The sequence below is a fragment of the Aulonocara stuartgranti genome (genome assembly GCF_965226115.1).
Source record: "Aulonocara stuartgranti genome assembly, chromosome: 22".
NCBI classification, from domain to species: Eukaryota; Metazoa; Chordata; class Actinopteri; order Cichliformes; family Cichlidae; genus Aulonocara; species Aulonocara stuartgranti.
This window is the reverse complement of record NC_138957.1, coordinates 200,813-260,000: the sequence shown is the minus strand read 5'-3', so window position 1 is coordinate 260,000 and position 59,188 is coordinate 200,813. Positions and strand designations below refer to the sequence as shown.

Below are 59,188 nucleotides of genomic sequence, written 5' to 3'. Positions count from 1 at the left end.
TGGTTGCTGCGGATGGAGTCATTCTAATCTCGCAGAGGATTTGAGGAAGTAGTTTGATCCAGGTCATTCCTGTTTCTATCATTGCTTTAGTCAGGCGATTTTTTATGGTCCTATTCATTCTTTCTACAACTCCTGAACTCTGAGGATGGTATGGCACATGATATTTCCAGTCTATTCCTAGAGTTTTGGCACACTTTTGAATTACTTCTGATGTGAATGAAGGTCCTCTATCACTGTTAATTTGGTGAGGTATTCCAAATCTGGGTATTATTTCATTGCACAACTTTTGACAGACTACTTCTGCAGTTTCTTTTGATGTTGGATAAGCTTCTACCCATTTACTAAATTGGTCCACTATTACCAGTAAGTACTTGATGCTTCCTTGTGCTGGCATGTGTGTAAAATCAATCTGTAATGTATGAAATGGGAAATCTGGTTGTGGTAAATGCTGATGTTTTGCTTTTGGTTTTCCTACATTAGTTCGTGCACATGTTAGACAGGTTGCTAATATGCTTTTTACTGCGTGTGATGTTTTCTCGATTACAAATCTTGATTTTATTGCTCCTATTACCCCTCTTTGTCCGACATGACTCACACCGTGAAAATGGCGGACAAGGATTGGCAGTAGTGAAGATGGGAGGGCAATCAAACCCTCAAGGTTTTTGTATAAGCCGTCTCTGTTATCTAAGGTACAATCATTACTTTCCCAGTAAGTGTAATCTAAGGCAGAGGCTTGCTCTTGTATGAATTTTAGGTCAACATTTGTTTCTAAATAGTCTGGGAGTGCGACAAGTGGCAGCTGTAAAGGCAAAGATAATACTTCCTTTCTGGGTGGTTGCTGTGAGGCAGCAGCTGCTTTCGCGGTTACGTCTGCAAGAGCATTTCCCACTGCTTCGTCTGTGTCAGCCGTGCTGTGCCCCTTCGTTTTAACAACTGCAATTGCCGATGGCAGCTGTATAGCCTGCAAAAGTCTTTGAACAAGATCAGAATTAGCGATCGATTTTCCATCAGCAGATGTGAAGCCTCTCTGTCTCCACAATGTGCCAAAGTCATGCACCACACCGAATGCATAACGGCTATCAGTGTAAATTGTTACCCGCTTATCCACATGTAACTCACAGGTGCGTATTAAAGCCATGAGCTCTGCTTTTTGTGCTGAGTGAAATGGTAATGAGTGAGCCTCTAGTATGATGTCAGGCAATGTCACCACCGAATAGCCACAAAGAAATGAGTTGTCATTTGGTTTTGAACAGGACCCGTCCACATAAACAATGACTGAGTCTGGGATTGGTGTCTGCTCTAAGTCTGGGCGTGGTGCTGTGGATTCCTGTATACGTGTCATGCAGTCATGATCGTCAGGGTCGTCTGAACCATCCTGTCGGTCAGAGGAACACAGCATACGAATGAGTAAGTGTGCTGGCGAATTGGGTGTGCTGCTTGCTTTTATAGTGAGATTTGCTGTTGAAGTCAGTGTAGCTTCATAACCTGAGCGACGTTGTGCGGTCATATGTTGTGTAGTTATGTTTGCTAGAATGGTCGTGACCTGGTGATTGGTGTGTAGAATAGTGTCATGTGAGAGTGTGAGCTTCTCGCAGTCCCTTATCATGATAGAGCAAGCTGCTACTGCTCTCAGGCAGGCCGGCATCCCCTGAACTACCGCAGGCAGAGTCAGGCAGACCCAAACAAGGGGCGGAGGTCAGCGCTCCCTGTAATGCATTGAAAGAGGCAGTCATTTCTGTGGACCACAGTATTCGAGGAGGCTTGTCTTTTTTGCAGCATTCACGCAGAATGTGGTCATGAAAAGAACAGTCTGGTATCCACTGTCTGCAATAGTTCACCATGCCTAGGAAGGACAACATTTCCTTCTGTGTAGTGGGCCGAGGGACGGAGGTCACAGCTTTGACCCTGTCTGTAGTCATGGAACGTTGTCCGTGAGACAGTGTGAATCCCAAATATTGAACAGAAGTCTGACAGTACTGCATTTTCTTTGCTGATGCTTTGTGGCCAGTCTGTTGGAGGTGCTGGAGTAGCATGTGTGGCAGTTTGACATAGTTTTTCACTTTCAGCACAGAGGAGGAGATCATCTACATACTGGATCAGAGTACAGCCCTCTGGAGGAATGAAGCCGTCCAGGGTAGCACGTACCACCATTGAGAAAGCCGCAGGGCTGTCTACCATGCCTTGGGGTAAGCGAGTCCATGTGTACTGCTTATCTCTATGTGTAAAAGCAAATATCGGCTGTGTGTCCTCATGCACAGGTACTGAGAAAAAGGCGGAGCACAAATCCACCACAGTAAAATGTGTAGCTGTTGCTGGAATAGATGTCAGTATGCTGGGAACATCTGGGACAAGAGGAGGTAGAGGCATAATGACTGCATTAATTTGCCTTAAGTCTTGTGTGAAACGCCATACGCCAGGTTTGTTAGGCTTTGGCACAGGATTGACAGGAGTGTTATATGGAGATACTGTGGGCTTTATTACTCCAGCTGTCAATAAATCTCCTATGATGATGTCTAAGGCTGCGGCTTTTTCAGCGGAAATGGGATATTGCTTGACATATACCGGCTTGTTGTTTTTCAGCTGAGCATGATAAGGTGTACAGTCAATAAATCCTACATCATTCTCACCTCTTGACCATAATGTCATGTTTTGATATTCAGCTGGCAATGTGACAGCAGAGATAGTACAGTGTATGGGGTAGGTTAGATCTGTGTGTCAACATGGTGCAGTAATGTCATAGCCTATGTCTGAGTTATGTGACAAAACCACTGTTTGGCCTTCACTGGTGTGAGCAGTTATCATGTTGTTGAACAGTGTGAGAGAAACAAATATGTGGCTTCCAGGCATGGGGTTACCTGGTAGTGGTGTCTGTACACGTGTTTGGCACAGTGTGTGACGTGGGATACCAGTCAGATGGATATTGAGTTCATTCTCTGCTGAGGCGTCCAGCTGACACAGAGGCTGTTCCTTCTCCATGGTGTCGGTGCATAGGGCAGAGAAAACATAGCTGTTATCAGTATCTGCAAACATTTCACCCTTTGTGTTAAATGAAATACACAAGTTCATTTTTGCCATTAAATCTCTGCCTAATAGATTCACAGGCGAGTTTGGAATAATTATGAATGGATGATATGTAATTTCGTCTGGTTTTGGGCCCCAGCGTGTCTTTAGAGAATGAGTTTTGGGGCATTGCACTAGAGTTCCGTTTATTCCCATGGTGTTGATACACACAGAGGAAACAGGCCCACTATAGAATTTTCCAGACAGTGAACTTTTAGTGGCTCCACTGTCAACTAAAAAGGAATAAATCTTTTCACCTATTTCTATATCTAACATGGGCAAGCTTTCTGTGTTACGGGACAATTGCAAATGCAGCATCGTGTGTAGTGCTTCACACTGTCCCTCGTCTTCACCTGGGCCTCCCTATTGTCGGTCCAGTCTTTCGTTATCATATGGGTGGGGATTAAAATGTGGATTATAAGGTTGCTCCCTAAGTGCAAAGGGGCCATTATTTTGATGTGATTCCTGTCTGCGTTGCCAGTTACCTTGTCTGTAAGAGCTCTGCTGACGCCTAGTGGCAGGAGCTGGTCCTGTGTTTTGTGGTTGAGACCTATGTGCTGCTGATTTGCATTCCCTCCTCCAGTGTCCTATTTTTCCACAGTAAAAACATACGTCTCCACTCCTATCTCTCCTTCTGAGATCTCCCTGCTGCGCTTGTTGAAGGGACGGGGCCCCTGCATACATCATTTTTTCACTTTCCTCTGAGCCTTCAACATCAAAATTTAACATCATTCTAACATTTTTAGCCTTCGTGCTGTTGGGAAAAAGATCTGCACCGGCTTTCGTTTTGACAAGTGTGATAAAGTTCTTTATCTTCATGTCATAGAGATTATCAGTGGCAGTCAGCTTCAATAGTTGTGAACATTCTGGATGAATATTGTTTAAGAATGTTGTTATGAAAATCTGATCATTTCCTCCTTCAGGCATGCATGCCTCATTAGTCCAGCAGTGTGTGAAACGTTTCATAAACACTAGAATGGATTCATCTGGCTTTTGCTTACACATGGTTACTGCATTTAAATCAATTTTATCTCTAGACATTGTGAGCAGAAATTTCTTTAGATTTTGAAAAAAGGCTGTGATTTTGTCATCGTTTATCCACAAAAACGAGGTGGTGTTGGCTGCTTGGTCATTTTTAGGGTCTAGTTCCTCTACTTCTTCAATAAGCTGAGATTCAGTCACACCTGGAATTCGTTGACATAATATATATCTATAGTCAGGCCCACCCAAGTGGTGGTCCGCTATTTGTGATTTTATATTTTATTTTTTTCGGTTTTACAGTTAATTTTGATTTTTTATCGGACCCGTCTAAGGTCTTTGAATTATTCTGACCCATGGTCAGTGATTTCCAGAGGGGTTTAGACGCTTGAAGGATTTAAGTTAGTTTTATTTTGCTGTGGCACACCTGAGGTTACTTGATTTTTTGCTAGCAATTTTATCTTTTTAGTGAGCAACTTCTCACTTTTTAACGAGCAACTTCTCGTTTTATGACCACAGGCAACTTCCTGTGTCCTTTCTGCTTTTATTTACAAAACAACAGGCAACTTCCTGTGTTTCTATGTGGGCCACTAACAAAGGCTCCTCAGCGTATCCCACTTGTTACTATGTGGGCCACCGAAGAAGGCCTCGTCAGCGTATCCCGTTTCTATGTGGATCACTGAGAAAGGCATAACACAGTCTTATAAAATAAAAGACGAGTGCCTACCTTCATCAGGATCCCACTTCTGACACCAAAATTGAAGGAAACGGTTTCCAGGGCCTACTCCGTGGATCGGCTTCCTTCGAGGCGTGGACGTCTATCAGCAGAGAATGTACCTTAGTCTGTAACACAGTCAAATATATTCTCAAGTAATATTCAAGCATGCCATTCAGCGTGTTAGTACGAGCTCGGGAGCAGCTTGGGAGAACAAGAAAACAGAGACTGCTTCAGGTTGTCTTCCCAAATTGACTCAACTTTATTCACAAGTACAACAGTTTATATAGAGGGTAAAATTCATGAGACAGCAGATTATCAGTTTAAACCAGTACAGACCAAGATAAGGCAGCGTCTTCCTGCCCTTGGCTGAAGAAGCATCCTTTGTGTAGTTTATCAGTTCAGCTACAATTGTGATTATCTCAGCGACATATTTTCAAGGCACAAAACGAAGAGTTCTTACATTAGTGAAATCTGAAACAAACCATTTGGCCTTCAACAGGCGTCTAAAAGATTAAGAAACTAATGTAGCTGAGGGAGTGATCTCTGTGGTATTTCAACCTTGTACCAGCCTGTGATTCTCACACATCAATTCTTGGGTCAAAGAGAAAAACACTGAAACAAAGGGGCCTTATTGAATGACAGAGTTTTCCTGCATAATGTCACTATAAAACAATATCCAGTAAATGCTACCATGGTACTAAAATACCTAACAATCATCACTCACAGATCAGTGCTGTCGCTCTCTATACACAGTTCGCACGATTGCAAAGTGAAAGCAAAAAAACAAGCGCAAATTCAAACGCGATTTCAATATGTCACATATTGACAGTGGCTCACCGATGCCAATGACATAATTACCCAGCTACATTTCTGAAAGAATGCAAAAGCATTGACATATATTTTTCCTTCCTACAATAGCCCGACGGGCAGGGAAGAGATAGATTTTGGTAGCCCGACTGAAAAAATCGCTAGCTCCGGGACGTCGGGCTAGCGATATTGCAAGCCCTGTATCTGATTGAGGAATCACTCATCTTTGGAAAAGAGAGTTTATTACAGAGAAATGTCTCTTTCCAAAATAAAAGCTATACTATCCGCTTCTTCTGGGCTATATTCTCAGCAGCATAAGGAGAATCATGTGCTAACAGCTGTCTAAATGACTCGGCTAAAGTTAGTAGCATGCTTGTTGTTTTTGTCTTTGCACTAGGATGATGTCGGCGTAAATGTGCAGTCATATTCGTTGTGTTCCCACTAGTGCTTTCAGGTTAATCTCGTTGAAATGACCTTAGCGCCACAACACGGCAAATCTCCGTTAACGAGCTACCGCCGATCGCTCCGTGCGTGGGGCTGGACGGCCAACACGTTAACGAGCTAACTGCGCTAACACACTAGTTCACACCAATGTAATTGAGCATTGCATGGCACATCCAACATACTGTTTTACTTTAGTCCATGACTCGCTTACCTTCAGGGTCATACGTCACATGAAAACCAAAATAATTCCAAACGCCAGATCTGAATGAGGGTGGGGGAGGTCCATGTTAAAAGGAGAGCTTAACTTCTGTCTCGCTAGCTTGCCCTGCGCTCTTCCTTCTGACTATGCTGTCTGTGTTGAGCGCTCAGTGGATCTGCGCTGGACAGTGCAGCCTAGGCGGAGTAGTCGAACGCAGATTCACTGAGCGCTCAACACAGACAGCAACGTCAGAAGGAAAGTTGATAAAATAAATTACAAATGTTGTATTGTTCGATACATATGCGTACCGAACCGAAAGCACTGTATCGAACGGTTCAATATCGATACGAATATCGTTGCACCCCTAATATATACATATATATATATATATATATATATATATATATATATATATACACACACACACATATCACTGACTTTCAGCTTGTTGTGTTTGTGGATATATGACTGACTTTAATTATTAAACATTCGCACATAAATAAGTGACGTCATATTCAGCACTTTTGACAGTTCACTCTTCGGCCGCTCCATCTTATTAGGGAAAGTCCACATACATAAATGTAAATTTCAAAACTCAACCCCATCATTTAATTTGTTTTTGATTGAAACTGAATATTACTTAAACTCTCTTAAACTTCCAATAAAAAAGGTTTATCATTGATTGAAGTTCATTCAGAAATGTTTAAGGAATGAGCTGTCACAACTTTCAAGTACAAAGTTGTTATGAAGTCTGTCACATTCCCCCCTTTTTTTCTTTTTTATCCTTTATTTAATTATCCTTCTTATTTCATTGTACTGTATATTGTTACTCTTATTTGCCTTGTATGTCTACTGTACAAACTGAACTGGAATGACTGACTGTTCGCTTTATAAGTTCAATAAAGTTTGGAAACAAAAAAAACCTCTTCGGCCGCTCCCTTCTGCCGTATTTTGCGGCAAAATTATCCACACCCACTGCCGCGCTATGAATTGTGGGATATATGGGACCACGAAGCGTGCACCGGACCACGCTTGATATTTGGGGAAATCGACGGCGCATTTGGAGTATGCATTTGAAGTGCACTTCGAATTGGGACAGCCGTCGTCGCGTGGCGGTGACGTAACCGCACTTGAAATGCGTACTTCAAGCGTGCAGACCCTGAATTGGGACACAGCCGATGTGATGGGTTATCCTTGATGGAGATGAGTGTGACCTCTGACCCTCACTGACTCAAACACCTCCAAATTCTGACCAAAGATGCTTCCAGGCTTTTGGATTTGTGTTTAAATCTTGCTGGCAGTGATGCTGCCCCTTCAGCAGACAGCAGCAGAATAGATGCACTCTCTACCACAGGATGTTAGAAGATCTCCAGCATCTTGCTGCACACATTAAAGGATCTGAGCTTCCTTAGAAAGTAGAGTCAGCTCATCCCCTTCTTGTACACAGCATCACCGTTGGGCCTTCAGTCCAATCTGTCATTCAGGTGACTGTGGTAACCCTGTATTACTAACCACCACATTAGACAGGTTGGCCCACAGCCGTACAAACTGAGGCCTCTCAGACAGATAGTGAGGAATACAAGATACAGCAGAATGGATCCATCCTGGGTTGTATCCGCAGCTCATGGTGTTGCTGTAGTAATGGCCTGGAGGATAATTTCTTGGCATGGTTTGTGGCCCTTAGTATTAAATGAGCATTGCTTAAATGCCACAGCCTGCCTGAGTACTGTTGGTGACCATGTCCACCCCTTTGGGGGATAGCACACCATGTCACAAAGCTCAGATAATCTGAGACTGGTTTTTTGAACATGACAATGAGTTCACTGTACTTAAACGGCCTCCACAATCACCAGATGTCAATCCAATTGAGCACCTTTGGGAGATGGTGACAAATCTGCAGGAACTGTGTGATGTTATGATGTCCACATGGGCCACAGTCTCTGAGGAAATGTTTTCAGCATCTCGTTGAATTGTTGGTACAAAGAATTCAATCAGTACTAACAAAGTGTACAAAGGTTACAAAGTGTTTTGAGTGAAAGCAGAATACTGGTACTGTCACACTGGTGCCTATCCCAGCTGTCTTAGGGCAAGAGGCAGGGTACACCCTGGACAGGTCGCCAGTCTGTCACAGGGCTAACACATAGACACAGATAACCAATCACACTCACGGGAAATTTAGTTACCAGTTAACCTAACCCCACTAACTGCATGTCTTTGGATTGTGGGAGGAAGCCGGGGTACTCAGAGAAAACTCACGCAAACACGGGGAGAACATGCAAACTCCACACAGAAAGACCCCGGCCTGATGGTGGAACTGAACTCAGGACCTTCTTGCTGTGAGGCAACAGTGCTAACAACTGTGCCACCCTGCAAAATTTATTTATATTGCATAGATGAGCAAACATGAGCACATTACCCCTGTTCTTGCCTCCTTACACTGGTTGCCTGTCCATTTTAGAATTCATTTTAAAATTTTATTGCTTGCTTTTAAAGTCTTAAATGGCCTGGCTCCTTCTTACCTGTCAGACCTTTTACACCAATACACTCCACAAAGGTCTCTCAGATCATCTGACCAGTCACTCCTTGCTGTCCCCATGTCGAGACTGAAACACCGAGGGGACCGAGCTTTCGCTGTTGTGGCCCCCAAACTATGGAACAAACTGCCCCTCCATATTAGGCTGGCCTCAACACTTGAAATGTTTAAATCACTTTTAAAAAACACACTTTTTTTCAAAGGCTTTCTAGGAGTATTATCAGAGTCAGTTTGTAGTCAGTTTTTAGTCAGCTGTTGGTCATTCTTAATCTTTTTACTTTGTTAATCTTATTCATATTGTTTATTCTACTCATGTTTTGATATTTAATATATACACTGATTTATTTTTATCTTCTTTTTCAATTATATATTTATTTTGTTTATTGATTTCATTGTATGCTTAATGTATGGTTTTTAACTGCTATCTCTGTTTTATTATTGGAAAGCACTTTGGTCAACTTTGTTGTTTTTAAAGTGCTATATAAATAAAGTTGGATTGGATAAATGCCAGAATAGAGGTGAGTGTCTAACATGAGGCACCAACTTTTACAGCAGGCTAGAATTTCTATAAGGACTCCAGTGATGTCCACCACCTCAGTTTGAAGACATGAATCAGTCCACTGTGCTAAAAATCAATTGCCTGGTTTCATTTTGAAGGAATATTCCGGAACTTTTATTTTTATTGTCGCTGAATATTAAATAGCTATAACCACACACGCAGTTATGGTTTGACTTTTGAAAGTTCAAATCCAGCAATACTGATGTCTTTAAGATTTCTTCATCACACTGCAGATCATTACCGACATGAAACTACGGACGCCATAAAACTGGGACCATCCCTGATCTCTGTTATTTACTCGAGCTCGTCTGATATTATGGCAGCTCACGTAAACACAGCGCACATGAGTGGCCGTTTTAGCAATAACCGTAAAAGCAAATCCCAAGTATTCTAAACAGCTAGCTGTCATTAGCTCAGCGGCTAACAAACAACTCATCACATCTCACTGGAACATCTCACGGCTCAACATTAAACTTCAGAGAGGTGACAGTCATGTTGCCGCAGGTACTGATAACGTGCACTGCCTACAGTTCTTTTAATAATCGACATACCTTCACTACGAGAGAGAAAAGTCAACGTCTGTTTAAAGTAAAGCGCGATTGTTAGCGCGTCACAATGACGTGTAGAATGCGACGGACAACCAACCGCTGTAGGACCCCACGGTGTGTAACCATGCAGATGCCAGGCTGAAAGTAACAACAGGGAGTCTTTGCTATAAACCGCGTCTTGTTTAGATTGCCAACCCTGTAAAGACATTGAACGGTAAGTCATCAAAGTGTTTTGTTAAAGCTGAAGGCTGACGACGAAAGCTGAACACATGGTTAGTTGACAGTTGCGGATTTGATCGATCTTCACGTGTTCAAGTGCCACGCGCGGTGTTTTGCTCCAGCGAGTGTTAGACAACAAAACAACAAAACAACATTACCGCTTTAACTTATTTTGGAAGGTAAGCTCTAAAATATGAATCGACAAAGCAAAATAAGTCAGTATAAATTTTTTATTCGATTCCATTTTACAGTTATTAATGGTATCAAAATGTATAACAATAATACTTCGCATGAAACAGAGATGTCGTGTTTTGGTGGTGGTCCGAACTTCTGCCCAGAGTGTGGGAATGTTCTTCCTCTCCCAGGAATACCGGACGTAGTGTGCTGCCCCGGCTGCTCCTTTAGGATCCCTGTATCAGGTAAATTCCATATCAGAGTTTATGTGTGAGCATGAGCAGCAGAGATTTTGCTGCTATCTCACTTTTTGTTTTTCTCATTTCGCTTCCATCTTGATATTCCTGTGATATTTATACAGCCTGTACAAATGAAGTGGCAGAGCAGCTATCTGAGAGCTATCTGCTGTCCATCTTTGGATCATTTTAGTTTCTTGCAGCAAGTGATTGTATTTTTATAAGCTCAATATACAGTATTGTGGCAAACGGATTCACTCACTCATCCAAATCACTGAATTTGGTGTTTCAGTCACTTCCATGGTCACAGGTGAATAAAATCAAGCATCCAGGCATGCAGCCCGCCTCTACAAACATTTGTGAAAGTATGGGTCGCTCTCAGGAGCTCAGTGAGTTCCAGCATGGTAACGTGATAGGATGCCACTACATGTGGCCTTCAGATTAAATCAGAACAGTGTGCAAAGAGCTTCATGGGATGGGTTTCCGTGACCACCAGCTGCATCCAAGCCTTACATCACCAAATGCAATGCAAAGTGCTGGATGCAGTGGTGTAAAGCACGTGGACTCTAGACCAGTGGAGACCTGTTCTCTGGATTGATGAATCACGCCTCTATTTCTGGCTATCCGATAGATGAGTCTGGGTTTGGTGGTAGCCAGGAGAGCGGTTCTTATCTGAATGCATTGAGCCAAGTCTAAAGTTTGGTGGAGGGGGGGTTTATGGTGTGGGGTTGTTTTTAAGGATACTGCACTGATAACACATTAGTGAGTGATAAGTGCACAGATGATTTCTTCTCTGCTTATTCAGAGTTCTCAGGTCAGGAGATCTATTCTGCCGTGGTGTTTAACCCTGTGGAGCAGACGGCTGTGTCTCAGGATGAGGAGGACTCTGAAATGAAGGGTGCTGTGGTAAGTGCTGCCTGTTTGCTGCCTGCTGAGTGTACTGCATGATGCCAACAGCTCTGTGTGCTACTAATAAGCTCTCTGCTTCCTGTAGATTGACAGGCGCTGCTCTCGTTGCAACAAAGAGGGTATGATTTACCATACCAGGCAGATGAGGTCTGCAGATGAAGGACAGACAGTCTTTTTCACCTGCACACACTGCAGGTAATCATCATGAGGTCACCATATGTTGCTGCTGTTGTGATTGTTTGCTCATCGTTTCATTTTGTCATTGTAGGTATCAAGAGAAGGAGGACTCCTAAGAAGAGGGTCCTTTGCATCTCCCCCCTCCTGCTTACTCAGCTATTGTTGAAGACTGCACAAAAACCAGTTTAAACAGAGCTTACAGTAACCTTTATTTTAAACTTGAGTTTGTACAGTTAGGATTGAACAACATTTAAGTTTATGTGACTGTTGTACAGCTGACCACGTCAATAAAAACTTATTAAAGCAGCATTCCTGTTTTTCTCTTTGGCTGCTTGGATGCACAGCGCTGATATATAGTCGGCAGAAAGTTGTGTGTGAATAAACTCAAGCAGGATTTCAGCAACACCATATTCTTGTCCTGATGGAGCCCCCACTAATTCATGTAACGGAATCAGAACAGGTGAAGCAATATTGAAATGTATCAGCTTTATTTTGTACAGGTTTTTTTTCTGCACTAAATAAACTTTGTATATTGTTTAGGTGATCAAAACAAACAAATGTGTGCTTACAGCTAAATGTATCCATATTTAATGCCTTTTAGGTTTCTAGTATTTAACGTCTGTCTATGAGCTGACACAGCTAACCTGGCCTGTTTGGCTGAAGGTTGCAGCAGATACAGGAATAATGTCCATAACCAAAGACATCAGTAACAACTCTGACTGAGACCACTTAGGGCACTGATTGAAGGAATCAAGGGCGTAGATTTGGTTTTGGCGTTGGTGGGGACGGATGATTCAGCCACCGAACCCTGCCCTGTTTCCTTTTTTTCCTTTTTGTCTTTGCTTCTTGATAAAAAAGGAGAAATATACTTGCCTACACATGCTATTCTACATGCTTTTAAACCATTTAAAATCACAATTCATAGTTTTACATGTGAATGATATAATGTTAAATTACTATTTAAAAAAATGACTAAGTATTTTAGACTTTAGTTTACTTCAGTCATATTCCATATAAATCAGGTATCATACAAAAATAAAAATAGCTTCAAATACAGTCATGACAATAAAAGAATATGACTTTAAGACTTAACAGCATTACTTCAGTTACACCAACATCTCTGATACATCAGCACTAAGGGAACACTGAATGACCTGCTGGTTTCTGTCCATAAAACTACTCATCTAAGATTACCACAAAGTAAAAGATCTCTCAGCAAAATTATGCAACATTTTAGGCACTATTGCCCCGATTAACTCGGTGAGCTGGGACTTTTTATTCTCAACATGAACTACTGTTACAGCTACTGGTGTCCCACACAACAACTCAATGTCCACTATGTGAAGCAGCCAAACACAGGCCTGCTCCTCTCACTAACAGAGATAAACTGCTGACATGTTTGTTTTACATCTATACTGTCCAGTCTCTCCTGGTGGACACACAGCAGCATTGTTTAATCTCATTTGAGTCATTGTTGACCTTAGCCATGTTTTTAGTCTTCTGAGAGCACTGAGGCTTCTTTCAGCCTCAGTACCTGCGTTTTATCCTCAGATTACAATTATTATTCTGTGCTTGATGTGCCTCACCTTTGGCCCTGGCTCCTCCCCTCTGACTGCACTAGGACATATTGCCACCTGATAAAATAACACATGATTCGTGCCATATAAAAAGTGAGACGTGTCAATTCAGATTCTTTGTCAAACATACACTAATGAATCAATTTACATCAGCAGCCTAACAATTGTCATGATAATAAATACTAGTTAATCTATAGCACCAAATCATCAGTCACCTGTGAGCTCGCCTCTTCACCTCTGTCTGAGCTACAACATGGCAGAGCTGCCTCTGTCAGCTGATCAATAACAGTGAGACACTCCACATACATGCAGTCACACATGTGCTTCAAATACAGTCATGAACCAACAAGTCATCATTTCACCTGTGATCTTATGTCACCATTGCTCTCTGAGCTTTGTGTTGCTTCTTCTGTCACCTGACAAATAGGACAAACATGACAATAAGAATAAAATGTGCAGCTGCTTCAGTGTTTCTGTCAATTTGTGCAGATCTTGACTCATCAGTGATGTTTGTAGTGTGAGTGCATTTTTAAAACAATTTGTGCAAACTGCACTACAAGGTGGAATATTTGCAAAATCATGACTACCTCATGATATATTGTCTCAAAAATTAACCCTATGAATATGTCAGTACCATTAGGATGAAATTTTAACATTAGATGTATAACTTTAACAGCCTCTGTGAACTAATATCCTGGCTTGCCCGAGGCTGCCATTTTCTCTGACAGTTTCAATTAAAATTAGAAATGCTGCTCTGAGACTGAGAGAACTAACAGTGCTGCATGTTGTGCAGTTAGTTTCCCAAACACGTTATTCATGGTTACATACAGTTTTAGACTGATGTGGGCCAAAGCCTGGCATAGCCTGTAACGTTATTATGATGGACACATTTTATGAGTGAGCTTGACTTTAAGCGACTCACAGGTTTCTTTGAAAAACACTTTCTTATATCCAGGTTCTTCCTTTTTGCTGCCGTCCTCCTCTCCTCCTGGCAGCGCAGGCTTGCAGCTGCTAAAACTAAACAGAGCTCCCTGAATGGCACAGCCAATCACATTGGCCATATTTGTTACATTAGGTAGGACTCCAGTAGAGAAGTAATTTAACTTATTCTGCACCGCTGGTTGAATGAGACGCTGACAGTTTTCCCCCCCATTCTATCGCGTTTGTTTTTTTTACTCGAAGAGTTTAAATTATTGGTGGGGACAATTCAATAATTGCTGGATATTGGTGGGGACATGTTCCTTCCGTCTATGCCCTTGGAAGGAATTAATAAACATAACATGACCAGATAATGTGCGATTGAATACAAGGAGTCTTTTCACCTGGATTCAAATATGAAAGTTTGTCACATTGTTAATCAAGTATATAACTGCCCCTTCTAATTTTCTTCTATAATTAATGATTTTTCACCATCTGCTGATCACAAATCAGGATTGTGTGCAGGTGATTAACAGAAATGTAGGACAAACTACCCCCACATAAACTAAAAGGTGTCAAATGAAAGGAAAATAGGGTCACAATATCTTTTATTTGCAATAACATTTTGTTCTTGAAACCTTTGTTTGCAGTTGTCACTCTGTGAAGGTATTCAGAGGACAACTGAAGAGCGTTTCTTTGCCTTGAGACACTGGTGCGTATCTTCTGCAGTTTGTTTTGCTCAGCAGGACATTTCTTCTTTGTAAGAATGTACAAGCTCTCTGATAGCTTTATTTTGTTGGCCATCTTCACTTGTGTTGACATTGAAGACTTTAAATGAGCTAGCTCTTTATTACAAAAATGACTTGTGTTGGGCATCAGACAGTAATATTTGCTTTGATTCTGGCCAAGCTCAGGTTGGAAGACAGAGCAGCTTTGAAAGGTATAAGTGCAGATTGGATTATCTGTGGATTATACCTTTGTAAGATCTGTATCAGCTGCTTTACAGCCACAGTTAAGCCTCAGTTTCCTGGGGGTTTATCAGGGTATGCAAGCGCTTGTTCCAAAACGGAGACAGTATGGAGAGATATTACCTTTACCCTACCCTGAGTATTAGACAACCTATTCTCTCATGCTAGAGTACTAGCATACGCTAGTGCACTCACTTACTGGATATTTGAACACTTTGGTATAAGTTACTCACTAGTAACTTATATAAAAAAAGTTACTACTACTACTACTACTAATAATAATACATTTTATTTATAAAATGTCTTTCAAGATACTTAACAATAGAATAAAACACGTAATAGAACAAAGACAAAATAAAGAACAATAAAAACAAAAGCACAAGATAAAATAACAAACAGACAAACTAAGTCCACAAACAAACTAGTCCACAAGGATGGGCGTAATTAACAGTTCATATTCCAGATCCTTGTCTAACTGTACTTTAATATACAGAGAGTGGTTTTATTATACAGCCTGCCTTCATTTGTATAACTGGGTTGTGAAAAAGAAGAAGAAGAAAAAACCCAGCATAACACAACACTGTTGAACAGAACAGCAAACTGTAAAATGTCCAACATTTTGACTCGAGTCTTCCGTAAAATACAGGTTTTACCACAATACAAATCCACTTTGTAATTTTACAGCATCTTTTTAAAAAATTTCCCCGGATGTCAGCGTTTCCAAACTAAATGCAGCAGGCGGCGACATAGCACCCTTCTAATAGTACGATCTCAATTAAAAGCAACAGAAGAAGAAAACGACCAATGAGAACTTTCCTGTTCAGGTCACATGACCTGGAAACATGGCCGCTTCAGAAAGCTGAGAAAGCTATCGAGCAATAACAATTACTTTGAACAGCACAAGTACTTATCTATAGGAAGACGGCGGTTTACTTTACGGTAAAATAGCTTTTTATATTTGTATTCACGTGGTAGCTTTGTGTGGCTCAGCTGTCCTGGTTATAGTCCAGTTATACACGCAGAATACACATGTGCAGAAATAAAGCTGGATCCACAGAATACGGAGTCTTCCGTCAGATACTGTCAGTGTCTGACAAAACGGCTGAAGCAATTTTACATTTTTGTGTTTCTAAAGGAAATCTGGGAGCCTCGTGGGTATGAAGTAGCTTTACCGCGTTTGCTGAAGTTCCTCTTTGCTGCTGGAGACCATGAAGCTGCGTGTCCAGCTGCAATGCAAGAACCTGCATGAATACCTGAAGGAGCTGAGTCCGGAGATTTTGGACAGACTCTACAACCACCCAGCGACATGCCTGGCTGTGTACAGGTGCGTGCCTGTGACTGGTTCTTTTTTGTTATATAGAAAGTGTTGAGTGAATCTTCTTCCCTGTTTTTTTATGTGTTTTGATATTTTACAGGGAACTCCCCTCTCTAGCAAAGAATTATGTGATGCGCATGCTGTTCCTGGATCAGCCTCTCCCCCAGGCAGCTGTGGCATTGTGGGTAAAGAAAGACAGTCAGAAGTAAGTTGCCTCTGTTGTTCTGTTTGTCCGCTGTGTTGTCAGTCAAGTACAAAACTACTCTGCTGATTCTCATGAAAATAGAAGAGTTAGAGCATGGGCAAAATAACAACCTGCTAAACTTTGGTGCACATCACTGGTGGCTGATGCACGACAAACTCCAAAGTTTTGTTTTTTTCATTAAAATCACAGTAAATTTCTAAATAGCTCTGTAACACACTGGTCCTGTCAGCTGATGACCCCAGCCTGGTAGGTCTGAGCAGGAGAGCCCCTGTTTTTATGCCTCAAATATCAGCCTTGTGTCAGTGCCCTTGTTTTCTGCTTTTAAACTTTTTTCCTCATTGTTTAAAACTCATTTGAAACATTTGTCAGAGACTAAAATGAGAGCAGGAATTGTTGCCAAAGAGTCAGCAGCCTGTTTGGTTTGTGAAGCAATTAACAGCTTAGCAGAAGATATTAAAAACAAGATAATGGTAACTGCCATGAATTTATTAGAAGTTTGTTACACTTTTATGTTCCTCGTGTGTGGCTTAGAGGTGTTTCCTAAATGGTTGAATGTAGATTTAAATTTATTCTCTTCATTGTGCTCTTTGTCCCCTTTGTATGTTTGGTTCTGGAGCGGCAGGTGACCAGCATAACACATGGTGCAGATCATTTAACTGCATGACTCGCTGTTCAACCCTGTGTCTGCCTCATGAAGTGATTGATAACTGTCAGGTGTGCTCTGTCCTTGGATGGCGGAGCATCCCTGTGTCTCTGAAACAGGAAATAAGTTTTCTTCAGTGTTTGCAGTTTGTCTTTGACATCTTCAGGGGACTGCACATTTCAACGTGATAACCAGTTCTGTTCATTGTTTTTTGTCCTCCTGCAGGGACCACGATGAATGTGTCTCAGTGTTGGCTGGTCTCCGCCTCTGGCACAGTCAGCAGCTGCAGGGTGGTCTGCAGGGATACATTTTAAATCCGGTGTTTAAAGACAACCTGAGGACAGCTTTGCTCGGGGGGTACGTCTGCCACTGTGAAAATACCGATTAGTCATGGGGCTGCAGCATCTCTCTCTCTTTTAGGAACTGTTCTTTGAAAAGTGAAAACATGGTTACTATTGGCGACTGTCAAGCCTTTGAGTCGCCGAGCAGCTGAATAGGGGAATAATGTTGACGCGCCCGTTGTTCAAAACGTAAGTCAAAGTTCCAGATTAAAAACTTCTTTAGTTGTTATCAAATCCTTAAAATCCAGAAAAACACTGATCAAAAACATTCTAAGCTTGAGCGGTCAGCAAAAGTCGACTTCCCCCATCGCCCACTCATTCACAAAAATTCCCTCGGGACGTGAACAGATGATATAGCAATCACTATTACTGTTACCGACACCACGTGACCCAAAGCTACGCCTATCCACAACAGTTACTGGGCCCAAAACTAAGTCAGTGAAGTCACCTGTTACCTGCTCGGTTTCACTTTCTTTCATTCCTGCAGGACCAGTATTAACCAAGAGAGCCAAATCATTGTTGTTTCAACACACAGGGGGCGAGCTTGGGCTGATGAGGGCAGCACGCTGGGCCCTGACCGCCATGCACGAGACATTGAGAGTCTTGACCGCTATGCTATGGAGCGCTGGGAGATCATCCTGCAGTTTATGGTGGGTTCTCCCAGCGCTGTCAGCCAGGACCTGGCACAGCTTTTGGTTCAAGCAGGCCTCATGAAAAGGTATGCAGTAGTCTTTATGTCACATTCACATTTTACATGTAATGTATATGAAAGTAAGAAGATTCAAGATTGTTTATTTGCCACATGCATAGTCGTACAAGTACAAAACACAGTGAAATGTGACTGTGCAAACATTATAAACAATAAGTACATTTAAATTAAAAATCAGGAACTTTTTAATGAAAAATCTGCAAATGTACTTTGTGCCATATGAGCACTGCGGAGCAATGCAAGCAGAGTGGCCAGAGTAATGTAACAGTAAAAACTCTAAAACACTTTTAAATCTGCATTTACAGCTCATGTGATATAAATGAAATTCAGCATTATAATGTGCTCCAGTCAAAAACATCTGCATTCTTGCCAGTGATGGTTGTTACTGTGAGATGTTGTTGGTTTTCTCTATAAAGAAGTGCTCATGTTTTTATTTGTAGCCCTGGGGCGTTTGCTTTGGCTGCAGTCAATGAAACAGTCAGTGTTGAAAAACGAACGAAACGTGGCTTGAATCCTCTGGCTGTTGTCTGATGGTGATTGGACTATTTAATGCGGGGAAAAGAATTGGTACTCATATCCTTTAGAACAGGGGTGTCAAACTCAAATACACAGTGGGCCAAAATTCAAAACTGGAACAAAGTCGCGGGCTAACGCTAATATTTATTGAAAAAAAAAGTCTTCCTCCAGATATAAGAATGAATCTTTTCTTATGGACTCAAACACGTTTTGCTGAAAAACTGAATATGGAACAAGCAAAGCTTTATACTAAACAATATATATATATTAACTGTATAATACCAGTAGGCCAGCTCTGATAGTCATTTGGTGTGGCTTTGCGGGCCAAATGTAATTAGGCTGCGGGCCAGAGTTTGACACCTATGCTTTAGAAACTCCAAGGGATGGGGGAACGTAATAAAAAAGAGACATGAAGGCAAAATTGATAAATTAGGTTTTTATTAATTTTTGTTTCATACTAATTAAACTGAAAGAGACAACAAGCCACTGTCACCTTCAAAAGAAAGGAAACACTCAAAGTTGGTCACTAAACAGAAGGCCAGTCACACACTCGTCTTCACAGACCAGTCGTAAGCAGTCACCACACACAGCTCACTAGCTGAAAACCAGAAAGGCTCTCTGGCAGCTCTCCTTTCTCTGGCCTCAAGTACTCTAGCTCAATTGCTGGGTAGAGTCAGGCGGCACCTAAAGCTAGACACACCCATGCAGTGTAAATTCAATTAGTCTGTATTCAGTGACTTTGCCTGTACATGACGTATGAGTTTTCCAGCTGCCGAGCCTGATGGATTCTACGATTAGTAACCACTGACGCTGTAGATTGTTACTGTAACCGTACAAGACAAGGAAGCCCAGGTCAGACTTTTCCAGAAAACATCAAAGAAAGGCTTCAGGCTGGGGGGGGATGATGTGTGCAGCCTGTGTGAGCTCAGGTCAAATGTAAATAACGTGTTGGGTGCGCCTGAGTAAGAGGAAATCCAAAGTGGACAGCTGTAACATTGTATGAAAGAAGTAACAGTAAAGAGTAGACTATGCTAAAATAAATTTTCTTTCATCTCCATGGTGTTAACAGAAACTCGCCATGGGGGAGGGTTTGTTGGCGAGTAATGTCGGCGCTGTATCTCATGTTGTCCTGATTTATTCTCCGACTGTCAGTGAAGCAGGAGAGGCGCCCTACATCACCTCAGCTGGCTTCCAGTTCCTCCTTCTGGACACAGCCTCTCAGCTATGGTACTTCACCTTGCAGTACCTCAAAACTGCTCAGGTATGCCTCTCTACTACTTCAACCTGATCAGGTTTAAACTGATTTGACGAGCAGGTCGTTGAGCCTCTAGAGTCTGTAGCCTGTCATTACTCTGACTAGCACGTGTTCAGGCAGACGGGGCTCTAGTCCTCGATGCGAGCTGCTGCAGACGCTGGCTGGACTGAAAACCCTACTTTGGGTCACAGAAATCTTTTCTAAGGATATCTGCTCTATATAGTGCACATACTGGCCTGAAGGGCTGAGCTCTGTGTGGGAATGGAAATCTATTTGTGAGACAAAGTGAAACTTGGCAGTTGTGAATAACAATGAAAACTGGGCAGCATCTTTACATCAGCGTGTAAATTCATTTTGTTCCCACTCTCAATCAGCCATCATTTCCCTGTGAAGTAAGAAAAACATCTTTAGCTGAACCAATCAGGCTCTTCGTGTCACCAGACCCATTTAATCATAATTAATCATTAATCATCCTGTCGCACTCCACGTTGATTAAAGTGAATAATGAATCCTGATGGCAGCACGGTGGCACGGTGGTTAGCACTGTTGCCGCACAGCAAGAAGGTCCTGAGTTCAATTCCACCATCAGGCCGGGGTCTTTCTGTGTGGAGTTTGCATGTTCTCCCCGTGTTTGCGTGGGTTCCCTCCGGGTACTCCGGCTTCCTCCCACCGTCCAAAGACATGCAACTTGTGGGGATAGGTTAATTGGTTAACCCAAATTGCCACTAGGTGTGAATGTGCGAGTGAATGTGAGTGTGAATGGTTGTCTGTCCCTGTGTGTTGGCCCTGCGACAGACTGGCGACCTGTCCAGGGTGTACCCTGCCTCTCGCCCTATGACAGCTGGGATAGGCTCCAGCGCCCCCCGCGACCCTGAAAAGGATAAGCGGAAGCGGATGGATGAATCCTGATGTAACATAATTAAAAGTGTAATTATGGATAGAAATACATTTGTAAAGCTTGTTGAAAGACTGTCCTTGAGGTGTTTATTCACCAATGATTTTAGTTGTCAGTTGCCTAGCAACTAAAGCTCGACCTGAGGACATACTCGACCCGTGTCGATGAACAGTTAAGCAAACACTCAGAGAGCTGCAGAGTGTGCAGAGCTGTACTTGTTTCCTGTTATGTCCAACAAGAAACACCACTCTGCTGGTAAGTTTGCCGTAAAAGACAATAATTTATGGTTACATTAGACTAATATTAATGACTACAAATTGTCATTAATTAATTTTTTTTTTATTTAACCTTTATTTAAACAGGAAGATCCCACTGAGATTAAAAACCTTTTTTTAAGGGTGACCTGGACCAGACAGGCGTACAGAAATACAAATTATGTAAATTATAGAAAAACGCTATGAGCCACCTCTTAATTGTGGATCAATGTTGAATGCATCATTAATATCGATTTAAAAAGAGGACATCAAATCTGTGCCCATAGTTCAAGATCCCCCTCTTCTTTCAGCTGCTCCCTTTAGTGCTCTCCACAGTGGTTCATCCTCGTCTGTCACACCAGCCCTCTGCATGTCCTACATGCACGAACCTCCTCTCAGGCTTCCCCTTTTCTTGCCTGGCAGCTCCATCTTCATCATCCTTTGTCCACCATATCCACCCTCCATCCTCTCCTACTATGAGCTGTTCCTTATTTCTCATCCTGTCCATCCTGCTTACTCCCAAAGAAAACATCTTCTGCTTTCCATTTTTTGTCAGTGCTGCATCACACGTGTCTCGGTGTCCTCTGTGTTGAATTAAAATGTTAGAGCTGAAGCCCCAGCCTGAAACGGACCAAAAGTGTTGATCTCACAAAAAGAAACTGTCCATTCAGGATCGAGGAGGTTGTAGAAATGACTCCGTATCAGCGAATCTTTATCTCACTGCTGTTGTAAGACCTCAGCCCTGCTGTGTAAAGTGCCATGTGGTGCATGCAATGATCCAAGATGGAGTTTATTTGTTTTCCTTTGCTTGTTATTAAATGCTTAAATGTGTAATTGAACCGATCTACTCATATCTCATACTTTGTGTCTTGTAGTCCAGAGGGATGGACCTGGTGGAGATCTTGTCATTCTTATTCCAGCTCAGTTTCTCTAGTCTGGGCAGAGTGAGTGCACAGCAGTTAGCATCTGTTTGACTTATTTATTCATTTTTAATTGATTATTTTTACTGGGGTGTGTGCAAAAAGCAATATAACTTTGCTGTAATACGGTGGTCTCAGGTCTTCCTTTAACGTGCTGCCTGTGTGCCCTAGGATTACTCGGTGGAGGGTATGAGCGAGTCATTACTGACTTTTCTGCAGCACCTGCGAGAGTTTGGACTGGTGTTCCAAAGAAAGGTGAGCTACTTGAGAATCTTACTTTGTGTGCAAAAAAACAACCCAACTAGCTGTTTGAATGGGTCTAGCTTTAATGGTTGTGGCTTGATTTTACTTAACCAGTTGTTGTTCTCCTTCGGATTGGTTTTCTTTCTTGTGTAAATAAGAAAGTGTAGAATCATTCCTACTGTTTGACAAATTTGGGCAGTTAGAGGGAAAAGGTTAAGTACAGCTTACAATAAACACTTCAAACTGAAACCTGTGTGTCCTGGACTAGAGTACAACACTGACAGAGCCATTGCACGTGAGACCTGGTTTGCTAGCTGCTACTGCAGTGCAAGTTAGTGCAGTTACGTAGCAGGGTTGGACTGGTTTGATTACGCTGTCACCACAAAGAGCTGTGGAAGGCAAAATGACCTAAATGCTTAAAAATGGTTGAAATCTGTATAGAGTTAGTTACCAGAACACTATCAGTAGTTAGAAGTCTGGTTTTGGTTGTTGTTTTTTAATGCTTCCATCTTCTGCTATTTAGAGGAAGTCCAGGAGATATTATCCCACCAGGCTGGCAATCACTCTGGCTGCAGGAGTCGCCAGCAGCTCCTCCTCCTCTAACCTGGCTTCCAGTCCTGGTACTGGAGATGCAGGTTTCATTGTGGTGGAAACCAATTATCGTATCTATGCCTACACAAGTATGTGTGAACACCTCAAGACTTTTCACATCTAGTCACTATGTAACCATTGATTAAGAGGGTGTCAGGATGGCTGAAGCTCCATTGTAAACCGCATAGAATTTGACCCTGACTTCCTTTAACTGTTTTACAGTAGCATCTCTAATTGTTCGTGTAATTTTCCCCTTTGTTTCATTTGAAAGGATGCACAGCTTTCATACAGAACCTGTCCAGACTTGTGTTTGTGTGACTCTCACAGATTCAGAACTTCAGATTGCTCTGGTGGCTCTCTTCAGTGAAATGCTCTACCGCTTCCCCAATGTAGTTGTGGCTCAGCTGACAAGGGAGTCTGTGCAACAGGCTATCGCCAACGGGATCACTGCACAGCAGGTACTGCTGCACTGGGCTCACTTACACACTAAAAATTCAGTTCTCATCTTTCCCATCCTCCAATCCCCTGTACTGATGGAGCCGCAGCAAAAACACAAACTGTGAACATTAGACAGATTGGAACAAACACAGAAAGTAATTATGATAGAACATTAGACTTGCACTCCCGTATGCATTGCCACCACAGAGCTGTAACCTTCGTCACATGGCCTGATGTTACAGTAGAAAGTGAACACTCAGTAAATGTATGAAAGAATTAGCTCACATAAACCTTTGATTTCCTCTTTGGAAACTTTTAGGAATACTTTTCAGCAACAACTTCAGGATCAAATGTTTTCCCTACTTGATTTTGTGTTAACGCACACCTGAATCCAGAGCAGCGAATTGTCGAACAGTATATTCATTTTTGTTAAATGAGTAATGGCACATAGTTTTGTGATTCATCTAATTGAAGCCCTATTAAGGAACATTTTATTTTTAGAACGTCCTGATGTGTAAAACCTTAAGAGGGTGCACTTGTTTTGACATTGATGCGTCGGGCACAAAGCGGCGCACACCCCGGACAGGCCACAGAGAAAACTTACATTTACAATCACGGGCAATTTATTTAAATCCAAAATGCCACAGCAAACCGGGCCGGTGCAAGTATACCCACCCGCTGTGGATAAGTCCAGACTGGGACAGAGTCTAGTCCCTCTGAAGGCGACTGGCTCCAGAGCTCCAGAGCTGAGTTTTTACATTTTGTGTTCTCTTCTGTTCAGATTATCCATTTTCTGAGGACCAGAGCTCACCCTGTCATGCTCACTCGGGTACAGCATTGATTCTTTTTGCAGTTCAGTCTAGTAAAATGAATAATGAACAGGTTAATCGCTCTGCAAAGTATCCTCATCCTCTGTTGTGCTTTTAGACCCCGGTGCTGCCTCCAACTATAACAGACCAGATCAGACTGTGGGAGCTGGAGAGAGATCGCCTGCAGTTCACAGAGGGTGAGCATGTTTATCAAGTGTGTGTGTTCAAAACAACACTTAACACTACTTGTTTATTTCTTGTCTTCATAAATTTGTTGTAATGTACATATCCACTGTGCTAATTACAGGCGTGCATCAGTAATCGTGCCATGCTAACAAGTAGTCTGCTGCTCTCACATATTGTTTTCAGTTTCACATTAAAACCTGTGGTAAAGGTGAAAAATACCCGCCCTCCCTGTTAGATGTGAAACATCTCCCTGCAAACTGTCGCTCACTCAATGTTTCCTCCTTTTTGGACTGCTCTTTGTAAATGAGATTGCTTGTGTAGGACAATCCCAACAGTCAGGCTATTTTAATCCACTGTTCTTTCTTCTTCTTCTTTCTGATGATGCCCAGTTCACACTTCAGCAGGTCATCTTGATGATGCCTAGTTGCCTAAATGCATTGTGTCGCTGCCATGTGATTCAGTGATTAGTCATATGCCTTAACAAGTAACAGGTGTATCTAATGAAGTGGCAATAAACAGCAGACTGTGTACATGTACTTTTATCAGTGAGTGGTTCCTTGGCGCTCTATGTAATGTCTGTGAACCATCATTTGATTCTTCCTGGTGACGCTGGACTGACTGCTGACAGAGACCTTTCAAAATAGCTGAGCTGTAACTCTCATTGCATGAACTCTACACTATGATAGAGAGGAAGAGAACTGATTGTGTGTGTGTGTGTGTGTGTGTGTGTGTGTGTGTCTGTCTGTCTGTCTGTCTGTCTCCTTCAGGTGTGCTCTATAACCAGTTCCTCTCCCAGGCTGACTTTGAGGTTCTGCGAGACAGAGCTCAGGTTGGTTTGTTTTTATATTAATACCAGAATCATAACAGATTAATATACTGTGTAATGTTTTTAAGGATCCTTAGTCAGTTAGGATATGCTGCTTTGATTTTGAGGTCTCCAGCATTGCTTGTACCTGCTGCTCCAAGACGCTCATAATGTCTTCATAATGGAACGTCCTGGTGTACAACAAAACGTAACAAGTTGTAATAGTACAAATTTTATTAAACATAACTCCTGTATTGGTGTTACAGCACAAGAGCCAGTGACGTTGTGCCATATTTTCACTGTATGTATTCATATAATTCCATGCGATCGACGTGTTGTAGTTACAGCAGATGGACATCTTTTTAATTACTTTTCTGTTCATCAAATGCCAAGACTGTCTTTGTAGCCTGCTGGTGTCTAACAAAGGTGTTCTGGTGCAGGGCCTGGGCTGTCTGGTGTGGCAGGATGTGGCCCACAGAGTGATGGTGGTGACACCACAGGGACACAGCGAGGTCAAGAGGTTCTGGAAACGTCAGCGATCTCACACGTAAACGGAGGAGGAGAAATGTGGCTTTTCTTGCTTTCCACTACCATCACCGTTGTTAGTACGATAGGAAAGTGAAGATGACTTTGTATTTTTTTACAACATGCTAGCATCTGAGTATTAAACTGAACAGTTTCTGCTCATGCTTTCCTTTTTGAGTAGCTGTGTGTATCCTATACTCAGAATCAGGTTTTGATTACTGAGTTCTCGAAGACACCCTTTGGACTCTAAGTACTACAAAGTACTGTGGAACAGCCACTGTAAATAATCGTATAACTGGTGGAGTTACAGTGAAAAAGCTGACAGCAATAATGGAACCAAACTCAGAAGATTAATTTGTAAGAAGCCAACTTTATTAATTGATCTGTTTGGTGTTGTGACCTGAAAACTAAGTGCATGGCTCAAAGACACCCTGTACACACTGGATAAGGATTGTGGCTTTTTATATTTTTGAGTTCAGAATAAAAGTTGTTGAATTATATTTTCACAATAATGTTTTGAATTAACTTCACATAATACCTGCTTGAAACAACAGACACTTATCTTTATGTTGGTATTGCCACTAGAGCAGCTTTTTTTCGTGGCTGTGGAAGTTTAACTGGGACAGTTTGGTGTCTTGTAAGTAATTGCTGTTTGAAGTACTCATCCATATTCAGTAAAATATAGTAGATGACCTTAGTGGTAGCTCCCAGTTTGAAGTAGCAGATAGGATTAACTAGAATTTTGCTAGACCAGGCCATGGACCAGTTGGAAGGTTGATGGATCCCTCCAGCCTGCTTCCCTGAGGAGGATCGCAACTCCTGAGTTTCCTTCAGTGTGTTCACCATAGTGCCAGTTAGTGAGTGTGATTGAATGAAAATGTTAGAGGAGCCTAGGCATAGATAAAAACACTGTGTAGATATGTGTGTGTATGAGTAAATGAAATTGATGAGAAGTTAAAATGCACTCCTCATGAGCAAGAATATCATGGTAACGTTTGTCTTTTAATAGTTTCTTTTGCAGTGTGGGAATGACTGTACAGCATACATCTTCAGTGACTCAAAAACAAGAATGAGGTGCACAAGTTTGAATTTTCTCTCATCCACACAGTCAAAAGTATACACACAGGCACCTCTGGATATTGGACAACCCTTCTTGGCAGAATTGGTTGAGTTCTTTAAATCAGTTGGTTTTCTCTCTCCTTTTAAACTTAGCCCACAAATTTTCTATGGGGTCAAAGTCTGGGGTTTTGGGAAGGCTTTGTTCTTGATTGGTAGCCTCAGTCCATGTTGATGCAAAACTGACTTCACTATAGAAAGTGATGCTGGTGTTCAGCAGTTTCCAGTTCATGGCAGGATTGAGCCTTAGTGGTTCCTGAGTTGCTCTTGAGCATCCAAACTATTTTCTTCTCATCTGAAGATGACAATTTAGGTCTTCTTCCTGATTTTGGCAAAGTGGTGACGTACCAGAATAAGCTGTACTTGTGTACAGCAAATTTCAAATCAAAAGCAAATTTCCATGTTCTGAGGTAAAGGTGATATTTGACAAAGAGGGCTGTGATTGCCCCAATCTGATCTAAAGGTTTAAGTTTGTTCAGGGAGAATCTGATGATTACGTGGCATATATAAGGGCCCATGAACTGTTTTCTTTCATGTATAATCTGATATTACATTAGATTGGTATTTTTTTCTTTATTTTTCGCCCTTTCCAGACACGCTTTGTCTTATTGGACCCCTGTATGTTTGAGCTACAATGGAAACCTAAAAAGATCTATAAAAGGATGTACAGTTAAATGACATCTGATTTAACTCCACATGAACACGTGAGTAATAAACATGTGTTATAAATATAATGCAGCCCACCATCTGCAGTATTCACTGCAGGTTCTGAACCCGCAAAAGATTGTTAGCCAAGTTACATTTAACCCAGTATTATATCTATGTATATTAAATATCATGATACAAATGTAATTTTTAAAAAATTACTGCGATTGTGAAAAGAATTAAACCAGCAGAAGGAAGAGTGGGCTGTAGTGGGGTGCCATAGTCGGTGCCATGTGACTGGCTGGCCTAGCGTTAGTCAGGCGCTGGTTTGTACTAGTAATGTGTCGGTCGCGAACGAAATGGCTCTTAGAGCCGACTCCTTATCGCGAGCCGTGGGTTTTTTTTTGTTTGTTTTTTTTCCTTTCTCTCACCCTCTCTCTCGCACTTTTTTCCCCGCTTCACTCTGCACGCGAGCCTTGTGTGGAGTGAATAAATAAAAGCATATTTATGGTGACCCCTAGAGACAACGCACGTACAAACTTCAAAACACGTCCGAACTCTGAAGCACGTAAAAACCCCGAAGCACGTACAAACTCCAAAACACGTACAAAAGACAACAGAAGTGCTCCAGGATGCTAGGCACAGTGTTGAGCTTTTGTTACCTAGTGGCTACGCAAGCCAGCAAGTACCAGCGACCGGATTTGGTGTGTGGTAGTAACAGGTAAATGAACATTTTTTTTAAAATTATTTGAATAAATATATATATATATGAGTGCATGTGTATAAATACACAAACAATACACTTATGCTTTCAATTGTGTAATTTAAGTGATCTAGGTAGCTCTGTTTTGGAAGTTCAGTTAATGCTAGAAATGTGTTTTGGAGTTTGTACGTGCTTTGTCTCTTGGGGCCACCGCATATATTTATATATAAACATATATAAATAAAACCACTTTTTTTTACATTAGTAATTAATTTTGTGCATAATTTTATATTGTTGTTAATAATAAATTCATTGAAGCAACAAAACAACCTAAAGAGCCGGTTGGGAGCTGAAAGAGCCGGCTCTTTTTAGTGAGTCGAGCCGAGAGAGCCGGTACTCTAAAAAGAGCTGGAAATCCCATCACTAGTTTGTACACATACTCGTACTCAAAGTACGAGTACACGCGAGGCGACCTTCCACTGCCCTAAACACTGACACATTATTGTACCGGGAGGTTAAAGAAATATCACAGCAGCCGAACGACTGGGCCGCCCATGGAGCCTGGGACCTCGCGTGAAACTCTGAAGCGTGCAGGAAGCCCCAACCCGGCCGGTCTGCGGGAGGAGACTCCGGGAGAAGAGGCGAAAGGTGGAGACGGCAGAACCACGATGAGAAAGCAAGTGGGAGCAGACTGTGGGAATGATGGAGAGTCTAACAGCCAGATTAAAAACGGAGAGGAATACGAGGAGGAATTGGACCCAAGAATTCAGGTATGTTGCTAAAGGACCGTTTCCCTCCCCGCATTAGCAAATGCGTCATATTTCCCGAGCCAAACAAAACTACGATAAACGACGACCGTACATGGCAACGATCTGCTCCTGACACAGACCGACGCCTGGGTCAAGCCCATCCCCTGTCTAACAATATTTCTAGCTGTCTGGTTGTATTCTGCTTTTAAAACACGTCGTCTTTCCCGTGTGTTTCCAGGAGGAGCTGGAGCACCTCAACCAAGCTAGCGAAGAGATCAACAAGCTGGAGCTGCAGCTGGATGTGAGGAGGTCACAGTAAACCTGCGGACACCCCAGCCCCCACGTAGTTTTGCGTTTTGTTCGTACATTAGGGTAACAAAACCCGAGACCCCATTGCAAAGTAAAAGCGATCTTAAGGTGAATGTAATTTCAACATTACCCAACACTAAAGATATAATATGTCATGAAATAAATGATAAATATGAAGAATACATTTTACTTGAAATCAGCAGTATCCATGCTCAAAGAGTCAGTCTGTGGAAACAGGTTTCCATATATTAACACTGTGAAGCACAAGGAAAACATTTCATTAGGCTTTTACTCACTAATGTTCCCCCGTCTGTTTCTCTCTGTTTTTCTTCATTCTGTACTTACCCAGTCATCTGTTAACTCTTCCCTGAAATCTCTGCAACGTTCATCTGATGCTTCCTAGGTACATTCTCCATCTAGCAATCTTCTCTTTCAGATTGCACCTTCTCCATAGGATGTAGTCCAGGGGTCCTCAATCCCAGTCCACAAGGGCCGGTGTCCCTGCAGGTTTTAGATCTCACCCTGGGTCAACACACCTGAATCACATGATTAGTTCATTACCAGGCTTCTGCAGAACTCCAAGACATGTTGAGAAGGTAATTTATCCATTTAAATCAGCTGTGATGGATCAAGGACACATCTAAAACCTGCAGGGACACTGGCCCTCGTGGACTGGGATTGGGGACCCCTGATGTAGTCCAACGTATAGTATCCTCCTCCTTATAGATCATCCCGTGTTCCCCCCCTCTTCTTGAATCATGTGTTCACCGCAGCCATTATTTCCATCCTTTTGGCAAAATCCACTGCCATCTGTCCTTCTGCATCACTCTCCAATCCAACACCTTCTCATCAGTTGTGTTACCTTCATCTACCAGTCCACTCAAGTCTGCTTCAATCACAAATCTCTCAGTCTTGAAGACACACTCCACCCATTCATCCATCTCACTTCCAAATTCCTTTCTCTTCTAACTGAAATCCAACCTGTTGGGCATACACACTGAAAACATTCAACATCACCCCTTTGATGTCCCGCTTCACACTCATGATGCTGTCTGACACTCTCTTCATATCCACAGCACTGTTTTCATGCACTTCTTCCAGACTGACCCTATCCATATCCACCATAAGAGAGCTGTTTAATCTCTTGTCCTTGCTTCCATCCCATCTGGTCTCCTGCACACACACAATATGTGGTGAATGGACTGGTTATAGTGCTTTTCTAACCTACTCAAGCACTCAAAGTGCTTTATGCAACATGTCATATTCACACCCATTTATACAGGCACTGAAGATCGCTTTTAGAGGACTTTGGTCTCAGTTTCTGTTACTGTAATGCCTCGTATATAGTGAGGGCTGGCTTTACTGTGTTTCTTGAAGTGGGGAACATTTTGGTTCCCTTGGCCAGGACACCCACTCCAGGATGTTGGATCTTCAGGAGTACTGAGATCCAAAAGTGGCCAGTGGTATGCTGCTCCCATAGTAATGGCAGCAGCCTGCTGCTGTTCTCAGAACGTTGCCTGCTGCTTTTGACTGGCCGGTAAGCCAGTGCTGGCCCGAGGTTTGGTTTTTGACCGTGTCCACAGCTAAACCCATCACCAACCACCCACCTCAGCATGTATTAACCAGGTCTGAACTACGGTGTTACAGACCGCTGGTCCCCCAACCTTTGTTATGTAGTCATTATTATATATTATATGTAGTAATTATTTCTACATCTGTGTAGGCCAAATAAAAAAACATTAAAATTAAATATCCAGTTTTATGTATTCAAATTTGTGTAAGGAAATAGAGGGCATGTACTGTACACGCTTCATCATGAAGAGTGCACTATGCCTCGCTCTAAAATAAAAAGTCAGAACAGCGTAACAATTATAATACTGCTTGAAATGGCTAATGATAAATGGAAAATATAAAAACCCAAAACAGCTCTGTTTTTGCTTTCACTGGGGCATATTCTGACTGTCCTCACACAAACACACACCTGCTGCTGCCTCTGTTGTGACTGTCTTCTGTTTTCCTCCACTGCTCTTTGAGCATTGTCTGTCTGTCAGTCAAGGCCGAGCAGCTGCTGTGTACTGGTTGGACCTGAAAGTTGACGTTTCATTTTTTTAAAAACTTTATTTAACACAGGGATCACTAAGGTCAAAGTGAGCGAGAGCTACTGCAACAGAGAGAGCGATGTGTTATTCACAGAGCGTGAAGGTGACTAAAGAAGGTTGGCTTACTGGTTTGCAGGACGAAGCAAGGAAAGAGGGCAGGGTGGTTCTCAGTGATGCAATGAGTGGAATAGGATGTCCGACCTGTCTGCTCTTTTTCCAGAGTGGTGGTACGTGGTAGCGAATAGGAGGCCAGGCAGGTGAGATCCATAGTACTCCAGGAGGCCAAAAGGTAAGGGCAGCAGCAACTGACAGGTAAGTTGCAGGCAAACAGAGAGTGAGTGAGGATGACCAGCATCAGAGGAAGTTGGTTCCTAATAGAGCTTAGCCAATGATGATCCAAGTGTGCAAAACTGGAAACACAGAGAGCGCAATGTGCTGGACTGCACCGGCTTGATATGTGAGACACGAAAAGTGGGTTGACTGCATAGCATTGGGAGTGGCCTGAGTCTGACAGCTGATCACTGAGTCCATCTCGTATGGACCTATGTAACGAGCAGCCAGTTTTCTGGTTACCTGAGTGAGAATCAGAACACTTTATTAATGCCTGCGGAAATGATGTGGTCACAGTTGCTCCAAAACAGTAAGAAAAGTAACTGAATTAAACAATAACATGTATTAAAAAGTGAAAAAAACAAACAAAATAAATGTAATGTATACAAATAGCACAATTAGAAATAACCTAGTATATTATACAAATTAAATGTATATGGCTTCCGCTGCACTCAGCCGGAAGCCAGTGCAAGAACTTTAACAATGGACTGATACGAGAGAATTTATGACTGTGGGTTAAAAGCCTTGGTGCAGCATTTTGGACCACTTGAAGGTGATTTAAAGAAAACTTTGACAGACAGGAGAAGAAAACATTACAATAATCTAATCAGGAGGCGATGGAGGCACGAACAAGCATCTCCATTTCACCTCTGGAGACAATAGTCCTGAGTTTAACAATATTTCTTAAATGAAAAAAACAGGAGCGGGTCACAGACTTGATATAAGCATCAAAAAACAGAAAATGATCAAAAATTAATTTGATCATTTTAAAATTAATTTTACCGTGGATGAGAAAGGACCCAGATGTTGTCTAATATGGGGCCTAATACTCTCTGGAGCAAGAATTGATTTCCTCCGTCTTTAAAGGTTATGTCTCACTGATGCTGCTGATGCTGATGTGCTCCTGTGACTACCCAGCACGCCATCACCGTCTTAGAGTCCAACTCCATCCCCAGGATATTACTGGCCTTGTCCATCCCTTTATTGAGATTTTTGGCTGACGCTCGTCGAGTGCTACGTTTGCTTCAGGCTTAGGTGGCACATGTTGCAACAGACTGCCTGATGTCCTTCTCCAACATGCCCCTCCAGAAACGGCGTCTGAGGAGACTTATGGTTCTGCTCACCCCGAGGTGGAATTCAAAGCTTGAAGAAAAACAGCTTAGATGTACAGGCAGGCGAGGTGGGCGGTCTGAGCCAAGTAAATCACAGCAGAACAAACAGCTGTGGGGACATAGCGGTGGCCAGGGGACCTGAGCCAAGATCAATGGTCAATTTGCAGGCCTTTTCGGATTGTCTCCTCCAAATCCAACATGTACGCCCAAAACTACAGGTGGGCAGGCTCTTTTGGCTGCGCAGGACAGGAAGTGAGAAAGTGTCCCGAGTGACCATATTAAAGATACTTGCACACTGGTTAGCCTCTCAAGCCTACAATGCCTGATCTGAATGTGTTCAGGCTGGGGCTCTGAAGGAGAGGGCAAGGAATTAGGAGCTGAGCGAAGGAGAATATACACTCAACAAAAATATAAACGCAACACCTTTGTTACTGCTCCCATTCCCCATGGGATGGACGTAGAGACCTAAAATTCATTCCAGATACACAATATAACCATCCCTCCCAAACAGTGGTCACAAATCAGTCCAAATGTGTGGTAGTGGGCGCATCTGCTATATTGAGATAATCCATCCCACCTCACAGGTGTGCCACATCAGGATGCTGATCTGACATCATGACACAGGTGTACCTCAGACTGCCCACAACAAAAGGCCACCCTTGGAATGTGCAGTTTTGTCTCACAGCAAAATGCCACAGATGCCACAAGCAATGAGGGAGCGTGCAACTGGCATGCTGACAGCAGGAATGTCAACCAGATCTGTCGCCCGTGCATTGAATGTTCATTTCTCAACCATAAGCCGTCTCCACAGGCGTTTCAGAGAATATGGCAGCACATCCAACCGGCCTCACAACCGCAGACCTCGTGTAACCACACCAGCCCAGGACCTCCACATCCAGCAGGTTCACCTCCAAGATCGTCTGAGACCAGCCACCCAGACAGCTGCTGGAACAATTGGTTTGCACAACCAAACAATTTCTGCACAAACTGTCAGAAACCGTCTCAGGGACGCTCAACTGCATGCCCGTCGTCCTCATCGGGGTCTTGACCTGACTCCAGCTCGTCGCCGTAACAGACTTGTGTGGGCAAATGCTCACATTCGATGGCGTCTGGCACGTTGGAGAGGTGTGCGCTTCACGGATGAATCATGGTTCACATTGTTCAGGGCAGATGGCAGCTGAGAATGTCCCAGTTCTTGCATGGCCAGCATACTCACCGGACATGTCACCCATTGAGCATGTTCGGGATGTGCTTGACCGGCGTATACGACAGCGTGTACCAGTTCCCACGAATATCCAACAACCTCGCACAGCCATTGAAGTGGAGTGGACCAACATTCCACAGGCCACAATTGACAATCTGATAGACTCCATGCGACGATGTGTTGCACTGCATGAGGCAAATGGTGGTCACACCAGATACTGACCGGTTCTGGGTCCCCAGACCCCCAATAGTGCAAAAAACTGCACATTCCAGGGTGGCCTTTTGTTGTGGGCAGTCTGAGGTACACCTGTGCACTACTCATGATGTCAGATCAGCATCCTGATGTGGCACACCTGTGAGGTGGGATGGATTATCTCAATATAGCAGATGTGCCCACTACCACACATTTGGACTGATTTGTGACCACTGTTTGGGAGGGATGGTTATATTGTGTATCTGGAATGAATTTTAGGTCTCTACGTCCATCCCATGGGGAATGGGAGCAGTAACAAAGGTGTTGCGTTTATATTTTTGTTGAGTGTATTACCATGGGCTCAAAGCTGGCCTTGGCGGATGCTCTGGGGGTCGTGTGATTTTTTTGGCTTCCCTCTGATATGTTTTTTTATCCCCTGTAAACACTTTGTAACAGATTTCTGTCTTAAAAAGTGCTATATAAATACATTTTACTTACTCTCTTTTAAAAGATTGTAAATTCTGAGAGAGAAGGACACCACGGTTTGTCACCGGACATTAACTGATCAATCATCCGGTCATTCAAAGCTTGAAATAAAACAGCTGAGACATTTATTTGGGCCAACCTGGTTTGGCTGCCACAGTCCGGAACTCGACCACAAATTGTGCTGCGTTACCTTGGCGGAGATTTAATAATTTCCTTGTGGAAGTTTGCTCAGACATGGAGTCAGTGAAAGTCCTCTTCAACTCATTCTAAAAAACATCATTTGGGTCAGAACGTAAAAAAGACTTCAGTCCACGCCAGCGCTGTTCCCCCCAGTAAGCTAACCACAGGAGGGAAGGAGGGCGACGGGCGACCGAAAGCTAACAAGCATCGTAGCAGCAAGCCCCTACACTGTGCCAGCTCACCGGTGAATGGTTCCAAAACACGGCTGTGACCCCACGACTGTCAGCATTACATCCCTCTTTGCCCTCTTTTTCTCTTCTGGACACCTCTTTCTTTCTTTCTTTCTTTCTTTCTTTCTTTCTGGATATGAAAAGAAGTTACAAGTAGCCTAGGTCAGCCAAACTAGAACTAGAAAAACGTCATTTCATAATTCAGTGTGTGTGCTAGGGGTGGGTTTTGATTATCGATTTTCCGATTCTAGCTTGAATAATGTGATATCAATTCATTAAAACCCTGAATTGATTTTTAAATATAAATTCATTTTGCCAGAAATACCAGAATCTCGGGTTAAACTAGCAAACAGTTAAAACAGTAAATGAGAGCAGTACACAGATTCTGCACAAAGACGTAAACACAAAGCGCGGACAGGCTAGCGCATCAGAATCAGTGAGCTGTCGGCTTTCTCACGACGGCACGTACATGGACACGCCATCGGGGCTGAAAGCCGACAGCTCACAGATTCTGAAGCTGCAGTTTTGTCTCTCCAAACAAAGTTGACTGAACCAGCAGCAAAAGAAGATCCAAACTACGCTTCACGTCTCGTTTCACATAAACATCGTCATGAATTCCCTCTGACTTTTGCTGTTTTGCTTCCAGCACGATAAAATCACACTTCATGCACAGCTCTCTCTCTCCCTGTGTACTTCAAGAGCAGTTTCCCATCTCAAATCTCTGTTTTCTGCATTATTCGCGTGCTTATTATGCACAAGTCTACTGTTATGCACAGCGCTGTCGGCTGCTGTTTTTTTTCTTTTTAAATTTAACTTCCGACAAGAAAGCCTCATTTCTGCTGTTCTGTTTTTAAAATGATGCAAAATTGCATCTGTGCAGCTGTGTCTCTAATAAAACCTCTGTAACTTTGCTCTGCGTCACTTCAGCAACATCAGGTAATGTTCAAATGTTGATTCATGGTTTTCTTCTGTTTTTGTTCTACTGCAGAGTATTATTAAGGTTATCTGCTATAAGAAGACAGGACACGAAAATCACCTTCATGTTTTTCTGTGTTTTATCCTCAGTTACTTTGACACAAAGGCCTCTGCTGTGATGCTCACACCTTTGATAAAGTCTCACAAGTGTCAGCTTTCTTTTTATAGATATAAAAATATGGATATGAACTGATAAGTGATCAGAATTATAATATTTCTGACTGTCTGAGGCAAAGTTTCCCTGATTCAAATGGAGTCGATCGAATTGTGGATCGAATCGAATCGATTCTAGAAGTCAGTTACGATACCCAGCCCTAGTGTGTGCGTTTGCGTGACGGTGTGTGTTAGGGTTGTAAAGACTTTTCTCTCAGGCTTTCTTTTTTTTTGCAGACTCTGTCACAGCAAGTCGGGTTGGACGCCATCAGTGAGAGTGCACTGCTGTTTTTGCATTCTACTTAGCCTACGTCCACACGTACACGGGTATTTTTGAAAACGGAGATTTTCCGTTTCCGTTTTAAAAATAATCCCGTCCACATGTAAAGGCAGAAATGAAGGAAAACGCTGCTAGGAACATGCCAAAGCAGCAGGTGGCGATATATTCCTAACAGTGTAGAAATGTTGGCCAATCAGAAGTCTAGAAGCCTCGGTGGGAAAAAGTAAACAAAGCTGGGGCATAGAAGCAGAACCGAGTAGTGATGGTAAATTTGAGCCAGGGGGCGGTAATGCGCCTTAACATTGGTTGCCAACCAAGAAGAAGAAGAAGCTGTGAGCCAGGAGGGAGGGGGTGAGTGAGTGATTCGTTCGCTCGCTCTATGATTCAGCACAGGAGGGAGGGGGTTAGTGAGTCCTGAGTGATTCGTTCGCTCGCTCTTTGACTCAGCACAGGAGGGAGGGGGTTAGTGAGTCCTGAGTGATTTGCTTATGCTTACGATTCAGCACAGGAGGGAGGGGGTTAGTGAGTCCTGAGTGATTCGTTCGCTCGCTCTTTGATTCAGCACAGGAGGGAGGGGGTGAGTGAGTCCTGAGTGATTCGTTCGCTCGCTCTTTGATTCAGCACAGGAGGGAGGGGGTTAGTGAGTCCTGAGTGATTCGTTCGCTCTTTGATTCAGCACAGGAGGGAGGGGGTTAGTGAGTCCTGAGTGATTCGTTCGCTCTTTGATTCAGCACAGGAGGGAGGGGGTTAGTGAGTCCTGAGTGATTCGTTCGCTCTTTGATTCAGCACAGGAGGGAGGGGGTGAGTGAGTCCTGAGTGATTCGTTCGCTCGCTCTTTGATTCAGCACAGGAGGGAGGGGGTTAGTGAGTCCTGAGTGATTCGCTTATGCTTACGATTCAGCACAGGAGGGAGGGGGTTAGTGAGTCCTGAGTGATTCGCTTATGCTTACGATTCAGCACAGGAGGGAGGGGGTTAGTGAGTCCTGAGTGATTCGTTCGCTCGCTCTTTGATTCAGCACAGGAGGGAGGGGGTGAGCGAGTCCTGAGTGATTCGCTTATGCTTACGATTCAGCACAGGAAGGGAGGGGGTGAGTAGCTCAAATGTGCTGTTAGCATGTTAGCAGCGCGATGCTACTGTGAACCGAGGAACTATTTTCTTGATGTGAGCTTCTACTCAGGGGTTTTTCTTCCAGTTCAGAGCAGAAATGCTTTTGTTACGAAACTGGCTGTTGTTTTTCCCCCCCACAATTTTAATTATAAGCTAGATATATTTCTACTAATGGAATTAGTTTGCTAACAGCAACAGGGATGAGTCAGTGAGTCAGTTGGGCTTGTGAATCATGATTCACGAGTCAGTAAAGTGATTCTCGAGTATTGAACGATTCGTTCACGAATCGAACATCACTAGAACCGAGTCGTATGTGTGGAGGGACAGTAACTGTGTGTGTATGTAAGCATTTACACTGCAGAGAGTACAAGTAACAGTATTGTAGAAATTCATTTCACCGAAACAATAACGCGGTGCACAGTGTGACGTCAAAAAAGGCGCACACCTTTGACGCTGCGTTTTCTGCGTTTTTTTCCGTTTTTCTCGTCCACACGTAAATGCAAAAACTGAGTTTTCAAAAATATCCACCCTGGTTGGAGTTTTTAAAAATCTCAGTTTTCAGTGACCGAAAGAGCCGTTTACGTGTGGACGAAAGGTGCAAACGCATAGAAAAATCTGCGTTTTCAAAAATACCCGGGTACGTGTGGACGTAGCCTCAGTTCATTTTAAATTCTTGGCATCTTTAAAAGCATTATTTGCACACCGCGTTTCATCCAAATGAGACTTGTCTTATTTGCTGTGAAGAAAGCATCAAACTGGGTTATCTCAGTTCACATGGGTAGTATTGCATTAGCAGGTTTATGAACAGTGTTCACAACCCAAGATTTTATGTTCAATAAGTTTCTAAACTTTTCATGATTGCTGTGCAGCCAGTCTGTGGTCTAAGCAGCCAAGTGACTTTGTGCTCTGTCTTTATCTGCAAACACTTTGTGCCTCTTGGTATCCTGTAGTTGATCTTTCTATGACGAGCGCACATTCACTGCAGATTTTTCAAAGTGCTCAAATTGCTCTCAGAGTGTCGAAGAAATTAATATCAATCTGTAGATCCATGCAGGCCTTTTGCAATGATTCAGTGTAAAAACAGATCATTGAATGTGCAGTGTGACAGCTTACATAAACTTGTTTCCTAAGTTGTTCACAGATCAGTAGTAATGAGACTGACCCTCTAACAGCACTGCCTTAAGATCTGAGAACAGTGCTGACCAGCCTGAAGCAGGTGGTTGACCGTCTCGAGAACAGTGGTCAGCTGGCTGAACAGCTTCCTGTCAAAGCCCCTATATAAATCAGCTGACTACTGAGGCATCGCAGTACACCACAACAACAGGAATAGCATATCACTGGCCACTTATGGATCTTCTATTTGTCTCATATTTTGCATATTTGTCACATTTACTTAGATGGTTGTTGCAAGGGTGAAGAAAAGATTAAAGATCGGGGGACAGAAGTCTTGCATGGTTGAGTGGCTGAAACTCCACATACCCTTTGCACACCATAGCAATTGTAACATTCATTTGAAACTGTTTTTCCTTGCCAAGTAATTTTGTACGTTTTTTGTCCCGTAGGCATAATTTTAATCTCCAGCTGCGTTCCATTTATGAAGCTGTGATCACTGCTTGATTAAACACTAATTAGAAACATTTAGAGAAGTGCTAAAATGAAGCCTGCTATGATTACTGCTGGATCTTGTTTTTTCATAAGAAACTAGAAATTCTCTTATTTTAAGGTAGGAAAAGCTCTACTACAGAACCTTTCAGACCACATATTTCTTTTTTGCTTCCACAGTGTCTTAATCTGAATTCTGTGAGTGCAGATGCTGAAATATTTCAGTAACCTATCCAAAGAAAATCTATGAGCATAGCAGAAGTACATTTAAAATGCTCATGGTTCAAAAGCAAGTGCATCTCTGACCATTATCTGTGAGGTGTTATGTGTACGCTAGCAGCTATGTTATGTTTCTAAACTGAGGTGAAGGTTTTAGTAAAGTGGTGTTTGTTTAAGCGATATGTTGAATGTCAATCACAGAACTTAGAATGTAGGTCACGGATATAACAATAAACCCCTTTTTCCCTTCTCTGGTGCCTGCTTAACCTACTCAAAGTGTTTGTACACTTGACTCCTGTCTTCCTGTCACAGCCCCAGATGCCACAGTGAGTCGTGTCAAGACTCACGGTGTGTAATGTAATGTGCAATCTTATGCATGTGCTCCCTCAGGACGCCAGGTCGAGCTACAGGAGGATCCTGACTGATTCTGCCAGGAAGCTCAATGCCCAGGGCTCCCAGCTCGGTGCGTGCATTGACAAAGCAAGGCCTTATTATGAAGCTCGCAGACTTGCCAAAGAGGTATGTGTTTCTACTGCTCACAAGTCAACAGAGTGAGATATATGCAATCAGTTAGCAGTTTATTAGAGCTGCTAAGCACAAAGTATGGTAAATGGACTGCTTCTTATATAGCGCTGTTCTACTCTATCTGAGCACTCAAAGCGCTTTATACAACTAATTCATTCACCCAATCACACAAGCACTTTTTCTAAACTGTTTACTGTCTAACATTCATGCACATTCACACTCCGATGAATGCATCAGAGAGCAGCACGGGGTTAGTATCTCTCCCAAGGATATTTGGCATGCAGACTGGTGGAGCCTGGGATTGAACCGCCAACCTTCCGGTTAGTAGCTTACCTGCTCTACCACCTGAGCTGGGCAAGATATTCAAAAGGTGGGTACAGGTTACCCAATCTGGGACAGGGTTGCTGAGGCTTGGAGTTCAAGAGGTGGTTGGGCTGGTTAGGCTTTAGGCCATGGGGCTGGGCTCAGTCAAGAAGAGCTACAACGACCTACCCACAGGATGGTGAAGGACACTGCCAGTCCAGGTCCCAGTTGAAAAACAGGCTGTAGGAACAGGTTGGGAAAAATGCAGCTGTGCCCTGGAGGCAGCTAGAGTTCGATGCAGTGCTTTATTTCTTCAAAGAGATAATTGTGCATCAGTGTATGAAACATTTTCGACTGCTAGAGAAGCTCACCTCCTTTTACTGGGGTCATATCTTTAGCTATTGTATGTTGGCAATTAGCAGCTGACGTTCTTAGGTGAGGTACCCAGCAGCATGTCAGTGTGGTGAAGGGCCATGGAGGTCCCAAGTTGTGTCAGTTTCAGTCCCAGTCATGGCTGAAGGCATAGCTATCTGAGACAAGGCAATGTGTGAGAAGGACCTTCCTTCCATCCACAGCTATATGCAGTGTAATGTGCTTTCTACAGCTTAACACAAGAACAAACGACTGTGGCAGAATATATCACATGAAGTCACATGAAGTCCTGTAAATGGTGATTCTTGATTAGTATGTATGTGACAGGGAATGGGAAGGTTGAGCCTTCTAAATCTTAATAGAGAGTATAACAGTTTATTTCAATGTGAATTTCATGGTGTGGAATGTGGCCATCAGTGGATGGTGTGTTTGGCTGTATTTGACGAATGAAATATCAATTTTTATACACAGAATTAACAACAGTAACACGAGCACATCTGTTTTATTTGGTTGCTCAGAAGACATGCTGAAGTGTGGACCTCTTCAACACAGTCTGACAGCTTAAATCTTACACTCCACTCTCTTCCCTTATCCTTATCAGGGTCATGGGGGGCCACGAGCAAGAGGCAGGGTACAGCCTGACAGGTTATCAGGCTGTTGCAGGGCTAACACAGAGACACAGACATTCACACCTATGGGTAATTAAGAATTATCAACCAACCTAACTACCCTAATTGCATGTCTCTGGCCTGTGGGAGGAAGCCGGAGTACACAGAGAAAACCCATGCGAACTCCACACAGAAAGGCCACAGGGAGATGGTGGATTCCAACCAGGACCTTCTTGCTGTGAGGCACACACCACTGTACTGCTCTTTTGTATGCAAACCCAGATGATCAGCTGTAAGTTTGGTTAAAAAAAAGCTGTCACAGTGACAGCAACAGATGGCAGTGCTAGGTGAAGAGAAATGATGGCGACAGACCATGGACTGTCTCCATCATTGAAAAAGCCACTGTCAGGGACTTGGCACACCTTACAAGGCTCACACATGACAATAACATTCATCAGGAACTTAGGGAGACCTTAGAAGACAACAAGCTGATGCACTGTCCTCACTGCTGTTCTGTATAGACTTTAAACCCCTAAGCCAGCTGTTTGAAGCTGAGTGACCATCAGCCACCTCCTGTAAATGGATGACATCAGGCTGTATGCCACGAGTGAACTCACTGATCCACCTCACCAGGATCTACAGCAAGGACATGGGAAAGTCATTTGGACTGGATGTCTAAAACTGACTGGTTGAGTTCTAAAGGGGCAGCATTCCCATAAAGCAGAACAGCTGCAGGTACCTGTGTGTTGCACAGGCCATCATGAAAAAGATGCATGAATGTCAGTAACAGACAAATATCTGCATAAGACACGAGCTGAGACAAAGCAGATCGGTAGCAATATGATGCAAGTCATCAATGCATGTGACTTTGCAAGAAACAAAGCACGAATACTTTGTTACTGTACTCAAGTAGAATTCTGTACCTGAGTACAGTTTTTTTCTGAAACTTTTTACTTTTACTCCCTTTTTTAAACCAATACCTGTACTTTTTACTCCTTTTGGTTCATCATTTACAGTAGAATGTAGCTAGTGCTATGGAAGAGGAGGAAGCTTGAAAGGAGTGATGTCTCTGAAGTGTCAGGTAATTTCAGACTCAATGTTTTGGTCAGTTCAACAAACATCAGCAAACATACAAACTGTTTGTGCGCAGTGTGTTGATAGCTGCTGTATTTCCAAGGAGAGAAAAGAGTGTGAGAACTTTGAGATGGAGAAAGATGTAAGAAAAGACAGGAGGGGACACAGAGAGGTTAGATTTAAAGGCAGGCCAGCTCAGTAAAGCCTGGAAATCTGATTTGCAAATTTAAAACGTACATGTATAATCTCATATTGAACATTACTTCAAAACAAACCAGGTTATACTAACTTTGTGTTAATCAAATGTTGCATGAAAATACTCTGTACTCTGTATGGGTTAAAGACGTTAGCTTGTCACACTGCAGTGAAGTTATTGTAAAGCTGGAGTGGTGCACAGTGTCAGTGGTCAGTCTTGGTTTTACATCAAGTGTAGCAGACTGATTTACAATTAAGATGATGATGGTTGGATTAACTCACTGAATTCTGACGTTATACCAACTGTATCCAGTCTAATATAAAGACATTGTACAGCATAATGTCAGTGTAGGAAATGGAAATCAGTGAAGATAGCTGTAAAAGATCTGCTTACATCGTTGTGTACATCCACAATCCTGTACACTAAATCTGCTGAAGCTCATGTTAGAAATGATTTTGAGTTGTGATTTTTGTCCCCATGCTGAGACACGACACAGATGTTAGGGTTCCCCCACCTGCCCACTGTAACCCCTGACTGTGCTAATTTTACTGTTTAGCTCAGGAGGTGAAGTCACCCTCTACAGTGTAGGCAACTAGGGCTGCCACAAACCATTATTCTGATAGTCGACTAGTCACCAATTATTTTTGCGATTAGTCGACTAATCAGATCATCATCCATTGGACGTACAGGTACAGCTTATTGCACCAGCAACATCTGCTCTTATATAACTATCATTAGCTTACAGCTTTAAGTGTTTAAGGTGCAAACTAAAAATAAAGACAAGATGATAGTTTATTAAATTTTAATGAAATCTGCAGATTGTTTCGGTGAAGTTTAATAAACTCCTTGCTATCTAAACTATAACAGGACACCGGAGTAAATTCTCCAGCATCTCACACTTCTGATAATCAGCTGTCTGCTTGACGTTTACTCAGCTGTGTAAAAACTAGAACTTTGATCTCAGCCAAACCGATTTACTCAGGAACAAATAAAAGACTGAAAAAAGCCAAACAACAACATTTTTAAGTTATCTAAGTGACTTATATATCATGTTTAACCTGAGTAGCGAAAGACGGCGGTGGGTTTGAAAACGATTTGCCGGGAGTCCGGTGTTCTCACGGCGCTAGTGAGCCTAGCCCCCGGCTAGCTATCGAGCTAGTGGGTAACAGACGTCTCCGAAAACGTCGGAGCGCTTTTGAAAATATGTGGTGTCTTGATAAACTGAGCAGATATTTGAGGTTTACACAGCTACATTCTCGCCTGAAAATATGTTAAACGTTTATTTTGTGACCCAGAAAGAAAAATAAGAGTAACATTAAAACTAAGTAGCTGCCGCCATTGTTGGAAACTGAGCTGGGTCGCGCTATGAATTCTGGGACAGAGCTTCTTCTTCTTCTTCGGGGTTTAACGGCAGCTGGCATCCTTGTACATGCAGTGCTGCCATCTTCTGTTTCAGTCCGTTATTACACTCTTAAATCCTGCTACTTATTCCTGCGTCTTTTGTGATCTTACAAAGCTTCAAACGACGCGTCGACTATTAAATCAGTCGTCGACGATTTTGATAGTCGACGTAATTGTGACTAGTTGACTTATCGTGGCAGCCCTACAGGCAACACAATGTTTTTTCAAATGATCCTACACCGCATGTGTCCTACGGCAGATTAAAACTCAGGACTTTAGAATTTCTATTCAAAAATTTGTATTCTCGTGTACTAATATTATTTTATTGTCATATTAATGTAGCACAAGGTTCAGGTACCTTTGTGTAAAACCAGTTTTCAACAAGCTACTTTTTACTTACTTACTTTGAGTACATTTCAGAGCCTGTTCTTTCTCAGTTTTACTTGAGTAAAAAAGTTGCTTCAGTACTTTTATTGGAGTATTTTTCAACACAGGCATCTGTACTTGTACTTAAGAAAAGAAGTCTGTACTTTTGCCACCTCTGCTTAAAAGTAATCAGATACCCAGCTGGAAAAATACACACAGGAGGAGACAGATGGAGGGCGGGTACCAAGAACGACTCACTGAGGTCTCCACTGAAGTCCAGCATCCTGAGATCTTGTGTACAGTGGTCCCTCGTCTATCGTGGGAGTTACATTCTAAAAATAACCCGCGAGGTAGCCAACTTTATTTTTTACAATTATTATAGATGTTTTAAGGGTGTAAAACCCCTCAATACACACTTTATACATTTATTTTCACACTTTTCATTCTTTTGTTTAAACTCTTTCAAAGTTCAAACCTTCGTAGAAGAATAAGTTCAGTATTACAGAATGAGACCAAAGGCACCCGCAGGTGACGACGTCTCGTCGACATTGTTGTGTTTGTTGGGGAGAAAACTTACAAACATACAGTGCAGCACTTTCAGAGTCACACAGCTAGCGATGGAAGATTTATGTCAATTTGACAAGCTGAACGCATCCTGTACTGTACAGGAGACACGGCATGAGATTTATTGACAATGGTCTACAGCCAATCAGGATGCAGAACACAATGCGCTGTATAAAAAAAAAAAATAAAAAAATAAAAAAAAAAGGAGAGAGAGAGAGAGAAAAATTGCACATGAAGAATCCACGAAAGAGCGAGGCCGCGAAAGGTGAACCGCGTTATAGCGAGGGACCAAATCTCACACTAAGAAAATAATCAGCTTTCCCACATGATAAAAATTAGATCTTAGGCCTGAGGAATATTTGGACGTTTCATTTCAACCAGAAATCTGTTATTTGAAGTTAATCGTCAGATTGAGCTCTCAATGGTTCTGTGACATGTTTTAAAGTAAAGATTTCTCTTTTCACCCCAAAGTCCACTAAAACAGAAGAAACTTTGTTTACAGTGGTAGCTACAAATAGGGAAGGATGCGATGCTGACTGTGTCTTTTTCAGCGTTAATTTGTGGATTCAGCTGTGGGGCTCTGCGCGTCTATTGGGAATCTATGGATGGAAGTTAGGTTTATGTCCAGCGCTCCACATCAAGTTGCAGAGTGGAAACCACAACACAGAGTTACAGAGCGGGGTCACTGAGCGCAGAGTTGCATTTTACTGCACACTGTGGACCCTGCACAGTACTTTTGAGTTTTCAATTGTTACTTTTTTTAACTTTTACTTTTTAGTTTTCAAAAACAGAAATAAAAAAAAGGATCATTATGGATGTTGCCAAAATATGTGCAGCAAGGTAGGCAGAGAGTACATAATAGTAAAAATAAGTTATTTGAGAATATTTTTTTAACCCTACGGAGTAAAGCTATTTAAACTGTTGTGGTATCTGTCTACATTAATGAAATTATATCAATTATCAATTTATGTAACCAGAGTCTCTGAGTTAATAGTATGGAAAAAATCAAATCATAGCTCTAATGCTGAAAAGACTATCTCTATGCATGTATGTTCGAACATGCATCTCTTTCCTGTGTTTTAATAGCTGCTATCTATTCCTTTAGGCCCAACAGGAGACCCAGAAGGCAGCTCTGAGATATGAGAGGGCTGTGTCCATGCACACTGCTGCCAGAGAGATGGTGTATGTGGCAGAGCAAGGCCTTTTGGCTGACAAGAACACCATGGACCCAACCTGGCAGGAGATGCTTAACCATGCCACCGCCAAGGTACACACTTCTGCCTCTTGCTGATGGTAGTGTTGTTGTGCTGTTTATACAATTAAAATCAGTGCGCTATAGATAATTCTTTCTGAACAAAAGGTCACCAAAAATAAATCTCCAACACAGGAACCTTCCCAAGGGACTAGAAACCTTACTACATTACTACAGACCAAAACAGCTACAACAGTTCATGGAGCTGAGACTGTGGCTGCATCACTATTTCCACTTATATGAAAAAGTTCAGGTGGTTGTTTGTCTGTTCTTCTTTATAACAAACAAATACACAATCATTAATAGTAATGGTTACAAATATATCTGTGTTTTGTCTCATTTCCGATTAAATAAAGGCTTCCAGATTATTTACATCCCAACTTTTTCTGACTAAAGTTTTAATTTAATGGTGGCTGAATATTTAAATACAAACCATTTTAATGTTATTAGTCAAATCTTTAATAACTGTGACAACTGAAAATGAAGCATGTCTGCTTATATCAGTGCCAACCTGGGATCTGGGCAGAAGTTAAAGTGTGATCTAAGTGTCCATCCAGCGTTCCTACTCTTAGTCATGGTTTTTGTCCTGTCAGGTGAATGAGGCAGAGGAGGAGCGCCTTCGCAGTGAGCGAGAGCACCAGCGAGTCACCCAACTGTGCCAGGATGCTGAAGCTCGAGTCCAGACTCTCCAGAAAGCCCTGAAGAAAGTCATTCTTAAGTCCAAGCCTTACTTTGAACTCAAGGCTCAGTTCAATCACATTTTGGAGGTATGTACCTTCATTAATTTAAAAATATCTTTTGAGTTATTCATTAGTCATGAATTAGCCTTTCAGCTGTAAAACACTTTATCAAGGCAGACAAGAAATGTTATTCCAGTTACTCCAAAAAGCTCTGTGACAGTCACTGAGAATGCATTGCATGATTTTGCATTGCAAATTTCCCTTTTCAGTTAAACACAAACAGATAATACTCGCTGTTGTAGAAGCAGCAAATCCTTTATCTGAACGTGGTTGCCGTACATATTGAAAATTGAAGAAAAACAAATTTCATTAGAAGAGTTAGCGGTTCCTCACCCCCAGTCCTTGCAGTTAAAAATCAGAACTTTTTAAAATCAAGATAGTGCCCACAACAGTATCAGAATGCAGTTTGCAGTTATTTATGTATTGTCTGTAAAAGTTGTCTGTGTGAGGCATACTAACCCCATGTTGCTCTCTGACGCGTCCATCGGAGTATGAATGTGTGTGAACATTAGATAGGAAGCACTTAGCGTGGGAAAAAGTGCTTGTGCAAATGGGTGAATGTACAAGTTGTGTAAAGCATTTGAGTGCTCAAAGTAGAAAAGCGCTGTATAAGAACCACTTGATTTACCATGTGTGCTATACTTTTCACATCTTAAGCCAGTTCTACTTCAAATACAAAAGATCAAACATTGTGTACCTGTTTAGGTGTAAAACCCTCAAAGTAGTAAATTCGTGTAACGACGTCTTTTCTGTTTGGTCCACTGCACCCAGGCGCTCACAAAATTAATTACTGTGTAAAATATCACTGACAAAAGTGAAGAGTGAATTTCTTTATGCTGGACAATAAAATTACTAACTAATGATAAGGCTTGCATTCATGGTATAAGAAGCTGCATTTACACTCAACAAAAATATAAACGCAACACCTTTGTTACTGCTCCCATTCCCCATGGGATGGACGTAGAGACCTAAAATTCATTCCAGATACACAATATAACCATCCCTCCCAAACAGTGGTCACAAATCAGTCCAAATGTGTGGTAGTGGGCACATCTGCTATATTGAGATAATCCATCCCACCTCACAGGTGTGCCACATCAGGATGCTGATCTGACATCATGAGTAGTGCACAGGTGTACCTCAGACTGCCCACAACAAAAGGCCACCCTGGAATGTGCAGTTTTGTCTCACAGCAAAATGCCACAGATGCCACAAGCAATGAGGGAGCGTGCAACTGGCATGCTGACAGCAGGAATGTCAACCAGATCTGTCGCCCGTGCATTGAATGTTCATTTCTCAACCATAAGCCGTCTCCACAGGCGTTTCAGAGAATATGGCAGCACATCCAACCGGCCTCACAACCGCAGACCTCGTGTAACCACACCAGCCCAGGACCTCCACATCCAGCAGGTTCACCTCCAAGATCGTCTGAGACCAGCCACCCAGACAGCTGCTGGAACAATTGGTTTGCACAACCAAACAATTTCTGCACAAACTGTCAGAAACCGTCTCAGGGACGCTCAACTGCATGCCCGTCGTCCTCATCGGGGTCTTGACCTGACTCCAGCTCGTCGCCGTAACAGACTTGTGTGGGCAAATGCTCACATTCGATGGCGTCTGGCACGTTGGAGAGGTGTGCGCTTCACGGATGAATCATGGTTCACATTGTTCAGGGCAGATGGCAGCTGAGAATGTCCCAGTTCTTGCATGGCCAGCATACTCACCGGACATGTCACCCATTGAGCATGTTCGGGATGTGCTTGACCGGCGTATACGACAGCGTGTACCAGTTCCCACGAATATCCAACAACCTCGCACAGCCATTGAAGTGGAGTGGACCAACATTCCACAGGCCACAATTGACAATCTGATAGACTCCATGCGACGATGTGTTGCACTGCATGAGGCAAATGGTGGTCACACCAGATACTGACCGGTTCTGGGTCCCCAGACCCCCAATAGCGCAAAAAACTGCACATTCCAGGGTGGCCTTTTGTTGTGGGCAGTCTGAGGTACACCTGTGCACTACTCATGATGTCAGATCAGCATCCTGATGTGGCACACCTGTGAGGTGGGATGGATTATCTCAATATAGCAGATGTGCCCACTACCACACATTTGGACTGATTTGTGACCACTGTTTGGGAGGGATGGTTATATTGTGTATCTGGAATGAATTTTAGGTCTCTACGTCCATCCCATGGGGAATGGGAGCAGTAACAAAGGTGTTGCGTTTATATTTTTGTTGAGTGTATGTAATATTCATTGTTTTAACCAAGGTGTATTAATTGGAGTGTAGAGATGTTTAAATGTGTCAGAGTGAGCCTTCCTAACTTGCTGTAACCTTTTTTGCAGGAGCATAAGGCTAAAGTCGTACAGCTAGAGGAGCAAGTGGCAAAAGTAAAAATGCGTTACTCCGTGGCCCTGCGGAACCTGGAGCAGATCAGTGAGCAGATCCATGCACAGAGGGGGCGGGCCAGAGCTAGCAGGGGGCATCCTGCCATCTGTGGGGGTCGGAGCTCCCCTGTAGGTGCTGAAGCTGAGGTCAGAACTGCCGCTGGAATTCATGACAGTAGCTGTGTGGGAGTCGACACTATTGAGAGCGATTGGGCAGATGGTGAGAAAACCAGACTGTGGGTAGAGCGGCACCGAGAGAGTGGCTGGGGCCAGAGGGAGCAACTGGAGGCAGAGCAGGTCGGCTCAGACTGCATGTCGGTTATCAGCCTTCAAACCATCGCCTCCGACCTGGAAAAGTGTGACTCGGTGGAGCATTTGGGCGACCTGAGTGATGCTGGGAGTGTGCTGGGTGAAGAGTGGGACCAGTACAGCAAGTCTAATGACAAGCCAGTCAGCAGGGAGATGGTGACTGAAGGGCCTCAGCAGGAGCTTGTTCACCAGGAGAAAGGAGCTGCTAATAAAGAGAAACAGGAGAGTTTTGTTAAGCAGCACCACAGAAGTGTTAGTCTATGATATCAAGCAGGAGGAGGAATGTTGTGATGGTGATGATCGTGGTGATTAGGCTGAGGGATCATAGAAGAACTTGAGAGAATCTGAAATATCTCTGACTGAGAGGTGCCAAACAAGCTGACAAGAAGGCGCTGACAGTGATTGACAAAGTTAGGAATAGGTGGGTGGATTAACAGGTACATCAGCTGCACACTAATGAATCTTTGTGTGACAACATTAATCCAGTGGAGCAGCCCCGCACAGCGCACTGAGTCTGATCCAATCTGTTGCTCAACAGCTGAGGAAAAAAAGTAATTGTAAAGTACAAAAAGGCTTTTAACAACAGTTTAAACACATAGTTGTGTTTCATTTGTGCACCTGGTTTTGGCATTCCCTGTGTTAGCATGCTATCAGCTTGTATTTGCTTTAAGGATGGTCTGAAGCACCTGTTATACTTTCTGCATTTACAAGTTTGCAAGGGTGCCTTTGGGTCTGGGTAACATAAATTTGTGCCATCACAGGATGAATGTAAGGCTTTGTAAAGACATACGCATATGTACCCTCCAATTTGACCACTCTACAATGATTATGCTGCAAGGGGAAAAAGCTGTACATGCATCTTCCAAGTGCACTCCAAGCAGACCAGGAAATAATCATAACAACTTGCCTGTGGTGTCCACCAGCTGCTGTGCCTGCTTCTGCAAGTGAGTATGGTCTTTAGGAGCAATAAGAGTGAATTCACTCTGCAAACTTTCCTGATGTAGGAACATGCAGAGTGTGACAAGAAACATGAGCAGTCACACTTGGGTTGGACACAAACTGGCAGCATGACCTGAACCAACCCATCTGGAAAACTGTGATAATCCTCAATTCTGAAGAAAGAATGTGGACACAAAACTGCATTGTCTGTGGAAGATAAAATAAGTCTGTAAACTGTGGGTCTTTTTTACGCCACATGCTCGGATATGGCATTTGTATGGACGTATGTAATCGGTCTTGAAACTGATTTCAGCTACTCCCTTATTCACAATGGTCACCATAGCAGGCAGTGCTACATATTTGAGTTTACAGATTTGTATCTTCTCACGAGACTCAACGGGAATCTTTCACTTCTGTTTTTGAAGCGCTGCCAAAATAAGAGCAACATCAACCACACTGAAGCAAGCAGTGGTTTCAGGGTAAAGAGGCACACTGTAGGGTGCAGTTAGGCTCAGCTTTCCATAAAAATATTTATAAAATATATTATAGCATAATTTCATAGAGTGGAACATTTTCCACTATTGTACATGGATGTGCCGTGAACTTTGTGAATTGTACATTAACCAATCCCGTATCCTAACCCTAACCCAGTGCTGCTAAAATAAACGTCTAATTTCAAAAAGATAATGAGCTTCATTCTGTCCTTGAGTTCAGCAACTGCCAGAGGTGGGAAGTACAAATACTTTGTTACTGTACTTAAGAACATTTTTGGGAGTGTTAGGTCGGACAGGTTGTGGAGCTACCGATGGGTGAAGTCTTGAGTTCCTGCTTTTCAGCTAGCTCACCTGTTGCTCATCAGCCTCTTCAGCAGCCATTTTAAGGACCAGCTCCAGCACCCAGTTGCCACCAGATTGTCTGCCTCACCTGAATAAGGCTCTTTCATGCCTCTCCCATCTTACCATACTCGTACCGTAATCTAGACTCTCAACTCTAGATTCTTTGTTTTTCAGATATACTGTATCTTGACTCCATCTGTGTATCCAGCGTATAGCCATGAAATATCTGAAAATTTTATCTCTTATAAACAAACAATGTATGCTTCCAAGTGAGATTCACACAAAGTCAACTAAGCCTGGGCTTTTTGGGAGATCTAAGTGTCAAATTTTGCATATTTGCCCACATTTCTCTTTACCATATATAAACTTTTGTTTTTAAAAGAATTTGTTAACAAGAGTGCAGGAGTGCTTTTTTGCCACATCTCTGCTAGTATCCAACAGTCGAATAGTCAGCCAATCTTTGCTTCCCTTAAATTAAACAGATGGTGACCTGCTGCATCTGCCCAATGTAGCACTCTGCCTTGATTGAGATTTCTCATAAATGTTATTTTTGTGAAGTTGGAGGTTTTGCAGAGCTGTTTGAACACCAACAAGCCTTGGGTTTCTTCTAACATGGGTGTTACTTCTGTGTAGAACTATTTTCCTTCCCTCAAGCAGATCTGTATACTTATTCTGCTAGCACATGCTAGTCTTGTGTTCAGAAATTTTTGGAAGGAATCTCAGGAGAAAGGTCTGTCTTTTTAAAAAGATTTTATTTGCTTTGGCAGTTGTAAACTTGTAAGTTTACACAGCGCTGTGGATCTCTATGTGAACCAGCAGCATGTTTTACAAAAAGGATGACCCTCAAGCGGGCTGCACAACATTATATGGGGACAGAGGCAGTGCTCCAGGACAGATTTAAAAACACAGACTGGAATATGTTCACCCACACAGACCTGGACCAGTACGCCTCATCTGTACTGGATTACATCTCCGAAACCACAGACAGTGTCACCACCCAGAAACGGATCACCATGTACCCCAACCAGAAGCCTTGGATGAACCGGGATGTTCGTCTCCTCCTGAAGGCCCGCAACACCGCCTTTAGGTCAGGAGATGCACACGCCTACAGCACAGCCAGGGCTAATCTAAAGAAGGGCATCAAAAAAGCCAAACACCATTACAAAAAGAAGGTAGAAGAACACTTCTCCAACTCCAACCCCCGACGCATGTGGCAAGGACTCCAGACCATCACAGACTACAGGACCACCAAACCCTCCCCCGCATCCTCTGATGTCTCCTTCCTCAACGAGCTCAACAACTTTTATGCTCGTTTTGAGCGAGGGAACCCCACAACCACAACCAAAGCAGACATGACGCCAGACCACCAACCTCTGACTCTCTCCCCCACCGATGTAGGAGCGGTGCTGAGCAGGATCAATGTCCACAAGGCTGCAGGTCCCGATGGCATCCCCGGGCGTGTTCTCAGAGCGTGTTCTGAGGAGCTTGCAGGAGTGCTGACAGACATATTCAATCTGTCCTTGGCCCACGCTGTGGTACCGGCCTGCTTCAAATCCACCTCCATCGTCCCGATACCCAAAAACTCCAACCCATCTTGCCTCAATGACTACCGCCCAGTAGCACTCACCCCCATCATCACTAAGTGCTTAGAGCAGCTGGTCCTAGCACACTTCAAATCCTGTCTCCCCCCCACCCTGGACCCCCACCAATTCGCATACCGCCAGAACAGGAGCACAGAGGATGCAGTCTCCATCGCAATGCACTCTGTCCTCTCACACCTGGACAACAACAACACCTACGCCAGAATGCTGTTTATAGACTTCAGTTCAGCATTCAATACAATCCACCCCTCACAACTCATCAGGAAACTGACAGACCTGGGCATCAGTTCCCTCATCTGCAAATGGTTACTGGACTTCCTGACCAACCGCCCCCAACATGTCCGGCTGGATAACCACTGCTCATCTACAATCACAATGAACACCGGTGTACCACAAGGCTGTGTGAGCAGCTTCAAGTTCCTGGGAGTCCACATCTCCGAGGATCTCACCTGGACGACCAACTGCTCCAAGCTGGTCAAGAAGGCTCACCAGCGCCTCTTCTTCTTGAGGACTCTGAGGAAGAACCACCTGTCCTCAGACATCCTGGTGAACTTCTATCGTTGCACCATCGAGAGCATCCTGACCAACTGTATAACAGTCTGGTACGGGAACTGCTCTGCCTCGGACCGGAAGGCGTTGCAGAGGGTCGTGAAAACTGCCCAGCGCATCGCCGGAGCACCACTTCCTGCCATAAAAGACATCTACAGGAAGCGGTGTCTGAAAAGGGCTGGGAAAATCATCAAAGACCCCAGTCACCCATCACATGGACTCTTCACCCTCCTGCCCTCTGGGAGGCACCACAGGAGCCTCCGGACGAAGACCACCAGGTACCGGAACAGCTTCTTCCCCACAGCTGTCAGACTCCTGAACTCTGCCTCCTGACATCTGACCCACGTTAAAACATGGACTGAACATACACACACCCACAATGGACAACTGTACCCTCAAACACAATAATAACATGGACTGAACCACCACTCACAACCACTAGCACTTTATATAGCCTCTGTAGAAACTATCTACACCCTCACTTATCTTAACTGCACTACTGTATAGCTCCGTGTAAATAATCATTCTGTACATTCAATAATCTTTAATCCTACAACTGTTTACAACTTGCATAGTTCCCATTTCTGTATAGCTGTATATCTCAGATTTCTGTAAAGTTATTTATTTCATATTCTGTATAGTTTTTCATATTTATATCCTGTTCATAGCCTGCACATAGCTTGTACTCACTACAGCCTGTACATACTTAGTTATAGAATATTCACAACATACTTCATACCGTGTACATTATAACATACCATAATAGACCCATTTCTGTAATATACTTACATATCTATACTATTGCTAATATATATTGTAATATATCTATATCACTAAAGCACTTCTGGATGGATGCAAACTGCATTTCGTTGCCCTGTACCTGTGCATGTGCAATGACAATAAAGTTGAATTCTATTCTATTCTATTCTATATAGTGAGACAAAAGCATAGATTATAACAGCTATCTTCCTCCTGCACGGACGTGGCAGTTGTTGGGTCTGTGCTTCCACAGGCCCCGCTGGTTTAGAAACTTATTCCCGTTAACGACAAGGAAGCAAGACAATCAGCGATCAATTGATTTTAATTCCGCAAGGGAGGCCCTGGTCGGTGTCTCAGAAAAGCACTCTGAATCCAACCGCAGAATGACCCAGACTTAGGCCTTCGCTTGCCGCCTTTTATTGAAAACAGTTACAGTACACACAAGCACCTCCCATTGTAAAACCCCCCTATGGTTCTAAAACATAAGGCACTATGTGTGTATGTGTGTGTGTATGCATGTGCGAGAATGTATGTGTGTGTTTGTGTTTGTGACCTCCTGCCCACAAAAGGGTCATAAAGGCAGGAAGCTTATTAAACAAGAAAACAGAACCCTCACATAGATGTCCCTATAATAAAACACTATAGCCTCCCCCACCGTCCAACAGGCTGGAGAGGTCAACAGAAACAAAGGAATGTCTTTGATCATGCTGTTTGAACTAAGCCTTACAAATTTAAGTAACACAATGACAACATTTAACAATTTGACTCCAACAGCAGTCTTGGTGAGAAGCATCCTCGTCTCTCTGTGACTTCGTCTGGTATCTGCTCCATCCCCTGTAAGAGACAGAAAAGGAAAACACTTCTCTGCCTAGCCTTGATAATCTAATGTTATCATCCATTGTTCTTCTAGTGATTCAAATTTGGTTTAGAATATCATGTTCAGAACTCTCCAGAGACTTATTCTAATCATTATTCGTGTGTGTAAGCGTGTTTGCGATTACCCGTCTGCAGTCTAAGTCATTTCCTACAATATATCAGCCCGGACAGTCATGACGAACGAAGCTTCTGACCTTCAAAAGACTGAGTGCTAACTCACATGAGCACATTTGCAGTAAATGTGTGAAAATGATTATAACTGCTTATTTTAGTAAGAGAAATCAAACATTTTCAATCCTAACAGTAGCCACCTAGTAACTACTAAATCAGTCAGTTTGTGTGTTTCTCCATTTAAAGTGTATGTAAATCTCTATAAGTTCCTGAAGTCTCAACTTTCATCTCAACTTTCACCCGAGTGTCCAGAACATATGGCTGCAGATCTCATGATGCGAGTACAAAATCAATCATGGATCTGCGGCCTAGAGTGTCCTGGTGCCACCTGCACTTATGGACACCCTTATGTTCGAACATTATTTTCCTTATGGAAAAACGGTGGTTTGCACACAAGTAACATAACACCACATGGGCTCAGATCTGGCAGGCCATTCCTCCCAATCAGGCCCCTCCAGGGTAGAGTGCGTAGAGCTGTACAGCCTGTCGACAAAACATTGCACAAAGCATTGCACAGATGCACAGAAAAGAAATGGGATCTGAACCACATAGGATATAAGGGGACCATGACATGCAGATGCTTTAACATTATCTTAAGATACTTAAAAAAAAAGAAGTATTTAAGCCTTTGACATACAATACCAAGAATGCAATTTTCCTCCAAAGAAAAGGGTCCAAAACGTCTTGATTATTACACACTGGTAAATGTTATTATATTCATGGAGCTTCAGCTGAGATGGTTGGATATTTTAGAGGTACAATATGCTGACATTTTATTTCAGCATTTAGCTCTCTCCATGCTGTTGCATTTTGCTGTTTATGAATTTTTTTTTGTTAAATCCTTTAACAACAAAGTAACTGTTAAACACAAACCTTAAAGCAGATAACTTGTAATCTGAAGAAGAAATAGTGTGCCACTAATTTACAGTGCCTTGAAAAAGTATTTATACCCCTTGAACGTTTACAGATTTTGTCACCTTACAACCAGAAACGTAAATGTTTTTTATTGAGCTTTTCTGTGATAGGCCAACACAAAGTAGCGAATAATTGTGGCGTGGAATAAAAATGATACATAGTTTTCAAAAAATTTTAAGCAAATAAAAATCTGTGTGGCTTGCATTTCTATTCAGTCCCCTCTGCTCTGATACCCTAAATAAAATCCAGTGCAATCAATTGCTTCAGAAGTCACCTAATTGTGTGGATGCTTTAAGGCATCCACACTATTGTTTTCCTGTTTCTCTTTATTGTGTGGATGCTTTAAGCATCCACACTATTGAGTTCCTCTTGGGACTTCCGTACACTTTTTGGCACTTAACTACTTCCACAATTTTCAGCCGATTTTCACCGTTCAAATTTTAAACTATTCTGCTATTTCTGCTAATGACGGCTATGTCTTTGGTATTTTTCACTATTATACTTTTTAAAATAGTAAGCTTTTTTCCTTTAATTTGAAATGAATGGGAAACTTCTGCAATTCTGCTAAAATTTGCTTGTTTTTGAAACTTAACTACTTCCTCATATTTTCACCTAGAACAACCATTCAAACTTTAAAATGTTCTCAAATTATTGGGCTATTCAGGTATAAATCAGCTTTTTCAAATCTTTTACCGTTTTACTTTTATGCCTCTTAAAGTTTTCAGTTGCAAAATTGTGATTTTTCACAAAATACATGCGTCGTTATGGTTGCTATGCTCTTGGCTTCCAGTGTGCCACTGAAGGTTTTGCAGTCTTCTCTTCATGTCCGAACAACTTTTTGCTACTTGCTCAATCTTTACTCAACTTCCACAAATTATACATCAAAACGTAGGTATTTTTGCTGGCTTTCAGGAAATGTCACCATCATTGTTGTGGGACTTATAGAATTTTTGCAAATCTCCTCAGACCAACACAAAGTCGGAAAACTCTCCATAGAAAGTCAATGGAGAGTTTGTTCAAAATCACCGCTTGATTTCTGTAAGGAGAGGCATATTCGAATCGTCATATCTCCTTAACGAAACAAAGTTAAGACATGAGGCTTGTCCCAGTATATCTTCAGACACTCCTGACGCTCACAATTCAAGAATTTCTTTCTCACCTCTTACCGTTCTGAAATGAGTTAGACTTGTTTGAGGGTATGAAATTTGTCCTTCGCTCAGATTTCTTCAGATTTCAAACTCGGGAAATGAACCACTTTTTTCTCTCGTCATAACTTTTTGTTGGATTTCCACAGAGACTGTTCACCAAATCATGCTGTCTCTTACGGTGAAAGAATGATATCAATGCTCCAAATAGATTTAGAGTTACAAAGCGTTGTTTGAGGGCAGGTCAAGGCAGTTTTTGCTTCGCTCTACTCAGTTATGGTGCATTACAAGTCAAATATCTTTAATAAATCATATTTTAATGATAAATTGTTAACACTTTAACATTCCCCCATGTCTTCTGAACAAAACGGTGTAAGAATGACCGTTCTAGCCCCTACGGTTAGGAAATTATGGTCATTTGTTTGAGGGGAGTCGTCACTATGAGAAATAGACTACAAAAATCCTGTGTCTCTCTGTGCTGCGTGCACCTGTTTTGGTGGGAAAAAATACACAGCCTCTCTGATTGGTGGATTCAAATTCAGCAGCTCCCAGGCTGCTTGACTGAGCTAGAAACTTGCTTCTCTCTCCGTGTGTGTGTGTGTGTGTGTGTGTGTGTGTGTGTGTGTGTGTGTGTGTGTGTGTGTGTGTGTGAGAGAGAGAGACAGAGAGAACGAGAGAGAGAGAGAAAGCCTTTTAATGGGATGATCTCATTGTAAGATTTAAATTCAATATATTTAGACTGGTTGACTGAATTGGATCTTGTGTGTGTGTGTGCACCTGTTTTGGCGGGAAAAAGTACACAGCCTCTGTGGATTCAAATTTAGCAGCTCCCAGGCTGCTTGACTGAAAACATGCTTCTCTCTCCCTGTGTGTGTGTGTGTGTGTGTGTGTGTGTGTGTGTGTGTGTGTGTGTGTGTGTGTGTGTGTGTGTGTGTGTGTCTCTCTCTCTGTGCATCTGTGTGTCCATATTTGTGATTGTGTGTATCTGTTGGCTGTTCTTTCTTATTTTTATTTATTTATTTTTAATTTCTGCCATTTTTTCACAGGTTAACAACAAGTAGTTTTGCAGGAACTTAACCATGTTCAGCTTTTTTTAAGCACCACAGGTCGCCAGACAGCCAATTGTGGGGGGCAGCATCCCATTACTGGATTCAAAGTGAGCAGATTCAGCCTGATTGACTGGCATAGAAACACATAGGACACTCCATGCTGTTTGTGTCTCTGTGTGACTGTGTGTGTGTGTATATGTTTGCATGTCTGTGTTCATCTTTGAATCCATGTTCATACACATTGTTTTCTGGACGTGGCTTATGTGTCACTGCGTGTCTTTGTCCATACAGGGAGTGCAGAATTATTAGGCAAGTTGTATTTTTGAGGAATAATGTTATTATTGAACAACAACCATGTTCTCAATGAACCCAAAAAACTCATTAATATCAAAGCTGAATGTTTTTGGAAGTAGTTTTCAGTTTGTTTTTAGTTTTAGCTATTTTAGGGGGATATCTGTGTGTGCAGGTGACTATTACTGTGCATAATTATTAGGCAACTTAACAAAAGACAAATATATACCCATTTCAATTATTTATTTTTACCAGTGAAACCAATATAACATCTCCACATTCACAAATATACATTTCTGACATTCAAAAACAAAACAAAAACAAATCAGCGACCAATATAGCCACCTTTCTTTGCAAGGACACTCAAAAGCCTGCCATCCATGGATTCTGTCAGTGTTTTGATCTGTTCACCATCAACATTGCGTGCAGCAGCAACCACAGCCTCCCAGACACTGTTCAGAGAGGTGTACTGTTTTCACTCCTTGTAAATCTCACATTTGATGATGGACCACAGGTTCTCAATGGGGTTCAGATCAGGTGAACAAGGAGGCCATGTCATTAGTTTTTCTTCTTTTATACCCTTT

The 59,188-nt window shown here is 42.6% G+C and overlaps 3 protein-coding genes and 1 long non-coding RNA gene across 10 annotated transcripts in view; 3 read left to right on the top strand and 1 right to left on the bottom strand.

The window, feature by feature from the left end:
- The window catches only part of LOC309698707, a 7,691-nt gene extending 1,482 nt beyond the window's left edge, over positions 1-6,209 (bottom strand). For 2 of the 5 annotated variants that reach the window (XR_014274156.1, XR_014274157.1), the window contains exon 1: positions 4,766-6,209. This is a non-coding gene — a long non-coding RNA (uncharacterized lncRNA). Of the gene's footprint in view, positions 972-2,855; positions 2,971-4,765 lie in introns of all 5 variants that reach the window. The other 3 variants (XR_014274158.1, XR_014274159.1, XR_014274160.1) reach the window with 3 other exon arrangements.
- Positions 6,210-9,919: 3,710 nt separating this feature from the next.
- polr1h (RNA polymerase I subunit H) lies at positions 9,920-11,870 on the top strand. Of its 3 annotated transcripts, none has more exons than XM_082521337.1 (6): positions 9,920-10,060; positions 10,163-10,244; positions 10,365-10,484; positions 11,281-11,381; positions 11,470-11,579; positions 11,653-11,870. In XM_082521337.1, exons 3-6 carry the CDS (start codon positions 10,367-10,369, stop codon positions 11,675-11,677), a joined length of 354 nt encoding a protein of 117 aa, XP_082377463.1. In that variant the 5' UTR covers positions 9,920-10,060; positions 10,163-10,244; positions 10,365-10,366; the 3' UTR covers positions 11,678-11,870. The 3 variants fall into 3 exon arrangements, with proteins under 3 accessions (XP_082377463.1, XP_082377462.1, XP_082377461.1); XM_082521336.1 differs by having other exon boundaries at positions 9,921-10,060; positions 10,124-10,244; XM_082521335.1 differs by having other exon boundaries at positions 9,921-10,244.
- Positions 11,871-15,821: 3,951 nt separating this feature from the next.
- Positions 15,822-26,174, top strand: gtf2h4 (general transcription factor IIH, polypeptide 4). Its single transcript, XM_082521591.1, has 14 exons — positions 15,822-15,963; positions 16,160-16,348; positions 16,440-16,544; positions 17,413-17,544; positions 18,064-18,246; positions 19,906-20,014; positions 22,033-22,101; positions 22,249-22,332; positions 22,844-23,000; positions 23,239-23,369; positions 24,131-24,178; positions 24,277-24,355; positions 25,112-25,173; positions 25,590-26,174. Exons 2-14 carry the CDS (start codon positions 16,233-16,235, stop codon positions 25,698-25,700), a joined length of 1,386 nt encoding a protein of 461 aa, XP_082377717.1. The 5' UTR covers positions 15,822-15,963; positions 16,160-16,232; the 3' UTR covers positions 25,701-26,174.
- Positions 26,175-28,034: 1,860 nt separating this feature from the next.
- On the top strand, positions 28,035-51,099 carry sh3bp5lb (SH3-binding domain protein 5-like, b). Its single transcript, XM_082521587.1, has 7 exons — positions 28,035-28,156; positions 28,653-28,908; positions 29,126-29,188; positions 39,757-39,885; positions 45,881-46,042; positions 46,621-46,794; positions 49,123-51,099. Exons 1-7 carry the CDS (start codon positions 28,068-28,070, stop codon positions 49,735-49,737), a joined length of 1,488 nt encoding a protein of 495 aa, XP_082377713.1. The 5' UTR covers positions 28,035-28,067; the 3' UTR covers positions 49,738-51,099.
- Positions 51,100-59,188: the final 8,089 nt, after the last annotated feature.

Bases quoted from the DNA above. Each gene is read 5' to 3' on its own strand.
- sh3bp5lb (XM_082521587.1), top strand. From the start codon at position 28,068: ATGCTAGGCACAGTGTTGAGCTTTTGTTACCTAGTGGCTACGCAAGCC. The intron at 28,157-28,652 runs GTAAATGAACAT...TTGTACCGGGAG, and splicing joins TTGGTGTGTGGTAGTAACAG to GTTAAAGAAATATCACAGCA. The intron at 29,189-39,756 runs GTGAGGAGGTCA...GTGCTCCCTCAG, and splicing joins AGCTGGAGCTGCAGCTGGAT to GACGCCAGGTCGAGCTACAG.
- gtf2h4 (XM_082521591.1), top strand. From the start codon at position 16,233: ATGAAGCTGCGTGTCCAGCTGCAATGCAAGAACCTGCATGAATACCTG. The intron at 17,545-18,063 runs GTACGTCTGCCA...TTCAACACACAG, and splicing joins AGGACAGCTTTGCTCGGGGG to GGGGCGAGCTTGGGCTGATG. The intron at 18,247-19,905 runs GTATGCAGTAGT...TCCGACTGTCAG, and splicing joins CAAGCAGGCCTCATGAAAAG to TGAAGCAGGAGAGGCGCCCT.
- polr1h (XM_082521337.1), top strand. From the start codon at position 10,367: ATGTCGTGTTTTGGTGGTGGTCCGAACTTCTGCCCAGAGTGTGGGAAT. The intron at 11,382-11,469 runs GTAAGTGCTGCC...TGCTTCCTGTAG, and splicing joins CTGAAATGAAGGGTGCTGTG to ATTGACAGGCGCTGCTCTCG. The intron at 11,580-11,652 runs GTAATCATCATG...TTGTCATTGTAG, and splicing joins TTCACCTGCACACACTGCAG to GTATCAAGAGAAGGAGGACT.